The following is a 69,497-nucleotide window of genomic DNA, read 5'->3' on the forward strand; positions in this document are numbered from 1 at the left end:
GGATGAATTCTTGCATATTGAGAAAGGCAAAGGCATAAAAAATGTTGTTTCTTCAGAATTAGATGATTTCAATGAAATCCTCTATAGAAGTGACATCTTATCAGGAGTGGATGAGTTCAGTTGTAACGTGAAGGCAAAAGACTTGAGAAGTGATGCTTATCAGGAGTTGATGAATTCACGCACATCAAGAAAGATAAAGATATCATCAATGAGTTCAAGAGTGGATGAGTTCAGTGAGTTCAATGATGTCTTATCAGAAGTGGATGAGCTCAATGGTGCTGTGAAGGCAAAAGACTTCAGAAGCGTGTCTTATCAAGAGTTGATGAATTCATGCATGTCGAGAAAGATAAAGATATCATCAGTGAGTTCTATGGTACTGTGAAGGCAAAAGACTACAGAAGCGAATGATGTCTTATCTAGAGTCAATGAATTCACGCACGTCGAGAAAGATAAAGATATCATTTGTGTTGCCTCCTCAAACTTGGATGATTTCAATGCACTTAACCATAGAAGTGATACCTTGTTCGGAGTGGATGAGTTCATTAGTACCAATAAAGCAAAAGGTTTCACAAGTGATATCTCATCTATAGTGGATGAATTCATACACATTGTCAAGGAGCGCAAAGAGTTTGAAAGTGTTGGCTTATAAAACATGGACGACATGGATACTGACTCAAATGGTCTGAAGATTACTTCAAGGACAAGAATGAAATCAACAAAGGACTATTCGGTATTTGACTTTGATAGTGATAAGATAAACGATACAACATCCCATGAACAATTTTGTGACAAATAAATTCAATGAGGAGAAGTGTACAATTTCCAAAAACTTGGATGTACAAAAGAAACCAACAAAAGACTATTCAGTATTTGACTTTGATTGTGATAAGATGAAGGATGCAGCATCCCATGAAAATAAAGTGACAAATAAATTTGATAAGGAGAAGTGTACAAACATATAGAAGAAATGGACATACATATGCATGACAAGAAAGTGAGTCCAAGCAGATGTAGAAAAGCAACCAAAGAGAATAAGAGTATTGAGGAAGATGTAATGCTAAAAGCAATGTGATCTACATGTTACAAGAGAAGTTGTATGCATTCCATTAACTTACTTGACATCAAGGGATGTAGACAATAGGTGTGGCAAAGAAGAGGGAGAAAAAGAAATGAATACCTACTCACGAGGCTCTCTTGCTTTTTGGTAAATGATATGATAAAGCCAAATTTCGAACAACAAATAAAGCCTCATATAAATGGAAAAAGTATTTACAATAATGCATATCGCATTACTACAGGATTATCACATGGCACATATTGGGATTTGGCAAACAAAGCAAAGTATGGAGTAAAGTTTAACATTCATGGAAACATAGGAAGGCCCAAAACAAGAGCCTAGATTGAAGTTTGGGTTTTTGTTGGTTGGACACACACATGAGGATATCAATCAAGTTTTTAGCACACTCTCAAGAGAGCTAAAACACAAGGACATGGAGACAATGGATGATTTGATAAGAAAATGTGGGAGGCAAGTTGGTGGCCGCAAGGAGGGTAAAGTATGCTCCATGGTTGAAAGGATGTATGATTGGAAGAGCTTTATTCTACCTTTCATACAAAAAGGTGGTGATGCCCTGATTGGTCATAGCACTCCACACTACTTTCGCTTTTTTTTAAAGGATGAAAAACCGATGATGCAGTGGCAACACTATTCTCATGATACAACATGGGAGCTCGAAGAACCTTACTGTCTCTTTACATCAATCCCAAGCAAAGAAATGCATCTAGTATGGGCTCCTATAAAAGAATTCTGCGAGAAATCTAAAGGTGAAATAGAAGGCTTAAAATCTTTTACTACAAACAAAGAGGAAATGATTCATAGATTTCCTGATCGAGAAATCTAAAGGTGAAATAGAAGGCTTAAAATCTTTTACTATAGACAAAGAGGAAATGATTCATAGATTTCCTGATTGGAAGCCCTGCTAGAAGGAACACACTGCTTTTGTAATTAAGAAGACCTATCAATTGATAAAGGACCTTGAGAAAATGTGAGCAAATGATGCCAAGGCAAAACGGCCTTTATTTTGGCCAAATGTTGGTAATGACTTGTACCCATCATTTGATGTCTTTTGATTAGCTACTCCCACATCCACATTGTGGTCCAAGGAAGAGAGAGTTTATGCCATAAGTAGACATAGACATCCACTATTTTGTTGTTGCAGTTCGACCATGGGATGATGAGCATGAGAATGTTAAGTTTTGGGTTGCAAAAGTGGTGGACGTGAGCATGGATGACAAGGGAAAAGTTGCAACATTTACAGCAATACGGTATGAGCCAAGGGGTAGGAAGGAGAACCAGGATAACAATACACTATATATTGGCTCTTTGAAAAAGGAATGGGTTCCAAACCATGAAGCAGTTTCAGAGCTTTCCACGGACACAGTCATAGTATCTTGGAAATCAAGGACAAAGAAAACAAGGAAGAACATGGGATATCACGTAGAAGAAAAAATAAGAAAACCGTTATCCATTATTTTGCACATTATAGAGTTTTTGAAGATGCTCGCTAAGGAGGAAGTAGAAGGAGATAGCACAAATGAAGAATGCCCATGACAATACCATTCAAGCATCCAAGCAACAAGTGATGATGAATCAGACATTCAAACAAACTAATTACCTATTTGTACTTAACACATTTGTAAAGGTAGAATTGAGTTATTAAAAAGACTGTGTGTCAGATTCCTTTGTGCAAAGACTCATGGAGAGCAATATTTCTTGTAAACATATGACATTGTAAAATTGGAGCACATTTAAAGAGTCTTCCATGCCTCTTGTCTAGTTTAACCTTTAAATTTTTTGGGACTTCAAGAGTGTTATAGTTTACTACATCAAATTTTAAGTGCATACATTTGGATTAAATTATATTAATAATTCTTTATTTTGAAAGTGATTTTTCATGGATTTAAATTAGTAACTCATGATTTTTTTTAAACATGAAAAGGATTGTTAAAAACAAGAAGTACAAAAGTAGGAGTTAATCGAAGTTTTTGCATTAGTAGTGCACCATTATAGAGATAGATTGTGAAATTTATCATGTGGAAATGATAGTTTTAAAAAATGAACTTTTAATTCTCGAATGATATTTTCATAATGTTAACTTTTTAATTGGGAAGGATTTTTGGGATTATTTCAAGAATAGACATATGAGTCCAAAATTAATGAAATAAGTGTTAGTCCTAGAGCTATGTCATCTCACCTGGTCCACCTGCTCGTGCAAGAAGGATGTCGAAGGGTTTCGTTTACAACTCGCTCTAGCTCATGATCAGCAATAGAAGAAGCAGACTTCAGCAGTTGGAAGAAGAAGACCAAGAATGTTATAGAAATTATATTTATGATATATCTTGCTTTGGACATTATTATTTTTAGTCAAGTGTGACTATGGCAAAGTACTCCATAGGAGCGTACTGGACATGGTGGGGATCCTAGTGGATACTTTGTGTGGTTAGTTGGGGACGCCTGACTAGCTTGTGTTTTGCCATGCTAGATGATTGGTATTATGGGTGATTCCATGTTAATACTGATGTCACTAGTGTCATTGGTGTTGTGCTTGATTATTGTGCTTTGTGAGCGCGATTATGTTGGGATCGGTTGATTCGGTGATTCATTCAATCGATTGTTAGTAACTAATGTAATTGGTGGCTTGAGTACAGGTGATGGAACTCATAGCGAGGATTGGAGTTAGTGCGAGGGTACCGATCGAGGTGTCGCACAGCGCATTATATATGGCCATGGGCTGATTTTGTATTTGTTTTATTATTGCAAGTTTGAGCAATATATTTTGTTGTGGACATAAATCATTTTGGGCCCTAAGATGGCTATGTAAAGCAAATCCCTCATTTTTGGATGAGAGGGATAATTTTGGCTCCTTGGTGCTTTTATGAAATATCATAAATACTCTAGATGAGGAAGCGTGAGCCACTCATCTAGGGGGGGAGATTGTACCCATTCTATTGTCGTTTTCATGGTGTGATTGTGTTCTCTTTCTCCAATTGATTAAGTGGTGAATTTGTGTGAAAAGAATTACCTTTTGGTTTTAGTGGTATCAAAGCTTTGGTCATGCTCTTGTGAAGAAATTAAAGAGAAGTTTCCTAATGTGGAAAGTGAAAGGGAGAGAAGTCCTCTGGAAGATTCAAGAGTACTATGTGACACTTATGCATGAAATAAAGCTCGTGGTCATGGGGGAGAGAAATCTTGCATTGAGGGATGTGCGCATTGAGCCTTAGGCTTTGAACTTTGAAGCTTGCATCAGAGTCATCATTTTGGGAGCCTTGCAATAGCTCGTCGTTCACGAACTTCGAACCGTTGTCATGAGCGAAATGCCCTGTAGTAAATTTCCTCCTTCTGCATGGCCCATTTGCAGGACCTACAGTCTTCCACAATATTTGCCAGCCATCACGATTCGTGTGCCACCTCTCGTACAGACTTGCAAACAAGGGCACAGACCCACAGACCTTCGCCCACGTGCAAATCCAAGCAGTCCTCAAACATCAAGACAGTCTCTGGCCTTTATGGATAAGGACTCGTATTCTGCAAATTTACAGTGAGCAGTAGGTCTCGGTTCACTAAAGCAGCATCTGCCCACATGTGGTTCTACAGATCTCCAATATATATATATAAAGTCGCCGGTTTTGGGAGAAGGAGCCGAGCAGCACAGAATTCTATAGAGACCTTGTCTCTTTTCTGCTACGCAATCATGTCAATGGACCTGTAGTCCTACAGTCTCATCATTGCGGCCTCCTCATTTGTCTCTGCCATTGCACGATGCATAAGATCTAAAGGCTTTTAGAAGACAATGCATCAGGTCAAAGGATGCTTTGACTAAACATACCTCTTTTAAAAAATATATTTTTTTCATTTAAAAAAAAAAGAAAAGAAAAAGAAAGAAGAAGAGGAAAAATGCAACGAGCTATGAGGCTCAACAAGGTGATCAGAGCTCAACAAGACAAAGACCATTGCAAAATCTGAGAAGCTCGAATCAAGAAGGCGATTGAAACCACGAACCACCGAGCAATTAATTGGAGATCAGTCGAGTGCATAAACGACTATGACCGACATCATTGGTCACATATCTCCCACTCTAGTCCTTTCTACCTCGAATCAAAGAGCGAGATAAGTGATTTCTTTTGCTTTATATTGCATACACTTAGTATCTTTCGCCATCCATTTCTTACCATACACTCGAAATGCACTTTTTCATCCATTTAATTCTCATACACTTAGTATCTTTATTTTTCTCCGCTCCACTTTATTTTGTACTTATTGCATTATCATGGCACATCAACCACAACCACCCATGCTCCAAGAGCAATTAGATGCACTTCAGGCACAGTTGGCCGATGAGCATGAGCATAGGGAGAGATTGGAAAAGAAAATCAATGGTAAGAAAAGGAAGAGACATTCATCTGATGATGAGTCATCCGACGAGACATGAGCATAGGGAGAGATTGGAAAAGAAAATCAATGGTAAGAAAAGGAAGAGACATTCATCTGATTCTGACGATGATACTATTATCAAGACAGTCAAAGCGACACTGAGAGCACAAAATTTGAGGAAGAAAAGTAAGATAAGTAGAAAAGCTTTCTCATTTTAAAATTTTGATGGAAAGAAAGAAGCATGCACTGTCTTGTCTTGGATCAATCAGCTAGCTGATTATTTTTCGGGGGAGATTTTTTTTGAAAAAGATAAGATTAAATGTGCTGCAAATCATTTAGTAGAGAGTGCTGCACTTTGGTGGAACATACTAAGCACAGTAAAAGGTGACCAAAATCTTGGAAGTCTTTTCAAAAGCTCATCAAGCGAGATTTCCTTCCCTCACATTTCAAAGCAAGAGCTAGACAACAATGGGACACTTTCAAGCAGTTCGATAAGGAAACGATCTCCACATATACTGATAGATTTTGGCAAACGTTGATCCAATTATAGTCTTTAGAGAAAATTAATGAGCGCGATCAATGAAGGAAGTATGTGGCACATCTAAAGTCTAAGTTGAGAGCCGAGATTAACATGTTTCATCCTCGCTCACTGAGCTCAGCATTCTCTTGCAATGAATTGTGAAAGGAAGAATGGGATCCCAAAAGAAGGAAAAGATTCAGAACGGCATGTACCCTTCCATAAGAAAAAGAGATTTGATAAAAAGCCCTTCTTTAAATCTAAAAATGGTTTTGTACCACAGAAAACAGATTCTTCCTTGAAGCCGAATGGTGGGACTTTTCCAAAGAAAGAAATAAGGTGTTTCAAGTGTAACAAGCTGGGACACATAGCCACTGAGTGTCCTGACAAAAAGAAGGCCCCAACAGCGAAAGTGCACATGATTGACGATGAAGCAGCCAAGAAAGAGGGAGGTAAGTATAATTGTCATGCTCTTCTAAAGATGAAAAGTTTCATTAATGGCAAAGAGGTTGTTATTTTCGTAGAGATGGTCGATGGTTGGAGCTACATTGTTGTGATGCTTTGGACTACTTCCTAACCTTTAGGTCTGTTGAAGAGGTCATCGCTATCACCTACGCTCTCCCCACTAGATGCCTCATATCGCAACCCAATACCTGGGATGGGGGCATCCTTCAATAGATGCTATGGATCTTCTTTCAACATGGAGCTGATCTACGGGGAGGATTTCTCATCGATGCTACTATTGCAAGAGGGGCTTTACCACTTGAGGTTTACAGTATTGCATAAGGTCATTTTGTTGTTGCTACTGGGCTTGTAGGAGCATTGCTAGAGAAGGCCACCTTCAAGTTTGGCAAGCTGCTATTGTAGATGATCGTCTGGCAAGCCACTCTCTTGGGGTCAGGGGTGATTTTTTCATGCTAGTTTCATTAAGAAGCGAAACTTTTATATTGGTGTTAAAAGTTTGTATGCCCTAATAAAAATAAATGTTTGAAACATTCGCCAAGATTTGAAACTTTTATGTGAAAGCTTTTGAAGTTTCACCAAGATTCACATATTTTATGTGAAAATTCAAAAGAAAATATACAAAAGTGTACTATATTCTATCAATATTGTGAAACTTAAAGAACTAGCTCAATAAACTTTTGCCAAGATTTTATATTAATATATAAATATACCTTCGATAAAAACATCTATGGTTGGGGTCGCCTTGGAGCTACATGCAACCAAGGTTGTCGATGGCCTCGCCTGTAATCTATGAGCCGCTTGTGAGCCATTTGGAGCTCACCTAAGGCAGAAGGAGTTTATGGAGCGGAAGATTGCAACTTTGAGCACTTGGTTGTGAAGAGCGCTCGGAGGCGTAGAAGAGTTTGTAAGTTAGACGGAAAGGAAGTTCAGCAGATGGAAGAAGGAAATATGGAGAAGGCATGCAAAGAATGTAAAAGATGGGAACAAGGAAACTTGGGAGCAAGGAGATTTGGAAGCTTGAGTATATTGCAAAAAAGGCTTGAAGATACAAGAGCACTCGAAGGCAGACTCTACCTTACAAATGAGCCTTTCTACGAAGAAATTATGTAGCTTTGCCACAATTTTACTTAGTAGGCCGTGAGAATTGAGCAGACTCGGTCCTAGATGCAGTAATTTTGGCTTCACAGGAAGAGAGGCCTCAATGACTGTCGAAGCCTCGGCCCATGAAATGCCTCCAAGTGATGGAGTTTCCAAATGGCAGAAGAACTCTCACAATATATCTCTTAAATAAAATACTCAAGCGACTCTCTCTCACACACACAATAAGGAACACTCAAGCTCACAATGAATCTCTCATGAAATGGATGGACGGAAAATTTCTCTCTCAAGGGATAAAAATTTATTCTCAATCTAAAGCTAAAACTAACCTAGGAGAAAAATATGAGCTCCTAAGACATGCCTACAGCTAATCTAGGAGACTAGACCTAGGCTCTGATACCATGAGAAATCGGGGGATCGAGCTCTCCTAGTCATGAGACAACATCCTAATACAACACTAATCTAAGGAGGATGCAACCTAAGTGCAAACATGATGAAGAGAATGCTCATGACATGTACATCAAGTCAATTAGGTTTCAAGATAGATTAGCTTGGACTCATAAAGAGAATCTTGAGATAGTGCAAAGTGCTTGATTGATATTACTTCAAAAGAGCCTCCCTTTTATAGATGAGCATACTTACATCCATATGCTTGCTCACATGTGGGATATCTCCTCCATACCATGTGGCAGCTTGCCCTTTACTCATACCTTTGCTCTACATGTGCTCATGGCACCACAACTCTCAACACAAAGGTGGGCTATGCCATGGGATACTTATGTAGGCCTTATGGATGTTGATTGGTGGGCATTGATGTGGATTGACATATGATTATGCCTATGCCTATGGATGTCTCTGGGTGTTTTGCCATGCTGATAGTTAGCTCTAATGCATATGATGTGATCCATGGATAGATTTAGCATTCGCCTAACAATCACGTGGATCTTCGTGCATTCTACAGGGCTTTGACAAAATATGAAGAGGGGAGAGGAGAAGAGTGGAGATGAGGAGAGAGGGCACAGCTAGAGAGCACACCACAAATGACTAACTATACACTAGATTTAGTTAAAAAAATAGAATATATACAAACCCTTTTAGGGTTAGGGATAGGGGATCTAACCCTTTCCTTTATAGCACTCTATAAGGTTAGTGCTATGCACATATGATCACGTGATGGTGCTATGCACACATGATCACATGATGTTGAGCGTGAACTCTCAACACCTTCCCTCAAGATCAACATCATGAAGTAGGCCTTCCCTCAAGATGATGATTTTGGGGAAGCGAAGAAGGACTGAGCATTACATTCCATCACATCCCTTTAATGGGAATGTCCTTCCTTTGCATCAAACCAAGAGCTAGTCGGCGTTTTTTGAATAGCTCTTTACCGAGTGGTTTGGTAAAGATGTATGCAACATTCTCTTTGCTATCACAATGATGCAGTGTGATGTCACCAAGTAACACTCTTTCTCTGATGAAGTGCTCTCTGACATCAATGTGCTTTGTCCTAGAGTGATATACTGGATTTTTGGCCAATGCTTGAGCCGATTGATTATCACAGTATATTGTTGTGGGCTTAGACTCATCAAAGTAATCTGTTTCCAGCAATAGTCTTTTGAGCCATATAGCCTCACATGCACCTGTAGTGAGTGCTCTATATTTTGCTTCAGTTGAAGATAAAGAAATAGTTGGTTGTTTGTTTGACAACCATGATATAGCACCTTGATCAAGGAAAAATGCATATCCCTGTGTCGATCTCCTAGTCTCATGATCTCCGACATAGTCACTGTCACAGTATCCATGCAACCGTGGATGACTTCCTCTATATTCTATCCCAAATTGTCTTGTACGTCTAGTGTATCTCAAGACTCTTTTGGCTGCATTCTAATGAGACTATTTTGGATTTGCCATAAACTGTGCTAGTGAGCTTACTGCATAACAAATATCTGGCCATGTGATTGTCAGATATATCTGTCATTGACAATAGGCTTTTCTAAATCTTTAGTTTCAAACTCTGTTCCATGGGAGTGGTTGCAATCTTGCAATCTGCCATATGAAACTTCTTTAGGAGACTGTCAACATACTTGAGCTAACTCATGAATGTGCTATCTGAATTTCTCCAAAACTCAATTCCAAGACAATAGTGCATAAGTACAAGATATTTCATGTCAAACTCTGTAGATAAGTCTTGTTTTAGTTTTCTGATGAAGCTATCCTTGCTTCTTGTCACAATCAGATCATCTACATACAAAAGTGCAATAGTAATGTCTTCCCCTTGAACTTTGTAGTAGAGAGTATGATCTGCATTGGACTTCATGTATCCCAAATCAGAAAAATACTTGTCGATTCTACTGTACCAACTTCTGGGTGCTTGTTTTAAGCCGTAGAGACTTTTCTTGAGATGGTAAACCTTATTCTCCTTTCTTGGTTCAACATAACCTGCTGGTTGTTGCATGTAGACTTCCTCGTCTATGTAACCATTGAGAAATGCATTCTTGACATCGAGTTGATATACATTCCATTTACTGAGTGTTGCTAGTGATATCAAGAACCGTTAGAATCCATCTTTGCTACTGGAGCATAAGTCTCATCATAGTCTTGACCATATTGTTGTGCAAATCCTTTTGCAACTCGTCTGGCTTTGTATCTTTGAATACTTCCATCTGGATTGTACTTCACTTTGTATACCCATTTGTTTGCTATGGCCTTCTTTCTTGGTGGAAGGTCGCATAATTCCCGAGTATTATTCTTATACAAAGCATCTATTTCTTCATTCATAGCAGTTTGCCATTTTGGCTTGTCTACTGCGTCTTCGAAGTACACTGGCTCTTCTGTAGCCATGATGGTAGTCATAAGAGAATAGTTGGTGGTTTCCACCTGAATTGCTTTGCCTTTCTGAGCATATGTCAATCTTGCTAGTGGTCTGCTTTCCCTAGTAGACTGTCTGAGCTATTGTGGCTCTGCTTGGGGTGTTGCTGGCAATTCTTGCTCTTCTTCATCAACCTATTCTATAGATGGCTGTGAAGTCGATGCTTCTATATCCTGTGTAGGTGAGGTTTTCCATTCTAATTCCTCATCAAAGATTACATCTCTGGAGATAATGACTTTGCGGTTGATGGGATCATACAATTTGTATGCTTTGCTTTCTTCACTGTAGCCAACCATGATGCATTTGCATGACTTCGCATCCAATTTCCTACAATGATCATCATGTATGTGGGCATATGCTATGCAACCAAATATGCGGAGATGCCCAATGTGTGGCTTGTGTCCAGTGAATGCTTCATAAGAAGTCATACCTTGTATCGTTTCGGTAGGAAGCCGATTAAGCAAGTAGTTTGCTATAGCTATTGCTTCTGCCCAATATTAATTTGGAAAATGCTTTTCACTAAGCATTGCTCTAGCACTGTCTGCTAAAGTCCCATTCTTCCTTTTAGCTCTTGCATTCTGCTGAGGAGTATCTGCACATGTGAATTGTCTTCAAATGCCGTGATTTTTGCAAAAGTTCATGAATGCTGAAGACATGTATTCACCTCCTCTATCTGATCTCATGACCTTGATCTTTCTGCCTATTTGGTTTTCTACCATGGCTTTGAATTCTTGAAATCTGGAAAACACTTTAAATTTCTCTTTCAAAAAGTAGACCCAACAATATCTGCTGTAGTCATCAATGAAAGTCAAGTAGTAAAGTGAACCATTGATGCTGCGAGTCTAGGCATAACCCCATACATCTGTATGTATCAAATCAAGAATACCTTGTGCACGAGAGGTACTTCTGACAAAGTTGGTTCGATTTTGTTTGCTGAAGTAGCATGCTTCGCAAACTTTTCCAAGAAACTATAGCTTTGGAATCCCAATGCCATATTCTGATTCCTGAGATCTAACAAGTACTTGAAGTTGACATGACCATATCTCTTGTGCCATTTTGGAGATAGTGGCATCTGTTGTGGTTGAGCTGACATGGCATGCTTATCTGGTACTATAGCTAGCATTCTGTATAAGCGTCCTTCCTTGACACCTTTTGCTACTAGCTGACTGTTAAATATCAATGCTCCACTCTCGTGTAACTACGCAGGAACCAGCTAACTCTACTTGTAAGCCCCCCATATGAGGAGAAGGTATTTGAGTAGCTCGGTTATCCGGTAGGTCCTAGTTTGGACACCAGATGGGAGCCATGTGTGATCTGATGGCTGGATGGCTTCAGATAGAGTTGGCACACCGCCAACTAGGCTACATGCAAGTGCGGGAAGGCATCCCATGATTGACCGCACTGAGGGTAGATGGAGCATTTCTCGGGGCAGCCCCTCTTAGGTTGTGGGGCCTGTTTGGAGCCTTAGATGATCCCGGATGGCTCTGGGCCGAACGGCAACCGTAGGTGTCTTGCTCTTTTTTGTGCACCGGTTCTATCGTGTGGTCGGTGGCCTATTTTAGGACCGACACCCAGTCGGCCATTTTGGGCGGACTGAGTCGGTCACCCAATTGGCTCTAACCAACTACTTGTGGTGGCTATATAAGAGCAAGCCCGTGAAGCCCATTTCATCACTGGCTACAACAACCCTGATTCCTTAGCATCTAGCCTCTGTCTTCTACTATTTCTAGCAAGCATACATCACAGCAAAATGGAGTAGCAGAAGCAAGATGCGTGTCATCTACGAAATGGACAGGAGTATGATGAAAGGGAAAGATTTGCCAAAGACTTTCTAGGTTGAAGCATGTAACACAGTAGTTTACATTCTGAATCGTAGCTACATGAAGGCTGTGAATGGGATGACTCCACTGTAGGCCTTTTCTGGTAAGAAACCTTTAGCTGCACATTTCAGAGTTTTTGGATGTGACTGTTTTGTGCATGTCCCTAATGCTAATAGGACCAAATGGGAACCGAAGAGCCGAAAGTGTATTTTCTTGAGCTACAGTGAAGAGGCGAAGGGTTACCATCTCTATAACCCTGTTACTAAGAAGGTAATTGTAAGTCACGATGTGGTCTTCTCAAAACAACCGCATCAATTGGAGGAGGATGCTTCCTTCCTAGACAACTAGGACCAAGATATCCATCCAGTACAACCACCAACAGCAAACCGAACTCCCCTAACGGTGCTTGGGAGGATTCAAGATAAAGAAGAGGAAGAAGAGCCTACAGAACCACAACGGCAACGGCCATTCCCGAAGTGGGTAGAGCAGCTTTTGGATGGTAGAGAAACTCCATCCATTGAGGACGAACCATCCGAACACCGCCGGTCCAAGAGATTAGAGGAGCAAAGAAGGGCGCAGGAACACTTGGTCAACTACGCTTTGATGATAGAGGTGATTCGTGCTGATGAACCCAAGTGTCTTGAAGAGGCACATGGTGATGATAGGTGGATGGAGGCTATGCAGTCAGAGTATGGCTCCATAATGAAGAACAACACTTGGGACCTTGTGGATCGACCACCAAAACATAAGGTAATCGGCACCAAGTGGGTGTACAAGACCTATCAGGATACTTTTGCTCCCACAACTCGACTAACCACAATTCGCAGTGTTTTGGCTTTAGTTGCCCAGGGAAGTTGGCCCGTGTTTTAGATGGATGTAAAATCTGCCTTTCTGAATGGAGATCTCAAGGAGGAGGTATACGTGGAACAACCACTAGGTTTTGAGATCCCCGGTTCAAAAGGTAAAGTCTGTAAACTGAAGAAGGCACTTTACGGGCTAAAACAGGCCCCATGAGCATGGTACCAACGAATTGATGCCTACTTTCTGCAAAATGGGTTCAAAGGAGCCCATCTGATGCAAATTTGTATATCTTCAGAGAAGGAGGCAAGTGTATGGTCGTGGTCCTTTATGTGGATGACCTTGTCATAACAGGGACATTTGCTAGGAAGAGAGTTTGAAATGACAGACCTCGGACTGATGCATTTATGTTTGGGGGTTGAAGTTTGGCAAAAGCCAAAACAAATCTTCATTTCACAACTGAAGTATGCTAGAGAGATACTGAAGGCATTTGGCATGACTGAGTGCAAGATAGTTGGTATCCCTATGGAGGTAGACTTGAAGCTCTCAAATGAGGATTCATCACCATTGGTGGACGAAGCGAAGTACATAAGGCTTGTGGACAGCTTGATTTACTTGGAATATAATAAAATGATTGACTTTAATGCTTGCATGAGAGGGGGTGAGAGAGAGAGAGAGATTTTGGCCTCTACATTTGGGGGATTACCAACACCCATAAAAATGGTATTTTTTCTTCTTAAAGTGAACCTTAGTCATGCCCTTTGTTGATTTTCATGTTGTGGTTCATTAATCATCCCTACATATTCCCTAGCATGACCAATGTGCTTCTTTTTTATGTGACCAACGATAGCTACCATCAAGATCCAACTTGAAAATTTCATAAGATATTTTTTGAAATCAAGAGATCCCAACCTTGAGACCCAGTGGATCGGGTGTCTAACCGGTCGTAGATGGTCATGCTACTTGTTAATTATTCTCTAGCATGACCAATGTGCTTCTTTTTTATGTGACCAACGATAGCTACCATCAAGATCCAACTTGAAAATTTTAATAATCATCCCTAGATATTCCCTAGCATGACCAATGTGCTTCCTTTTTATGTGCCGAACGAAAGCTACCATCAAGATCCAACTTGAAAATTTCAATAAGATATTTCTTGAAATCAGAGAGCCCAACCTTGAGACCTAGTGGATCAGGTGTCTAGCAAGTTGTAGACGGTCATACTACTCGTTTCTATTGAGTATGTGTGACTTCCAAGTGCATCCTTGACACTTGAACTCAACCTTGCATGAAAAGCACAATGTTGAATATTTGATTTTAGGTTAATGGTCCTCCACTCCTTGTGAAAATTAATGATGTCATTCTCTTTGCATATAAGCCAATAGGACCTCCAAAATCTTTTTGCAAGAGTAGTGCGTTGACCACTAATGTGGGGAACCTGAGACAATGATTGCCAACGTTAAACAAAAGGGTTGCCATCGATTACAATAGACATAAAATTGAGATAGGCAAGAACTTTACATGCCTAGGCATTCATGTGATTCTAAAAAATCACCACTAGCACAAATGTGCTTAAGCTAGGGAGGATCCATACATGCTAGACCAATTAAAATGAATTTGAAAACAAATGCGGCATACCTTGAGTCCTACATGTTCAGCTTTGTCACACAAGTGTTGCTTGAACAACAAGTAGGCGGCAAGTTAGATGGTCAACCATGCATTAGGTTTGCCTGGGTGGGCCACTAAGTAGCCAATTGGTAAGCAAAATAGCCAGTGGGCAGCAGTAGGTAGGGGTGTACATTCAGCCTATAAATAGGGGCTTTGAGGACTATTATAATCATCTCTTGCCTTGGAGTCTAGGGCCTTGCCTCCGTAGCAACCGGCTTTGGGTGATAACCAACAACATTCAACCTAAGTATGCAGCCCTACTAAGCCAACACAGCACAATCAATAGTACACAGCCATTTGTAGTACAACGGACCCTCAATTAGCCCTCTCCTCTTCAACCACTTCATATCTTGAACCTATAGACCTTGGCTCCCTATGATGCATCTTGGCTCAAATTCAGCACCATAGGGAGAGTCAGAACTACCCCATCTTCTCCCTAGATGATCAAATAACCCCCTTGTAGCACATGAGGTCCTCTGCTCTTCTAATCGGGGGCACCTACTTGAGTGTGGCATCCTCTATAGTTAGTATTCCAACAAAATTCATGCTATCTAAATCTAAGGAACAAATTCTTATGTATGCCATTAGCAACAACAGATCTAGAGATGGAGAATGAATTCATGCTTTTGAGCAGAATGAAAGCCATCACTCGGATTGCATTATAACTTCTGCTAATAGGGCTGAGACTTATTACAAGAAATCACTTGAAAACGGAGACACCAATGCTCTTCTACTAAGGAACTTCACCTAGTTCTTCATGAGGTCTCCTACTACTTACAAATAAAAGCTTCTTGTTGTCTGAATGAAATCTTGGAGCTTATTTTCAGCATATCTATGAAGTTGAGCTATATTTTGACACTAATTTGTTTGCAAGATGGTTCCAACATTCTCTTATGCCGTGATCCTAACCCCACATCTGTTGATGGACAATACCCGATGACATGCTATGTCAACTTGGCTAATGCTATGTCCTTCGATGTTCTCTTCTAGAATGGATCAATGTTTCCATTTGGTTCTTTGTTGCAAAGGAACCCTTTGGTCTTTTTGTTGTGTAAGGAGTTCCAATCTGACCTGCAACAACATACTTGCTCTCATCTAAACAACTACTTGAATCCCAAACAAAGGCTGGCTTACTCTAATAGTTTCTCCTTAGGCTCGTCCCGCTGTCGATGTGGTCATGAATTGTAGATTGAATTTGGTGGGGCACCTTTATAGAATGCTAATAATAAGAACTCGTTTGATTAAGAACCATAGAAGCAATGCTTTATCCATTAAAAGCATGCTTTTAAAAATTTTCTTGACTGAGCGTTGCCATGTTAAAAACAAGGCAAGAGGGAGGTACCTAGAAGCACGCCAGAAGAATCAATCAATTGTAGAGTGAAAGAGAAGAGAAGGAGGAGAAAGGAACAGAAAGAAAGAAAGTTTATTAAAGTCTTCAAAAGACTGATGGTTCTATGAGACTAACAGAAAACTAATATAACAATCATCAAAGGTGGAGTTACTAAATGAGCATTATCACCCATGCTAAATGCTAAGTTTTAAGTACTGCATAGTAATATCATTAGTAATGGCATCATCATCATTATCTAGTCAATCACCATCAATCGCTTGGTTAGCTCTGGTCAATGCAATGCGCCCCCACAAGTGTATACGTGTGTTACAGAGGTATTGATGTGTAGTCGGTCATGGAGCATTGGCGACTATTTGTAGGTGCTGCCCTAAAAGAAGAAGAAGAAGAAGAAGAACCAAACCTAAAACAAGAAAGTAATCATGATGGTCAAAGCACTCGAGAAACCTCTAGCCGCCACGAGCTTGTTCGAAAGGAAGAATGACATGGTTCCACGAGATGCCAGAATTTGCTTTTCTCCCCCTATGCTACTTGCCTAAAAAGTCAAGATGTGTTATAAATGCAGGGTTGTAAAAAGCAGCTTATTTTATCAATGACATATGGCTGATTTTTATTGGTGACATGTGGTTCAACAAGGGAGCAACTTTTCATTTCATCCCACTATGTTGCCTACCTAATTAGATCTGGGCAGGCAACAATGTTGAGAAAGAAGAGAGCATTGTGTAAGGAAATGAGATTTAGTAGACCTATAGCACACTGCAATAAGGACATAAGAGTTTCCATTTCATACATAGCACATTGCATTTCAGCACTTAGGACTTTGCAATTGGCACATTACTTATTTTAGAGCCACACATTAAATTATTGAAGAACTCAACACATAACCACATGTTCATATGGGGGGAGAGTTGGAACTCTTCCTCTCCAAAAATTGTAATACCAAACCTTGGGTGGTTTGCTCGTAGATTACACGTGTTTAACACATTGCAAAATGCATTCAACATTGCTATCTCATCGCTTGCTGTAGGACAACAATTATTGTAGACTTGCCTTTATGCACAAAAAGTGTGGGAGTCAAGGCTCATGATATGTTGCTACAGAAATGTCCTAGGAAGATTATGCACTTACTCAGGAGGTAGGGAGACAAAAATCATTAAGGATCTACTAATGCACCTTACATGTTGACACAATAGGAGGTTTGTAGGAGCACTAGGTCAACTTGGTCAATTGTAAAAAAAAATAATTGGGTTGCGAAGAACCATGGCAACCTGACTAGCTACACACCAGCTACCTTTGTTGATGTCTAGGGATCTCTACAAGGCATGTCCCCTGAAGGCTTTAATTCCCTTTGGTTACACCAACTGTCTCTGGCTTCAACAGATCCAAGTAGTATGTGCTTTGGATTTTGCCAGCCATGTTTGTTAGGAGTGTGATAGAGGCTACCATCGTGAGCTAACTCTTGCTTACCTAGAATCTCAAACCCCTTTTCCATTGATTATTATATGTACATATATCATGTTTTTCAATTATTTTCAATGCGCGCCCTTGCTAAGATAGACTGTCACCAACTCTATAGTAGTTGTGATGTAGTTCTTTATGATGTGTTTCCAAAAGATACGCTTATACAAACTTTTTATGGAATGCAAATGCCTTCCAACCAAAAACTCTACTCCTACCAGGCACAACTCCAAAAATTACTTGGAAACTAGATTAACTAGTCTGCTTAGCTTAAGAAAATTTTCTCGCCTCACTCGTTATTGCTATTTTGCTGGCATATTTCTTTAGCATAGCATCCCCCAATATTTCCTTCACACTTGCTCCTTGCAAAGACACCAATGCAATGTTTCAAAACTTATGAAACCAATCTCCTCTTCTTTTAGAAAAATTTGTGCACTAAACTTGTGTTTGATGATCTACAATCTTATGCTTTTCTAAGGTCTGCATGATGCAATGTATATGCATATCAAAGGCTATTTCATTTGCAACCATTCAATGTTACACATTGACAGTATATTTTTAAAAGTGCATCTGATTGAACTACCACTTTTAAAGAAATAAATTTCTACACAGAACACTTACTGTTGCATGACCACAAAAGAAAGCCTTAATTAAATGTAGCCAATGAACATATTAAAGAGACGATAAAGATCAAGGCGATGTGATGGTATAGATTTCTCTGGAATAGCTCCTCAGAGATGCATGAATGCTATTGCATGTCCTACATAAGAAGCACTCTCAAATGTTGATTCATAATACTTGTCAGACTCAATTATATAGATCGTCATGATTCAATTATATAGATCATCATGATTGTCCCGTCAGATCACAACTGCAAGAACACATGCTTATCTACTAATCCCTCGCTAATTCAGGTGGCCACAAGGCCCAAGGAATGGGAGCCAAGAGGATATTGATACTTCATTGTTTCACCACAAAGGGACTTCTCATAGAAAACATTCCTAGAACTTGCTATATGGTGTACAACAACTATGTCAAATATTTGCTGCTTTGATCTCACAGGCAAGTTCTGTAATTTGGTGTACTCGTTTATAACAGGCATAGCTCTTTAGTGGTATTCATGTTCAGCCCAACAGATTGTGTTGTACCTGGTCGACAGCTCTCAATGTCATGCAAGCACACAAGTAACCAAAAAGCTTTACGCTGGTAGCTCTATTTTTCTAATTCAAGGCGCTAATGAAAGCAATTGATTGCTAGCTAGCATGCCTAGGATGGAGCCAAGGGTCAAGGGATTGAAGTAATATCTTGGAGCACATATAAAGGCAAGACATTTTTGTAGTCAAGAAATATCCAAGAGATGGACACTCACATGCAGTTAGAAGGTGATCATGTGTAAACAGTGATGGAGCTCAGGTCGCCAAACTTTACAATGACTCTAATTCCCTAGAGAAGTAAGCCATTGCAACCCACATGCAATGAATCTTACATATATGGATAGTGAAGAAGAATTATTATTCTATAGATAGGGCATGTTATCAATGAGGATTCATATCATAATTGTACTGTTCTTGCTACTCTATTGCAATAGAAGGAAATAGCCACTGCTAGAATGATACACAATAGGACATCGCCACTTTCAACAAGATCTACTATAGTTACACACATTCAGGACATGGTTGGAGCTGAGGAAGCTTCCAGTGAATCAGTCATCTATGATGAAGGTATGGCAGACCATGCATTTTGGACCCTGCTACATAGCAAGATAGGCATCCAATTTAACTATTGATGCTGTCAATACCATAGTCTTGCTCTGTACATGACGAAGTTGCTTCTTGATTCCTTCCTCCCTCATCCTAAGGCTACGATGGATGTTCTCCTTCATCTCTTCCACTCTTTGCTCACTCTGTGCAACAGCTTCATCTGAATCCCTCAGCATCTTTTGAAGCTACTTAAATTGCTCGAAAACATCTTCATGGGCCATTTCCAAGACTTCCACTCTAGTTTGAAAATTTCTCAAGGCGACAGACTACTTTTCATAAAGGTCAAAAGCCATGGCAAGCTCGTGCAAAGTGCTATCGTAATCTTGTTGTTGCAGGGTCTTGTAGCTTACTCTTTGGACTTCCAAATGGCTACTGCAAATTACTCCACCATGGATGGCTATTGCAACTTGCTCCACCGTGGCTGCTCTTTGCATCCATCCTAGCCTGGAGAGCTGCCTCATTGTTTTCTCCACATCGACTGCTCTGTGCCCCATCCTTCCTTGCCTTGAAGCTCTCTTACAGTTCCTGCAACACCTTTCTAGTTTCTGCATTCTCCCTTTTCAGCTCCTCTATCATCTGGTATTTTTCAATGTTCAATGCGTTCTGCATGTTGCAGAGCCATTTGTAAAGACCCTCCTTTTCGGCTCTCTTATCTTCAAGCTCCTTTTGCATATTTTCTAGATCCTTGTCCGGCATGTCCCCATCACTTCTCACTTCTTTGAGCCTATCTCAGAGCTCCTTCATGCGCTTCTCTACTTCTTCTCTTCTATGCCTTTCCATGTCGATTGTTTTTGTAGCGGCCTCAGCTTGTGCTCTTATGCCTACAAGGCCCTCACCTCTGCCTCCTCTACCTTGGCTTATGCATCTTCCCTGAGAATTTCTCAAGTTGCACTGCCTTTACTACATCGGTGGCTTTCTCTTGTAGAAAAGTCACCTTCTGAGACATCTGCTTATCGTATTGCTAAAAAATCCCTTTGAGGGTAGATGCCATCAGGTGCATTGCGACTCCAGTGGACTGAGATGAGAATTGGGATTTTCCATCCATGCAATTCTTCAGGTTGGTTAACACACTCTTGGAGATCACCCTTGAGAAAGATACATCATGTCCTTTCAATTGCTCTACTGTTGCTTGAACCTGCCAGAACTTCACGGTGCCTCTTGTATCAGGAAAGAAGTTAATGGTCTTCTTCGACACATCTTGGAGGTCTGTTGGCAAGCTAGAAAGCTTGACTCCACTATCTTTACTAATCTAAGCATTGGGGTATACATCTAGAATATCTTGTCTCTTCCATTGCTTCTCGAAAAAGTGTGCTTGCAAACTGCCTCTAGAAATTCCTAGAGCATTTTCAATCACACTTTCATTGATGGTAATCTTCTGACCTTGACAGACTAGTTGCCCCTTCTTCAAGTTCAGCTCCTGTACCAACTTGGTAAAGTTTTGGAGAGCATTCAAATTCGGCTTTTAAAGAGTGAGAGAGGAGCTCCCATATGTCACGATTTCAAGATCAGGGGAGGAGGGGCTCTCACACTGTGCTGCAGAGGGGGAGGAAAGATTGAGTGAGGAGCTCTCGGACTGTGCAGGGTCCATTACGAGAGGGGATAGAAGTTGCAGGAAGAGTGCAAGGGAGATAGAAATGGTTGAGAATGATAGAAGATGAAACAATGAAGGAAATGAAATTATAGTGGAGGCTTGAGTTTGCAGTCCGATTGCAGCAGCGGAGAAAGATATGGTCGAGAGGGATAGAAGATGAAACAATGAAGGAAATGGAATAGTGAAGGCTTGAGTTTGCAAAGCAAGAACAAAACGGTCAAGAGGGATAGAAGATGAAATGGTTAAGGGAATGGAATAGTGGTTTTTAGCCCGACTACACTATCAGGGTGAGAGCCACCACGGTGGTTGTAGCCTAACTACACTACCAAGGTGAGAGCCACCACAGTGATTGGCTCAAATTTTGATTAATTCAAGGCGGTAGTATTGACTTGCATGGTAATGAGTGATTAGAGGTGGTGTCATCTAAGATTCCTAGCCACGTCTATGGTGGCGGCTAAGACCCACCAGGCTAGTAGTTAATTACCAACCACCGTAGTGGCCCGCAATTACTCACCTTCTAGTTACCACCACCAGGCTTGCATGCATGATTACTACGAGTGCAATAAATTACCAGTCACCGGGCTTGCATGCTCAGGAGAGTACTAGAGTGCATGGTAATGAGGGATTAGAGGTGATTAGGGTTCATGATTTACTTTTGTGGGAATTACTGCCTGTTGGTGGTGGCTCTCATTAGCCACATCTGTCATGGCTATGATTCCATTGGGATGGCAGTTAAAACTACCAGCCATCACTCACCCACTACTCCGCTTAAGCATGCATGATCAATACAAGTGTAGTAAAAATTACCAGTCACCAGGATCGCATGCTTAGTAGAGTACTAGAGTGCATGGTAATGGGATGGTAATGAGTGATTATAGACACATCTGTCATGGCTACGATTCCACCAGGCTGGCAGTTAAAATACCAGCCACTGCTCACCAACCACTGGGCTTAAGCATGCATGATCACTATGAGTGCAATAAAAATTACCAGTCATCGGGCTCACATGCTCAACAGAGAACTAGAGTGCATGGTAATGAGTGATTAAAGCTTCACGATTTACCATTGTGGGGATTACTAGATCCACGTCTATTGTGGCTAAGATTCCATCGGGTTGGCAATTAATTACCAGCCACTAGAGTGGCCTACTCACCCACCACATGGCATCTTCTTCATGATTACCAGCCCATCTGGGGTGGCACCTAAGATTCCACTGCGGTGCCCTGCAACAATTAATATGGATGGAACCCCGGGCTTCAGCCACCATGGTGGCTCAAACTATATAAATATTATAACCACACATAGTGTAGGCAGGGAGGGGGCACGCGTCCTATCCCAAAGAGTTATAATCCGAGGGAACGGGCCTCTTCCTTGGGTGCCGAGATAACGTCAAGAATATAAACATCGAGAATATTAGCACCGAGGGGAAGTTTCGCGAATGGAAAAGAAACTGGCATATTACCTCAATGTCAATAGTCATAATCATAGTCGAACACCGAGAGACAATATCTAAAAAACTTGCCAATGTGACCTTGAGAGGGCATGTGTCCTTGAGCAGGATGATTCCAACATTCTCAAATCATTCAGTAGACTCTAGACAACACAAAAAGACAACTATCATTAGAGGAAGTCCGGAGTAGAGCATGTAACATTCTCACTCTCCACTTAGCTAGCATTACGTGCCCCTCCAACCTTGAGAAAATGGGAGTTTGATCACTGTAGTAAGTCGAGCTTTTAGGCTTGTGAGAGTAGAGCATAAGGTCATCACGAGGCTCTCCAAAGCTTCACATGCCAATAAGCCCAAACTTGCAAATCAAGTAGACCATCTCTTCAAATCGAATAGGTTTGAAACATTTATATAGTCTTGTTATTGTAAAAAGCACCTTTATGCTTTTAGTGCTTTAGTCAAAAGCTTAGCTTAGATCAAACGAAATCAAGGGCACAAGATGAAACGAGATCAAGGGCATAAGATGAAACTAGGTCAAGGGCTTAGATTCGTGACACGTGGCTCAAGGGGGTGTCAGAAAACCCAAACATCTCTCTAGGCAGCCGCATGCTGTAAAAATACCTCGAAAGTTTTATTAGCACTGGCTCTCCTACAAACAGTGCTTTAGGATTGTGTTGAGTGGGAGTGTTGTGATTATTCTTAGTTTTTAAGGAAATTTTATTAGGAATTTTTAAAATTCTTAACCTGTACTTTTAGATGGCTGTTGGCTTTTCAATTTTTAGCTTGTGTGCACTTTTTACCCCCCTCCAAAATGGCTATAAATCAATTCAGTGGCTCCACTCTCCCTCCATGCTTGAGCTCTCCCTAGAATGATTCCCTTGGCTTTCTCCAGCTATAAGTCTTCAAGTCACTTTAAGCTTTCTAGTCGCTCATCCAGGTCTCGCGTGTTTGTTTGTGAGCAAGGCGCTAAAGTCGATTTGCCTGTTAACTGCTAAAGCTGTTGCATGAAAAAAAATTACTTTCTAGAAAGCTGTTTTCCAGAAAAGCAAGTTCGCCTATTAACAAGAATTTGTTTTCTTATTGAAATGGCTTTATGCCAGCCAAATGTGCTTTATGCCTTCCTATCGGGCTTATGCCTGTCGGTGAAGAGATTGTCGTCTATTGGATCTGTATATATAAAAATAAAGCCAAAAAAACCCCAGAAAGTTGACATCAAAACTTTGTGGGTATGATTCGTAAAACCTTCAAGGAAAAATAACGTTGGCAACTAACTATAAAACCTTGGCAAAGCCTAATGGATCTTGCGAGTCCTCAAAGTGTTTCTTTTTTATTATTTCTTACTAAACAATTGACAGTGTCTAAAGACCCGTAAAACCCACAAGTTGGAGCCAAGTGCTTTCGTCCATAGATGCACCCTTGTTTAAAACCACTTAGTACATAACATAATGGGTTGCCAATGGGAATGTAATTTCCATTTTAAGGTTGACTTTAATTTGACAGAAGTAGTTATGTTAAGCTCATTAACATAACCTAATTGCTAGTGGGAAAAGGCCCTTACCAACGTACCTACTGGAAAATGCCCATTCACCCTATGACGTGAGCATGCCCGTCTAGTTGCTGGCCTTGGGTCATATCGTGTGTTTGTGGGAAGTGGATAGTGTAGTGTGGGTTGCTATCCTCAGGTCAGCCGAGCTTCCTGGCTATGGCGTCCGCCCTCTCCGCCACCACCTTTGCTCTTTCCTCCCTAAGTCTATCCTCATCATCCTCTGCCTCCCCCCTTACCTCTACCACTTCGCCCACTTTGCCCAAGTCCTCTATCTTCGGCTCCCTCCCCAAATGCTTCTTTGGCCCTTCTCCTATCAAGACGCCCAAGCCCCTCTCGTCCACTACATCTGCATCCATCGTGTTCCTTAACGACGAGGAAGAGCCTCCAGAAGATGCCCGAAGGGCATACGAGGCTCTCTATGGGCCTGCATTCTCCAAATTATCGACCAAGAAGTCGAGTTCTGGGATGGGCAAAGACGACGACGGCCCTGGCCAGAGAGGCAGGAGAGGAAAAAGGGGGGACGGTGAGGGATTCTCTAGGGGAGGTGGAGGTAGGGGGGTGAAGGATGGTATGGAGGAGAAGGTGGTGCAGATAAGAAGAGTCACAAAGGTTGTGAAGGGAGGAAAGCAACTTTCATTCAGAGCAATTGTCATTGTCGGAGACAAGATGGGAAGGGTTGGTGTGGGTGTCGGGAAAGCCAAGGAGGTCATCATTGCCGTGCAAAAATCGGCAGCCGACGCCAGAAGGCACCTTGTTACGGTACCCATGACAAAGGGTCGAACTTTTCCTCATAGGTATGCTTAAGTCCGTATCCACAATGTCTTCACGAAGGGAAACGACAATGAAGGAATACTTAGTATTATCTTGTGTGTTGATTAATCAGAGCTCTCTCTCCTCTCTCTCTCTCCGCAAATCCCTATAGAATTACGGTTCTTGTACTACAGATATCCACCGAACTGAAGGCTGAGTAGAAACGGAACCTGCTTTCTGATAAGACCATTGTGTAGCTCATTTGCAACCAAGTCACGGGAGCTAGAGAAAAAAAGAGAGGAAGGTTGTTTTATTAACCCTTCAGAAGACCAGAATCACCTATGAGATAGAGTACAGTACAACGCACGAATTGCCAGAGGGAGAGCCTATATGTAGGGTGGTTTGTTCCCTCGGCCCTACCATGGATTCTTATTTTTTTTTTGTGTGATATGGGGTTGCCCAATCAATTCTTAGCTAGCCCTGTGGTGTGTATCTCAATGTCTTTGCTGTCGAAAAGGGCACTTTTGTCATAGATAATGGTGCAGCCTACATCTCTCTACCTCTGCAATGGAAAAGAGTCAAGTATTTCATTCTCACTTGGTGATTTCCAGACTTATGATCTAGCTGGCTGAACAGTGTAAATTCTTCTTTCAGCACATCATGTGGATCATCCAGTTTCGGAATCAGAATTTTGGCGTTGTTAGTCAAGCCAGGTAGACCAACTTCAGAGTTATAACAGAGGGCATCTTCCTATTCTACTGAGCACTCATAGCCAGTTGGCTCATTCTCAATGCAATTCATTTGCTATGAAGCTCTGCATAGTGAGGTTCCAGTTCTATTGAATGATCCTCTGGTTGAGAAACGGGCATAACAAAGGTAACCTTTAGCTCTCGGAGAGAAGGAAAAACATAAATTTATTTAGGTATTGGATGATTGTCTTGCTAATGATCAGGCTGCTCCCATCCTTAACGTAGAATAATGGCAATTCACACCCCTTTTAGAAGTACTGAAAAGGGGGGAGTGTTAGAAAATAGGAGGGAATGAATCACTCAATTCTCCACCCAAGATCTCTCCAACTCTCACACACTCAACTCAGATAGATGATCACAGATGCAACAAACACACACTCAGAAATATAGATGGAGAGAGAGAGAGAGCATATTCATTCACCGGATGGTGGGCAGAAAATGGCTCCAAGGGAGCAATACAAAACTCAGCAGGGTGCTGGAAAACAATGATGAACTCTCTCTCAGAAACTGCTCCAGATCTGAGTGCAGAACACAGCCTTGGAGAGGGGCTTTCAGTTTTGCACTGGATGCTGGGCTGAATGGAGAAGTGGGCCTTTTATAGGCACTGCCCAGGCACCTTCAGATGACCGACCAGCAGGGTCGGTACCCTGTCTGGTGGCCGACCACATGGGCCCCATTAAACCGCCCAGGGTTGGCCCTGCTCGGTGGCCCTGGTTGGGCCGACTTGGCCTGCCACAGGCCCCTATATAAGGGTGCCCTGTGCAGCCAGTCTGCAGCAGGAGCCTCCACGTGAGGCCTAAAGCCCCTATATACCTGCTGTTGCAGGCAGTGACCAGCCCGTGTGCTGGTTGCCTATTTCTGCCATGCTGTCCTCCCTCTGTTTCTGGCCTGAGTCTCTCTCCCAGCCCTCCTACCTCTCATTGCCCCTTGTCCCCTCAAATCGGGGGCTCACAGGTGGGCACAGTGAGAATCTGACACCCCCCCTCAATGTCACAACTGTGGGCTAATCCCCATACGTCTGATGAGGTGCTCCATCTGTTTTCGAGGGAGTGCCTTCGTGAAGAGGTCGGACAAGTTGTCGGCAGTCGGGCAGTACATGAGCTCGATTACGTCGTCGATGATGAGTTCTCGAACAAAGTGGTAATGAACTTCAATGTGCTTGGTCCACGCATGGTACACTGGATTCTTGGCAATGGCTATGCAACTTTGATTGTCGCACATCAGTACTGTTGCGCTCTCCTAACACACGTCCATGTTCTCCAAAATCCACCTTAACCACAGTGTCTCACAAGCTGCTGTACACGCGGCTCTGTACTCTGCCTCAGTAGATGAAAGGGCCACTGTGGGTTGCTTCTTACTCAGCCAAGAGATGGCTCAGATGCAAGTAAAAAGCAATACCCTGTTGTTGATCTTCTGGTGTCAGCATCACCCGCCCAATCACTATCACAGAACCTGCCTAGTTCGATCGATGCCTTTGGTATAGGTGATCCCATAGGTACAAGTACCCTTTAGATACCTCAGCACCCGTAAACCTGCATCTCAATGACTCTTTCTGGGAGAAGCAGAGAACTGGCATAATAGCCCAACTGCATAACAAATATCAGGTCGAGTATTGGTAAGGTAAAGCAAACTTCCTACCAATCATCGGTACAAAGGAGTATCGACTGGCTGGGATGTGTCGTGAACAGTTATGAGTTTATGGTTTTCAATCTTATGAGTGACTCTCGTGAGATTGAAACTGCACTATGTTGTGTTTTTAGAGGATGAGTTTGGGAAGGTTCCTGGATTCATCTAAGTATATGTGTCGTGAACACTTAGCTTGAGCCTGACCTCCATGGGAGTTACTGCTGTCCTGCAATCCTCCATCTGGAATCTCTTTAGAAGCTCTTTGCAATATTTCTCCTGTGAAATGAAGATCCTGTCTTTCTTGTGCACATGTACCCATGCGTTAGAACCAAAAATGCGAAGATGAGTGATATGATAGAGGGCTTCTTACCATAAAATGCCTCATATGGAGTCTTATCCTTGACGGCTTTCGTCTTGGTCCTGTTGAGAATGTGTACGGCTGTTTTGATAGCTTCACTCCAATAGGCTTTAGAAAGGTTCCTCCCTCGGAGCATAGCAAGCCCTGTCTCTGTGGTGGTTCTATGCTTCCTCTCGGCTACCCCGTTTTGTTGAGAAGTATGTGCTGTGGTGAGTTGTCTCTGATCCCATGCTTGCGACAAAATGTGTTGAACTCATTTGAGGTGAATTATCCCCCCCTGTCTGTACGGAACGTCTTGACATCCTCCCTTGTCTCCTTTTCAACTCTGGCCTTCCAGTCCTTGAACTTCTCGAAAGCCCGTGACTTTTTAGCCAAACAATACACCTAGGTCATTCTACTGAAATCATCCACAAAGAGAAGTGAGTACCTGAATCCTGCCCACGATGCTGTAGACATTGGGCCACAAATGTTGGCATGAACCAACTCAAGTGGTTTGCTGGGCCGAAACGAGGCCTTTTGTGGGAACTTGTCCGTGTGCTGCTTACCTTCTAGACAAGCCCTACAGACACCATCATTGCCTGTAATAGGTGGAAGTCCATCCACCATCTTCGATTTTGACATTTCAGCCAAGGTTCCATAGCTGACGTGATCGAAGCGCTCATGCCAAAGTTTGGACTTTCCATTGTCTTCATGAACCAACATTGCACTGAGGCGGTACAGTCCGTTTTCTTCAACTCCTTGGGCCACCATGTGTCCATTTGCTTTGGATGTCAGGGTGACCTTGCCGTCTTCAAAGAGAACGGACATGTTGTTCTTGTCCATCTGACTTACAGATAGTAAGTTCTTGCAAAGGTTGGATACATAAAGTACTCTAGAGATATCCTTCTCCTCACCCGCGGTTGTAATGAAAGGAACGCTACCAATGCCCTTCACAGGACATGTTCGGCTATCCCCGACAAAAACTTTGGAATCCGGGTGTGTACTTTCCATGGTTTTGAACCAAGTCTTTCTGTTAGACATGTGCTTTGAAGCACCGCTGTCAACATACCAACCCTCTTTTCCTTCACTAACTACATACGCTGAACAATGTTCACTGATAAAAAACAGCTGTCCAGTCATCACATTGGCAGAATCATTCTTAGGCTCTTCTTTGTTCCTAGCTTCTCTCTTCCGCTTTTGATCCACCTTCTTCTTTTGGCATTCTTTGGCGGAGTGGCCAAGCTTTTCCCAGTAAAAGCACTTCATTTTCTTCTTTCGGTCAGTGTCCTCTGACTTCTTGAGTTTCTCTCAAGCCTCCTCTTGAAGCAGGAGTGGGCCAAGCTCCTCAAAGGTGATTGGCTTAGTCCGTTGACCCGCAGTGACCGTAGTCACAAAACTTTTGAAACTCCATGGCAACTTGTGGAGTGTGAGCAACGCCAATTGACTCGAGTCCGCCTTCTGACCAACTGCTGCGAGTTGGTCCCGCACGACTTTCACCTTTGTCAGATGGTCATGCATACTATCACCCTCATTCATATCAAGATTATAAAGTTGATGCTGAAGAGTAATGATATGGGCTGTATTATCAGTTTCATACAACTCCTTCAGTATGGCCCACGCCTCTGAAGACATCTCTGCCAACTGGATATGAGGAATCAGAGCATCTGCTGTTGTGCCAATTAGCATTGCTAAGGCTTGAGCATCCCTCTCCTCCCATGCACTGAGTTCATCCGCATCTGCTTCAAATAGAACATCATCTCTTTTGTCCACAATGTCCTCCGGCTTCATCTCGGTCCCAATCACTATCTTCCATAGCTTCCGTGCCACCAGATGGCTTCGGATCTTGACTTTCCAAATTGGATAGTTCGTCCCATCGAGCTTTCCAGCTTCACCAAAATTGGGAATGAATGATGATTGGAGGAGGAGGAAGGACGAGCAGTGGGTGTAGAGGCTTCGGAACGCTGATCCATCTCGGTGAATAGCAAACTGAAAAAAATTGAAGCAAAAAAGATGTACTGACCTCCTGTGCTGTCATGTGCACGGATTGGTATCCGACGTGTACTGTGTTGGAATGGTCACCTCCCCATCTGTAAGCCCCCAAATGAGGAGAGCGTGGGGGAGGGAGACCTAGGGCAGGATGTGCCCAAAGACAGATTACCTGGATGTGTGGATCTGGGACAGATCTGGAGCATTCATGGTTGGTGGGGTATCCCAAGGATGAAGGTTGCATCAGGAGCAGCTCATGTGCAGGAAGATGGCGGGGACACAGTGTCTTGGATCAGGCCTGGCATGAGGCACTCAGTGGACTGCAGCAGGACCCTATGAAAGGCGCGCTGACATCAGCATGTGTATGGAGCAGGGTACAAACCTGTACGGATCTGTACGGGGCTGCTGCAGGGCAGTGTACGGAAGAGGTACGGCCAGGACAAGGCGCCGGCAAAGGGCTGCAGCAAGGCGCAGTATAGTGGGGGTCTATGGGCAGGTCTATGGCTTGCAAGCAGGGCTGACAGGTGGCAGGACAGCAGCAAAGGAGCTGGACCCTGCATGGAACAAAGGGCCAGCAAAGGGCCCTTATATAGGGCCAGTTGGGCTGAGCCAACCAGGTCAGTTGGGCCAGCCAACCTGGTCTGTCCAGTCGGCCCAGTCAGGGCAGACTGGTCGGTATTTTTGCCAGGCCTTAGGGCCTATAAAAGGAGAGGCTCTTGCCTCATTTCAGTATCCAGCAGTGCAGCTTCCAGCAGAGCAGAAAGGAGCAGCAGAGCACAACCCTTGGGGCCTACATCCAGAAGCTGAAGGAGTACCAGTGTTGCTGCAGACTTAGCTCAAGTGTGAGGCTGAGACCTTGGCTGTCTTCTAGGGCAGCAAGGAGCTGAGGTCAAAGGACGGAAAGTCTACAGAAGCTCCAGGTGGAGCACGCGGGCTCGAGTCTAGAGATAGCCAGCTGATAGGAGAAGGACCTTGTGGTAAGATCAGAGGACCACACCATTGGTGGGGCTTTGGATCTGTCTCTCTTGTATTGTGTCCATAGTTTTAGACGGAAATATATATATTTTGGTGGTTTCTCTATCTGGCCGGTTCATTGTCTATTGATGAGTCTGCACATCTATTGAATGCACATAAGTAAAGAAGTTTGTGATTCCACACCCACACCGCACATTTTGTGAGCTCCTGGGCATTACTATAAGTCTTTCATTGCGTGTATTCTCTGTTGGGTTCTTTTCTAACATGGTATCAGAGCCCAAGTAGGAGGCTCACAGGTGTGGGAGCCTGAAGGCAGGGATCTTGCTGAAGGACGACCCTGATTCAGAAACTCTAGGGAATCGACTTCCACGACTGGAGGATTGTGCCCTTGCGAGGAGGGTGACTCAGGTTCAGTTAGGTGCGTTTAAAGTTCGCAGTCCAGGTGATCTGGAGATGTGCTTTTGTTGTAGACCTTGCCAGAGGAAGGACGGGTTGAAACAGACCCTCAAAGCATGGTGCCTGGAACACTCCAGGTTGTTCACTCATTATGAGGGGGACAATTGGAAGATCGTGATGGCTAGATTGCTCGAGTTCGAAGGCGGGAACGTGAATGAAGGAGGTGGTGCCAGGAGGTGCTACCAAAGATGGACCTGTGTACCAGGATGGTGTGCGGAAGCGGAACCAAAGCTGGTGGAGCAGGAGCCACTAGATGAAAAGCCAGGAAAAGATTTCGACATCGAAAAGTTCCAGAGGACTACGACCAGGGAGTTACTGGAGCATCTTCATCGACGTGTTGGCATTGGGCCGAGATGTGTCGGTGAGAGGGAGTGTTGGAATGGTCACCTCCCCATTTGTAAGCCCCCAAATGAGGAGAGCGTGGGGGCGGGAGACCTAGGGCAGGATGTGCCCAAAGAGAGATTACCTGGATGTGTGGATCTGGGACAGATCTGGAGCATTCATGGTTGGTGGGGTATCCCAAGGATGAAAGGTTGCATCAGGAGCAGCTCATGTGCAGGAAGATGGTGGGGACATAGTGTCTTGGATCAGGCCTGGCATGAGGCACTCAGTGGACTGCAGCAGGACCCTATGAAAGGCGTGCTGACATCAGCATGTGTACGGAGCAGGGTACAAAGCTGTACGGATCTGTACAGGCTGCTGCAGGGCAGTGTACGGAAGAGGTACGGCCAGGACAAGGCGCCGGCAAAGGGCTGCAGAAAGGCGCAATATAGTGGGGGTCTATGGGCAGGTCTATGGCTTGCAAGCAGGGCTGACAGGTGGCAGGACAGCAGCAAAGGAGCTGGACCCTGCATGGAACAAAGGGCCAGCAAAGGGCCCTTATATAGGGCTGGTTGGGCTGAGCCAACCAGGTCGGTTGGGTCAGCCAACCTGGTCTGTCCAGTCGGCCCAGTCAGGGCAGACTGGTCGGTATTTTTGCCAGGCCTTAGGGCCTATAAAAGGAGAGGCTCTTGCCTCATTTCAGTATCCAGCAGTGCAGCTTCCAGCAGAGCAGAAAGGAGCAGCAGAGCACAACCCTTGGGGCCTACGTCCAGAGGCTGAAGGAGTACCAGTGTTGCTGCAGACTTAGCTCAAGTGTGAGGCTGAGACCTTGGCTGTCTTCTAGGGCAGCAAGGAGCTGAGGTCAAAGGACGGAAAGTCTACAGAAGCTCCAGGTGGAGCACGCGGGCTCGAGTCTAGAGATAGCCAGCTGATAGGAGAAGGACCTTGTGGTAAGATCAGAGGACCACACCATTGGCGGGACTCTGGATCTGTCTCTCTTGTATTGTATCCATAGTTTTGGACGGAAATATATATATTTTGGTGGTTTCTCTATTTGGCCGGTTCATTGTCTATTGATGAGTCTGCATATCTATTGAATGCACATAAGTAAGAAGTTTGTGATTCCACACCCACACCGCACACTGTGTGAGCTCCTGGGCATTACTATAAGTCTTCCGCTACGTGTACCCTCTGTTGGGTTCTTTTCTAACATATTGGGTGCACAAGACTAGCTTAGGTAGCATGGGGAGGCTTAGAGCTAGGCAGGCTTGATTCTCGTTTTGAGTGGCAAGGGTTCGAACCAGTTAGAGGTCTTCGCTATTTTTGGCGCTTGGGGCCTGAGTCTATATAAGGGGCCCAGAGGTTTAGTTCTCAGAGAACCGATGGGAGCAAGTTTCGTTCCTAGGTGCTAGCTTTGATCCTAGATTGAGTCGCGGATGCACGCCTGCATCATAGCGAAGCCCAAGGCCCAACAGCAGATCCCAGGCTTCACAGCGCCACCTGGTGGTATGGGACACCGGGCTGGTTAGGATCTGGTTGGGAGTTCGTGCCAGTAGCTGAGCTCGTGGCTCGGAGGGGACATCTCTTGATTCGGGATCACATCTTGTAGATGTCATGGTTGGGTGGTGAGCAGCCTGCTCAGTTTCCTCACGTTGGTGTGTTCTTGTGTTTGCTTGCAGATCAGAGGTTTCAGGAGTGCTGGGGACGTGTCAGTTGGTATCAGAGCCAACTCCTAAGGTAGGAACTTCTGTTGCGAGAATTTTGGACGATTTTTTCTCCAGGTATGCCCTAATTTCGAAATTCATGTTCATTACCTTGCAAGTGCTTGTTTGGTTCATCGGTTTTGGAAGTGGTTAAGATTAGGGGAAGAAGGCAGAAGAAAGCAGAGGGTGAGTGAATTCGAAGTTGAACTGAGGTGTTAGGTAAGAGAGAGAACGAGGTGTAGTTTGGAGGGCCAGAGAACGATTGCAGGGGAGAGCGATTGTAGGTTAGAAGCGCTCATAGGAGTGAAGATATGGGCTGATCGTTGGTAAGCGATGGGCTGAGGCAGAGCTTCAGTTGCACCTAGGTATGGTCGGTCTGAGCAGAGTCCCGGAGTGCGCCATAGGCTGGAGCAGTTCGTTAGAGCAGTTCGCAGCCAAGGGGTGAGTTGTGGGGTGCGCCATGGGTGGGAGCAGGTCGCAGGCAAGGCTGTGCTAATTCGGGGGGGGCTGGATGCTAAAAAAGGCACCACCCCTCCAACATAGGAGGGTGGGCTTTTTTTTGACAGCTGAACTCCTTTTCTAGAGCATAGCGCAGCAGCAGCTCCTCCCCTTATGATGACCTGTGTGCAAGTCTCTACCCCTCTACGCCCCTCTTGACCATCCCACTCTCAGGTACCACCCGCTGCAGATTTCCGTGCAGGCCAGCAAGGAGCTCGGCTCCTGGATTGCCAGCCTCCGCCAGCTCCTTCTTCTTTCAACCAGCCAGCCTCTTTCTCTCATCCCCCTCTGTTTCGTCAGATTTTCTCTCTGTTCCAGTCTCCTAGTTTCGAGCCCACCTGTCCCTTCTCTTCTCTCAGCCTATTTTCTTCATCAGATTCGATTCAGTTATGGCTGATTCTGTAGACCTTGAGCTTGCGATGGGAGACCAGGATATGAACTACCATGCGGAGGATGACAGGGTCTCTACGATGATCTGATTACGAAAAAAGCCTTCAGTGAATTCACCACTGCTCTTGATGGAAAGTTTGAGCAAGTTAACACAAATCAAACGGGGTTGACACAACAACTCTAAGGGATTCATACTACACTCACACTTTTGACTAGCATTGTTCAGGCGCTCACGCATGTGGATGCCATGGCTTCAGTGTTAGGTCCGAACATCACTCCAGATCCTTTTCCCGGAGACCAGAAGTCTCGTACCAAGGAGGTTGTTGACACTTGGTTGCGCAAGTGGCAAGTACACTTCCAGTTTCACCCTTACCCAGATGACAAGAAAATACAGCTTGCAGCCAGGTTTATGTCAGGAAAGGCTTTATTGTGGTGGAAGGAACTTCAACCCAAGCCTGCAACATGGATAGAATTCGAAGGGGTCTTCAGGAAAGAGTTTATGAAGGAGGAAGATTGCGATATTGTAGGCAAGCTCAAGGCCCTCGATATGTTCAAGCTGAAATTGACTTTTGAGGTTTATCTTCAGAGGTTTCGGGATTTGCAGACCAGAGCTACAAAGATGGATCTAGTGACCTTGTTAGGTTTCTTTGTGGATGGTCTGCATGACTCCTACAAGTTACAGATCAAGAACAACAAGTTTACCACTTTGCAAGAGGCCATGAATTACGCGCGCATTTATGATGATACCATGGCCAACACAAAGGGAACCATAGTTGCCGACACGGGTGGGAAGAACAAGATAAAGTTCTTCCAGTCTACCATTCGTACCGGGGAGTCGAAGTCTATAGACAACACCTCCAAGAAACATGCTTCATCTGCGAGGAGCGGGGCCACACTAAGAATGATTGTCCTAAGCGCAAGAACCAGAAGCAAGCGTCGGGATCGAAGCTCCAGGCGGGTTTGGGTACCAAAGCTAAGGCAGCTAATGAAGTTTCGATGACAGGTATTTCTGTAAATGTCATTACCTGTCCACTTTCTTGTAATTGCACTTTTATTACTTCGTTATTTGGTTCCCATGATCTTTTTCGAGTTTATGGAGAAGTTAGGGACCAAAGAGTTCACATTCTCTTTGACCCGGGCAACTCTCACAACTTTGTTAATTACAAACTTGTGCAGAAGATGGGGCTGTCCACGATACCTAGCGATCACACCTATGAGGTGCAGCTTCCAGTTGGGAAGCAGTTTTGGGATCGCAAGATTGAAGCGCTTTCTAGCCGGATTCAAGAAGACACAGTGGCTCTTACGTGCTATGTCATGCACTTGGAGCACGTGGACTTGTTAATCAGAATTGAGTGGTTTAAAACCCACGATATTCGGATTGGATGGAAGGAACATACTCTTTCTTTCTTCATTTGTTGTCTCTGTTAATAACAAGAATGATTTAAGTGTGTTTGAACACTGTGAATTGAGAACGTTGTTAGATGATTTCATGGATGTATTCCCTGCTCAACTGTTGGAAGATTTACCTCTAGAACGGGCAGTAGATCATCGCATAGACTTAGTACTTGGGGCTCAACCTATTAGTGTTCCACCTTATTGTATGAGCCAGCTTGAGGAGGATGAGTTAGCTTCACAGCTACATGATTATTTGAATATGGGCTATATTCGCCCAAGTAAATCACCTTGGGGAGCACCTGTCCTCTTAAGAAAGAAGAAAGATACTTCATGGAGAATGTGTATAGATTATAAACGATTGAATAAAGTGACAATTAAGAATCGATACCCTCTACCTCAATCCGATGATCTAATAGACCATTTGGCTGGAGCGAAGTATTTCACTAAGATTGATTTGCGTACGGGTTATCACCAAATCCGTATCTATGCTAAACACATAGATAGAACCGCATTCCGAACTAGGTATGGCCACTACGAGTTTCTTGTATTACCCTTTGGTTTGACCAATGCTCTTGCCACCTTCCAGCAAATGATAAACGATTTGTTTTGAGATTTTTTGGGCAAATTCGTTGTAGTGTTCTTAGATGACATCTTGGTATATAGCCGAACGCTAGAGGATTACATAGGATACCTCCGGATTGTCTTAGTTATTCTAAGACAGCATAAGCTCTATGCCAAGATGAGTAAATGTGACTCCTTTATGAAGGAGATCATTTACTTAGGACACAAGATTTCTTCTGAAGGTATTAGGATTGATCTGGATCGTATCCAGAAGGTTTTAGAATGGCCTATCCTTCAGACTGTGAAACAACTTCGTTCTTTCCTAGGATTTACGGTATTTTTACGAAAGTCTGTGCGTGATTATTCACACATCACGGCACCCCTGACAAACATATTGAAAGGTCGTGGACGCAAGTCTACCCAGCCGATCTCTTGGAATGATGCATTGAACAAGGCTTTTGAAACCTTGAAGTTTGTTATCAAGGAAGCACCCGTTCTTGCATTACCCGATCCTACCTGGCCTTATGTTTTAGAGGCCGATGTGAGTGATTTTGCGATCGGGGCAGCTTTATTCCAAGAGGGCAGACTTGTAGCTTTTGAGAGTAAGAAGCTAGACGACACCCAATATCGTTGGCCCACACTAGAAAAAGAACTCTATGCAATCGTGTATGCACTGAAGGTTTGGAGACACTACTTGTATGGTTCGAAGTTTCTTGTATTGACCAATCATCAGTCAATCAAGTCTGTGTGTGATGGCTCTGAATTGAGGGGACAAAAGGCAAGATGGGCAGAATTAATGCAAGATTTTGATTTTGAAATACGTTATCGCAAGGGTTCGTTGAATAGTGTGGCGGATGCCTTAAGTCGAGTCAAGTTTGTAAATGCTATGTCATTTACGAAAATATCCTCAGACCTATTTCAATCCTTGAGAGGGCTTTGCGCAACTGATAGTCATTTCAGTTTTTATTGGCAGAAAGTCCAGGATGGGAGCTCCATGGTTGACCAAGACTCAGGGATTGTGCCCCCTACGGTACAGGCGCCGGGAGGTCAGTGGATGATTAGGAACGGCTTGCTGTTCCGGAATGGAAAGATTTGTGTGCCAGATGCTCTAGAACTTCGATCCAAGATTCTCTAGAAGTGTCATGATGCTCCTAGTGCTGGACATCCTGGTATACATCGGACTCTATCTCTTGTGAAGCATACCTTTTATTGGCCTAAAATGCGTGCATTTATTGAAAACTATGTGGTAGGTTGCCGGGTTTGTCAGGTTACTAAGGCAAAACGCCTTAGAAGCGCGGGTTTATTACAGCTATTGTAAATTCCAGGTAATAAATGGGAAAGTATTTCCATGGATTTTATTACTGGTTTGCCTCGAACGTGCAAGTCTTCGTCCAAGTTGCGGCGTGCTGGTATTGTGATAATTCTTTCTATCTTAAATGGTGCGTTGCCCTATCAGCTAGACTTAGATTTAGATGCTCGTTGGGGAGAGACTAAAATGAAAATGTTTAGACTTCACAGGCAGTTGTAGCTTGAATGAAGAGATTTTGGACTACCTTTTGATTAGCCTTCTCCTTTAGTGCTAGCCTTCATCATGGCTGAGTCTGCCCTTCACCTTCGGAGTGCCGACAGAAACTCAATACGAAGACTTTGTATAAATGGATGCTCAAGTATGTGTGGGTGTGTGGATTTGTATGTGTGAGAGCATATTTTTATACTATAGTCTACACCCACTGTTGGGCGTTGATGACGTCAGTGGGGATGTCATAGTAGCTAGTCCCTGCTATGCATGATGGAGTTTATGGTTTTCAACCTTGTGAGTGACTATCATGAGATTGAAACTGCACTATGTTGTGTTTTTAGAGGATGAGTTTGGAAATGTTCCTGGATTCATCTAGGTATATGCCTCGAACGTGCAAGGGTCACGACTCCATTTGGGTCATAGTCGACCGCCTGATCAAAATGGCTCGCTTCTTACCTACTAGAATAACTATTTCAGCTGAACAGTTGGCTCACGAGTTTGTGGACCACTTGTTTAAGCTGTATGGCTTGCCCTCTGACATAGTCAGTGACAGGGACTCGAAGTTTACAAGTAACTTTTGGGCACTTGTTTTTTAGAAGTTAGAAACTACTCTAAGTATGAGTTTCTCAGATCATGCACAATCCGATGGCAGTACAGAGAAGGTCAACCAATTGGTTGAAGATATGCTTCGGGCATATGTTTCTAAGAGATAGTCTTCATGGAAAGATTATCTACCTATGATAGAATTTGCTTATAACATTGCAAAGCATTTGAGTACTGGTTACATTCCTTTTATGCTTATGTACGGGTTTCAACCTAAGTCACTAGTTATGGTTGGGTTAAAGGGAATCCAAAATGATGCGGCAAAGACCTTCTTGCAAGACATGCAGGAAATGTTGCAGTTTGCCAAGGAGTCTATTAGAAGTGCCCAAGATCGGGATAGATTTTATGCTAATAGACATCGTTCACCTAGAGAGTTCTCTGAAGGAATGACGGTATATTTGCGAATTCCCAAGGAATCCAAGAGCCTAAGTACTAGTTTGGTTCCGAAGTTATCCCCCAGATACTATGGTCCGTTCAAGGTTATTAAAAGAATTGGAGTAGTTGCATATAGACTAGAATTGCCTCCTGATGTAAAAGTACATCCAGTATTTCGTGTCAGTAGACTAAAAGAAGTATTGGGTGCGGATGATCAACTTGTTTCTCCTCGAGAAATAATAGAAGTTACAGATTTGACTTTTATTCCACACGAACCTGAGTGTATTCTTGAATTTCGTGAACGACAGATTCGTAATAGAACTATCACGGAATACAAGATCAAGTGGAAGGATCGTGTTGAGGAGGATGCAACATGGGAGACATTATAGAACCTCCAAAGGACGTTCCCGGGTTTTTTAGCGAACTCAAGAGTGAGTTCTTAGAGGAGGGGAAGTATGTCATGTGAACGGATTGGTATCCGACGTGTACTGGGTATACAAGACTAGCTCAGGTAGCCTGGAGAGGCTTAGAGCTAGGCAGGCTTGATTCTCAGGTTGAGTGGCAAGGGTACAAACCAGCTAGAGGTCTTCGCTATTTTTGGCGCTTGGGGCCTGAGTCTATATAAGGGGCCCAGAGGTTCAGTTCTCAGAGAGCCGATGGGAGCAAGTTTCGTTCCCAGGTGCTAGGTCTGATCCTGGATTGAGTCGCGGACGCGTGCCTGCATCATAGCGAAACCCAAGGCCCAGCCGCAGATCCCAGGCTTCATAGCGCCACCTGGTGGTATGCCAGGCTGGTTAGGATCTGGTTGGGAGTTCGTGCTAGTAGCTCAGCTCGTGGCTCGGAGGGGACATCTCCTGATTCAGGATCACATCTCGTAGATGTCATGGTTGGGTGGTGAGCAGCTTGCTCAGTTTCCTCACGTTGGTGTGTTCTTGTGTTTGCTTGCAGATCAGAGGTTTCAGGAGCGCTGGGGATGTGTCACGTGCTAGCCTGAGCTGAAAACAGAATCGCCTTTCTGCCAAGGGACTCCTTCCTTCAGAGAGTGCTTTGATGAAGAAGAGTTGAGAGCGTATAGCTCTGTTACCATGTTAGAAAACCATGTTAGAAAATAGGAGGGAATGAATCACTCAATTCTCCACCCAAGATCTCTCCAACTTTCACACACTCAACTCAGATAGATGATCACAGATGCAACAAACACACACTGAGAAATATAGACGGAGAGAGAGAGAGAGTATATTCATCCACCGGATGGTGGGCAGAAAATGGCTCCAAGGGAGCAATACAAAACTCAGCAGGGTGCTGGAAAACAATGATGAATTCTCTCTCAGAAACTGCTCTAGATCTGAGTGCAAAACACAGCCTTGGAGAGGGGCTTTCAGTTTTGCACTGGATGCTGGGCTGAATGGAGAAGTGGGCCTTTTATAGGCACTGCCCAGGCCCCTTCAGATGACCGACCAGCAGGGTTGGTGGGTGGCCGACCACATGGGCCCCATTAAACCGCCTAGGGTTGGCCCTGGTTGGGCCGACTTGGCCTGCCACAGGCCCCTATATAAGGGTGCCCTGTGCAGCCAGTCTGCGCTGCTGCAGGAGCCTCCATGTGAGGCCTAAAGCCCCTATATACCTGCTGTTGCAGGCAGTGACCAGCCCGTGTGCTGGTCGCCTATTTCTGCCATGCTGTCCTCCCTCTGTTTCTGGCCTGAGTCTCTCTCCCAGCCCTCCTACCTCTCACTGCCCCTTGTCCCCTCAGATCGGGGGCTCACAAGTGGGCACAGTGAGAATCTAACAGGGTGCCTATCCATTTGAATTCCCCGGCTGGCAAACCGTACGGAGACATGTGCATACCATGCTGTATCAAATCCACTCTCTGCAAGTCGAATAGAGGACTCCAATGCCAGTCTCGGTAGTCTCAGGTTTTGTATTGTTTCAGGTCCCATAGGCCGATTTTTGGTCTTCAGAGAACAATAATATATTCTTCTTCTTCTTCTTCTTCTTCTTTCACGAGGTAGGTCCCATACTCTATGGAGGAATGTCACTGTCTGAAAGGTGGCATCGACCTGGAGAGGGGTCATAGCAAACTCTGTGTGCACTGTTTGATGAGGGACTGAGGGCTTACTGCGAATCATCCTAGATCCCATCATTACCTGTAGCTGCTCAAATCTCCTCCACTCTGATGTTGAAAGGTCACACCCCTAGAAAGGTGCTGCATACATGGCGGTTGGCCTCTCTAGAGTGTCGAAAAGCCAGCACTTCATCGGTGGGTCCTGGAAGTGCGTCTGAAAACACTGTTGCTCTAGTTGGGCCAAAGCACTGTGTCCTCGTGTGAGTTGTGCTCGAGCTGCATGGATCATCGTGAAAACTGGCCCTGTGAAAACTGCACCCAAGTATGTGTAGGAGTGCACAATGTCTACTAGATGACCACGGTATGCAAAGCTATGATGGAGCACTGGGTATGAGGTGTTGAAGATCATGACCTTGGTCTTCCCAAGGTTAACTGTTAGGTCTCTCTTTGTGCAGAACACCTTGAGAGCCTCCAGATGTCTCTGTAACCCCTCTACCGAAGACGACAAAAGGACTATGTCATCCGCATATAATAGTATCGATACCAACAAATCCACTAGTGGTGATCCCTCGCCTCCCAGGTGGTCTATGAAGGATGTGATGTCATCAATGTAGAGCCCGAAGAGAGTCGGTGAGAGGGGGCACCCCTGCTTCACCGCAATCGTGCTCTCCACCCAGTCTGACAGGCCTCCTAGGGCATGAACTCGTCCCCTAACGGACTCATATAGGCTCATCACTCCCCAAATAAGAACCTCTAGAATCCGCATCTCTCAGAGTCTCGTGATCATGCGGGATTGTGGGATAGTATCGAAAGTCTTCCAAATGTCTACAAAGCAAGCATAGACTTTCTTACGCCTTGACCTCGCCTCCTCAATGATAGTCCTCAGTGTGAAGATGTGGTCTATGGTGGAATGCTGTATAGAGAAACGATAGTGTTTGCAGTGGAGCGATCAAAAAGTAGACAATACTCAGACACAACCGAAGAACGAAACTCAGAAAACATAGTGCCTGTCGGCAATATGAAAAACTGAATACAAGAACCTCAAGCCGTCGTGTCTTAAGGACCGTGGCTGAGGTGAATCAGAAAGATGATTCCATGTAGAAAAACTGTAGAAAAGATAGCAGCAGAGGGAGCGTAACGCAGTCCTTCGTGTAGCTCAATGATGACGAGAATGATGAAGGGCTGGAGCTGCCCTAGGAAATGGCTGAAAACCAGCATGCTCTGAGGAAGGAACGTTCAGGCTATCTGGAATAGCAACATGATGAAGAAAAGGAGCAGATCTGTAGCAGGGGTGGCAGATCTGGAGCAGAAGGAGCAGAGGAGCAGATCTGGAGAAGGATGGGGCAGATCTGGAGCAGAAGGAGCAGATCTGGAGCAAGATGGGGCAGATCTGGAGAAGAAGATGGAGCAGTCAGGAGGCAGGAAGGAGAGGCAGAGAGAAGGCAGCAGAGAAGGCAGATCTGAAGAGAAGAGGTAGATGGAGCAGGCGGGCCTGCAGCAAAAGATGGCGGAGATGAAGAGTAGCTGCAGGTCGTGTCCTGTCCAAAAGAGTGTGGGGGCAGATGCCTTTTATAGGCCAGACCTAGCTGGTCGGTGGACCTGCCAGCTGGTCGGCTGGCCTGTGAGCTGTTAGATTGCCCCATAAATTGGGAATTGTTTAGTTGCTGAATACCCCCTCTCAATTGCCAATTTGGAGGGCAAACATTGTGTGCTTGGAGCTTCGTGTAGGGATGTCGATGGTGGTGCTGGCTATCCCTGTGAAATGCCTAAGAGAAGATCACAAGAGGAGTGCCCTTGCAAGGGAATTGTTCACTTCCTCAAGTGTCGGAGTTATAAGTAGGATACCATATAGAAATAAGAACACTGTGAAGCTTGAGAGAATAAGCCACCCCCTCTCACAGCCGAAAGGTGGAGGAAAGAGCAAAGGTAAAGAACAAATGTGTCGTAGCAGCACTGATAATCCAGAGAGGTCGGAGCTGAACAGTGAGCAAGTGTGTGTCCGATCTTGGACCTCGGGAGAGAGGAGTCTATCCCCACTTCCATGCAGGTAGAAGATTCGAAACAACAGTCATCTAGACACATCTGAACAGAAAGGGTCCCGCGTATGGAGAACTTGTAGATAGTGGAAGTTGATGCCGATGGTGGTAGAGGTGAAGGATCATGACCCCCTCTTTCGAAGGAATGGGGAGTGTCAAGCCGGAAACCGAAAAGGGAGGGAGGGATGGGTGTAGAAGATGGAGGTCTGAAAGGGAGGGAGGGATGGAAGTAGAAGATGGAGTTCTGAAAGGGAGGGAGGGATGGGAGTAGAAGATGGAGTTCTCTCCCTTAGTGCGCAGCAGAATGAAGAGGAAATTGATATGTTCATAGGAGTGATGCTCCCTGTACCTATGGCCTCCATGAAGAAGCAAGATCTTTAGATCACCAGAGATCTGGGGTCTTTAGATAACCTCGCTCTGATACCATATAGAGAAACGATAGGGTTTGTAGTGGAGCGATCAAAAAGTAGACAATACTCAGACACAACCGAAGAACGAAACTCAGAAAACATAGTGCCTGTCGGTAATATGAAAAACTGAATACAAGAACCTCAAGCCGTCGTGTCTTAAGGACCGTGGCTGAGGTGAATCAGAAAGATGATTCCATGTAGAAAAACTGTAGAAAAGATAGTAGCAGAGGGAGCGTAACGCAGTCCTCCGTGTAGCTCAATGATGACGAGAATGATGAAGGGCTGGAGCTGCCCTAGGAAATGGCTGAAAACCAGCATGCTCTGAGGAAGGAACCTTCAGGCTATCTGGGATAGCAACATGATGAAGAAAAGGAGCAGATCTGTAGCAGGGGTGGCAGATCTGGAGCAGAAGGAGCAGAGGAGCAGATCTGGAGAAGGATGGGGCAGATCTGGAGCAGAAGGAGCAGAGGAGCAGATCTGGAGCAAGATGGGGCAGATTTGGAGAAGAAGATGGAGCAGCCAGGAGGCAGGAAGGAGAGGCAGAGAGAAGGCAGCAGAGAAGGCAGATCTGAAGAGGAGAGGTAGATGGAGCAGGCGGGCCTGCAGCAAAAGATGGCGGAGATGAAGAGCAGCTGCAGGTCCTGTCCTGTCCAAACGAGTGTGGGGGCAGATGCCTTTTATAGGCCAGACCTAGCTGGTCGGCCAGCTGGTCGGTGGGCCTGCCAGCTGGTCGGCTGGCCTGTGAGCTGTTAGATTGCCCCATAAATTGGGAATTGTTTAGTTGCTGAATATGCTGTCTCCGAAATCTTGCCTGTCCTAGAGCGTGTTGCCCATGCGCCTCTGTGTGACTGCTGATCTCTCTCTCTAGTATCGATCCATAGATCTTGGCCAGAGTATGGCTAATCATGAGAGTGCGGTAGTTCCCAATTTCCATGGGGTCACCTGCCTTGTGTATTGGGACGATGGTGGTAGTGCTCCAAGAGGGTGGGAAGCCATGGCATATGGCATGGTGGAACATCTGCGCTAGGATCGGGGTCGGATCGGGGCCAAAACCTCATGCCTGTGGGCGAAATGCCCTGTCTATAGTCCCTCATGATCCTGTGCTCTCCGGTTATGGAGCTGACGGAGTGCAGCCCGTACATTGTGTGCAGTGAACAAGTGATAGTTGGCTGGTCTGGGCATAGTGGACATATTTGGTGGTGCTTGCATCGAGACATCATAGATAGAGCATGCATACGTGTGCCAAACACTTGGGTGTGTGATGGGAATGGGCGACTTTCCCTCTGATGGTAGGGTCCCCTCCTCTGAAAGAGCTAATCACCTCGTCCATCCTATGAGTGAGAAAAGCCTGCTGCTTGTGGCGTGTCAGCCGTTGTGAAATCCTTTGTGCCTCAGGTGGTGTCAAATGGCCCAGGGCTTGCTCGCGTGTGAGGTGAGATCTCATGTCTCTGCACTTGTCATCATACCAAGGGTTCCGAGGCATCTTTCCCATTGAAACACGTCCATATCTTTTCGAAGGAAAAGCTGATGGCTGCATCCATGACCACTGTGGCGAGTGTGTGATTCATGGGTGAGGTCTACCTGGTCACCAAGTAGTAAACCTAGGAGCTCTTGTGCCAAATGACTCACGTAGACGGGGTCAAGGGTTCGGTCAAAGTGGACCCGTACACAAGTGGGCATGGAGGGGGCTCTCCATGTGATTGGCGTAGTGATGGAGACACAGAAGGTTAGGTATGAGTGGTCGGCACCAAGGGGGGGACAGGCACCATGAAGTTGTGTACCTGTGAGGTGAAGGCTAAGGGACCAAGTAAGTAATCCACTGTACTTGTACCTTCGCCATGCGGGAAACAAGTGAGCCCACCAGATAATGGCCATCTCTGTAAGCCATTATAAATGATCAAGTCATGAACAGCCCCCAGTTCAAGTAGATGCCGGCCATATCCCTTCACATGCGGTGCATCCGCTGAGTGCCGCACTATCTCAAGCTGTGTAGCGTCTAGCTTTGGTGCTATGAGAGAATCTGATGTGATCTCTTGGTAGGATTGTCCTTGAGACTATTGGTTTCGAGAAATAGTGGGTTGTTTCTAGCGAGTTGACGACTTATGAGTTTTTATGAGCTCAGGATTGAGCTCTTTGAGGAAGGGTGTGCACGCTAGGGACAGGCAGGCAGGTGATGGGCTAGAGTGCTATCTGTAGGAACATGGGTCAGCAGGAATTCTTTTTCGCTTTTCTTGGTGCTTGTGTGACTGCTAGGGCCATAGTTGCACACACACTCCAAGAAGGAGCAGAGCAGGGAGCCACTGGCGCAGGTGTTCGAACGCCAGGCGGTATGGTATACCAACAGTGAGGCTTGGCTTGCAGGGCTGGCAGTTTTCAGGAGGCTCTCTAGCCAAGGCTCGGTGGGCTGATCAAGTCAGGATCAGCATGGTTGGGTGGCGAGTTGCCTGCACATTATTATGTTGTGGTTGGCCATGGTTCCGATAGCTTTAGATCTTGTGGGGCCGTGACATGGGGGGACAGCCACTCCTCACCTATAAATAAGGACCCAAAGCCCTTGTCTTGTATGCAAGCTTGAGAGTCCAGCATGTTGCTATAGCCGCTGAAGCCTGCAGCAAAGGCAGAAGGAGAGAGGCAGACAGGTTTGGGAGCAGGTCATGTACTGACCCTAGTAACTAATTACTGCAATTGCTGCAAAAGCTCACCTGATGGTGGTTCTTTTGTAAGGTTTTTACTAGATTGATCATTGATGTGCCACTGAAGTGTGGCCATTACAAGAGTGGGATCTAGTCATGGAGTGAATGAAATTTGTGATTTTGTTCCCAGATCTCAAAGCTCCCTTTTTACTATCTGAAACCGTCTACTCTATTCCTTCTTTCATCTGCATGTTCCCTGATACATGCAGTGCTTACAGCGAGCCATCATCTTTGCCTAGTCTACAATACAATATACAACTAGGTTGGTGGCATATCTACACTAGATGCAAGCATGTGCATGTGACAGCAAGGCAGCAAGCTAAGTGCAACTAGCAACAAAAAGCCCAGCTGCGGGTGCAGCCATGCAAGCAGTAGCAAGGGCAGCAGGTCTGGCACCAATGCTGCAGCAGTAAGGTGTCTGGAGCCTTCTAGCAGGTTAGGGTACTCCATGTGGGGCTAGCCCATGGAGATGAACAAGGCAGCCCATGTGCACCATCTGAGCAGGGTTTGATGGGGTGGGTTGGAGTCGTGCCCAAGCAAATTTTCAATACAAAAGCAATTGAGATAAATGTTCTGTTTGGAAAGGAGGGGAAACAGTTGCAATTCAACCATTTGGATTCCCATAAAGTGACGCTCTCTCTCTCTCAGTATGTCAGCAAGTCTTCCCCTGCAAGTAGATCAGTTACAGAGTTAGAACAATGCATGTTACATGCTACATGTATTGTAAATTGAGCACAAATTTCGAAAGGTCATTTTCATGTGTTGAGAGTTGGGAAGGCTATGTTTTTAAATTTCCGTCGTCGTCCTTGTGCCAACTAGGTGGGTTGCTTCCTATTTTTTCATCTAGCTTGTTTTAAAGGTTTGTTCTCTAAGTTTGCAGTACGTTGATCTTGCATGTTTTGCAAAAATTTGCAGAGCTGATGGTAAATATGGGGCTGCAAAAGTCATGCTGCGGCCTGCTGCACCTGGAACTGGTGTGATTGCTGGTGGGTCAGTCAGGGTGGTTTTGGAGTTAGCTGGAGTGGTCAGTGCTTTAGGGAAAGAGCTGGGAAGCAAGAACCCATTGAACAATGCACGTGCAGTCATAGAGGCGGTTTCTTCTATGAAGCAATTCCGTGATGTTGCAAACGATAGGGGCATACCTATGGAAGAACTGTGGAAATGAAGAGTAAGTGTTACGTGATTGAAATGTCTTCCTATTTCTATGCATTTATTGTTGATTTTTGTGCTTGAGAAAAGGATCTATAATCCTCTAAGATTCATATGGACAGGCTGCTTTCTTTTTAAAATTTTCCAAAACTAGAAGGGGAAGTTTTCTGACAATTTGGTGAAATATTTTTTCCTTCTCCCCTTCGCACTAGAGCCTCTTGACACAGGTTTAAAGAATGAACAATGAGCATTCCCGTGGATATGTACACACTGTGTCCCCATATTCCATTCCATATATGTGTTTCAGCAATTATCTCTCTAGATAAAATGAGCCAAGTATCAACTTTGAACTTACTGAAAGCTTTGTGTGGGACAAGGTCCCACCAAGCAGTCGAAATCTAATGCCTACAGTTGTGAGCTTACTAAAATATTTTCATACTAGACATTCTGGACACAAAATTGGACCTTTGAATTGACCAGGGTGGCCCCTATATTGAGCTTGTTAGGATTTGTTTGTGAGTGGAGCTAATACAGGTGTGCTATAGCTCTAGTTTCTTTCATTTGAATTATTGACAGGACTACACAGACGTTACATGTCTACATTCCCAACCTTAAAGATACTGATTTCATTTGATAGTTTCATAAAAACCAAGTAGAAATACTATAGCAAGTGGACATGAATCATGCAAAACATCTTTCATCAAATATTAGATTTTTAAACTCGTCGAGTACACTAGTACCCAGAACGAAACAACATATCGCTTTTTGTGCTTCCTATTGATGGAGTCCTAGACTTTGCTTCACTGAATGGCTCCTTTTTTTAAAATTGTGAGCATCCAAGTTAGTTGTTTCTTTTTTGGTGGTTTTACATATAGCTTGTGAATGACATCATTTTTGCTTTGGAAAGTTATAAACAAGTCATAGTAGTACTGATGTATGTAGGCCGGTTTTTTGATGTACAGATGGATGGATCCTACAGCCAAATGGTCATATTTTTTCAAAAGTTTATTTTTTCGGGGTTCAGTCAGTCCACAAAAGGCATTTCACAGTCTTTATGTTTCAATGTCAAACAAAAAGTCAAATAAAGAGGGTGTGAGTTCTTTTATTCAAGTTCATATATGACAAGAAGCTCTGCAGGGCATTTATTTTGAGTGTTTGCATTGGCTAACTTGTGATTACAAACATAGTAGACCTTTTTGTGCTATGATGTGTTAGTGAGAGAGAGAGAGAGCCCTTTCGACCCAGGGCCTTTGCACACAAAAAATGCAATTAAAAGCCATATCTGATGTAATCAGGGATGCCTCTGGATGCATGTGTTTGGTGTAATCCATTAAAGAATACCACATGATCTGCTATTAGAAGCTGTGTTTGGTGTAATCCATTAAAGAATACCACATGATCTGCTATTAGAAGCTGTCTTATAGTAGATGGGTGTGTCTTTCTGTTTCTGCTTTTAAAAGGAGGCTAGATACTTGCATCTTGCATTATTTCTTGACAATCAAATGAGCTGTTCTTAATTCTTCGAATGTGTTCATGAAGTGGATGTGGTACTTCAAAGGCTGTTTGCTTTACCTAACTATCAGCTACTGCACTCATTTTAGAAAAGTTACGAGCTGCAAATGAGCAAGTTAACCAAGCTTGAGGGGCATCCATAGATTGTGAAAACTCCTGAATACTATATTTAGTGGTCAATTCATGTTTTGTAAGATGTCTTTTGGGAAACCATAATTCACGTAACCAATCGCTCAAAAACATTTTTATATGTGCTAAATCATACAAATAGTTTATTCTTTTGGTTGTACTATCCAGACAGTGATCACTTGACTAGCCATTACCTGCACCCCTAAAATATGGGCAAGTTAGGATGAGAGCTACATAACTAGGATGAATCTAGTGGCAATTCTACCAAATTTGTGTTCGTTGTTTGCAAAGTGCATGCGCGAGCAAGCTCAATATAGTGATTTCCAAAGGCTTTCAATTGCACAACCAGAAAGTCAGGAACAAGAAAAAAACTACTACAAGATTAGTAGGAGGAGGCTGTAAGAACTTGGCAAGATAAGTGGGTTCTTTTCCTTTTCCTTGTCCTTCAATCTTGAACTTTGCTTATTAAAATTTTTTGGGGAGAGATTGAAAAGAGTCGCCTATGGAAATAACACTTTGAAGCATAGAATTTGCAAGTAAAGTACATGGGCCTTCAGGAATTGGTGGGTTGCCAACTCGGATGCTTTTTATTGTGTGGGCCCTCAAGATGTCTTTTGCCATGTCTCCCTCGAAGGGATTTCTTTTTGCTTTCTTTGCTCCTATGCTTAGCTAGGCCATTAGTTGTAGTTGCTTCTTGGTTTGTCCAAGTAGACTACCCCGTTGCCTCTTAATGTTTTGGCATAGTAAGGAACTTCGACATCGAGGCATAATGTTTTAAACATCTTGGGCTAACAAATGGAGAAGGTGATTTGCAATATCAAGAAAGTAAGTGTCTTGAGAAAGATGTTGCCCTTTTTCATTTTTGTTAGTAAAGGATACACAATTTACTCAATTGGAAAAGTGGTGACAAGTTGGTTGGAAAGGGAGGTGAGATGTTCTTCGGTAATTGATTTTGGAAAGGTAAGGTGAGTTCCTACTATAAGTCTTTTTTTCGAAAAAAGGGAAGAACTTATTGTTAAAAAAAGAAAGAAAAAAGAAAGATTATAGCATGATCGGCATTTTGTTACATTGCTTACATAGCAATCTTGAATTGTGGATACAAAAATTGAAATCCTCTATCAAGTTGAATGGTCTTCCATTAATTGATGGAAGCATGTGAACTCAAGTTGGCAGAGAAGTCATCTGGAGTTGGGGGCAACAAATGCATTTTTTTGGTGTAGGATATTATGATGTTTTCTAGTCAAGGGACCATCAATTACATGATCAAGAACGTATGTTGCCATCAGCTCAAAGAGGAGATTTAACGTGTTGAGCAATGAGAGTAGTAGGAATAGGAGATTCTTAGGATTAGCAACAAAACAAGTTGAATTTGGTATGCAATGGCTAAGAATTTTTTACTATTTAAAACTTAAGTTTGAAAGCACAAACTAATCTATTTGTGCTTTGAAATTAATCAGCATTTATTTATAGCCTTAGTATTTGAGAAGTTTACACATGCTAGTAGGTAACAAGAACTTTAAAGCCTTCGATCAATCTTGTAATGATGGCGCATGTCATATACATTATGAAGATATTCATAAATAGCTTGCTTGAACAATGTTATAGGTCATTAAAGATAGAATTGACATTTCACTTGTACTAACTTTAGACATACTATCTTCCAAAATCTCTCATGATAATGCAACCGAGGGAGATCTTGCATTCTTACATTAAATTAACACAATTGTAAGCATGACTTAGATTATACAATGATAGTAATAAGGTGTTGGGGCATGAGTGTTCAAGAGAATAGATAAGGCTATGTCCTTTTCTTTGGAAAATAAAGAAGCTTATGATAGCTAAATTGAAGATCAACTGTCTCTTAGTGGCATAAAGGATTGACAGAAACCTTAACCATACATGCTTGTGAAAACATAAGCCAATTCTTTGATGTTGGAACAATTGTTGTGTTGAGATAATCAATTGGCATTGGATCTTGCGAAAAATCTATCCTTTGTTCAAAGATTAGACATGTTGATAAGAGAATTTGTCTGCGATAAAAAATGTGACAAACTGAGAAATATATCGAGCATACGCACAAGCACGTGTCTCTTTCCTACCCACCCCACTTTTGGTGCAGTGAGTGTGTACGCATGCATGCACACACTGGCTCAATTGTGCACCTAATTTTGTGCACATGATCATGTATGTGCATGCACACATTGGCTCAATTGTGCACCCAATTTTGTGCACATGTACATGATCATGTATGTGCATGCATGCATGAGCACTTGTGACACACACATACACGCACACACACACATGCATACATATGTATACGTTCTTAGCTATGAATTATTCTTTTATGTACCTGTATGAAATCTTTCCTTTACGCTCTCTTTTTAACCACCCCATACACGAAGTCCACTAATCGTCTCATACCTCCTCTAATCGCTTCTCAACCCATGTACTCATCCGCTCCTTACTCCATTGGTGACTTAAAATTCACTTTATGTACCCCATGCAATTTTTCCTTTACACTCTCTTTTTAATCACCCCATACACAAAGCCCACTAATCGTCCCATGCCTCCTCTAATCCCTTCTCAACCCATGTACTCATTCGCTTCTTACTCCTTGTGACTTAAACTTTTTTTAATTATCTAAGAATCCATATGGTTGTCTATATTCTTAGGTGAAGTAATAACAAGCCGGGGAAAACAAGTATTACTTGTCTATTGGTTTACGCATTTACTATTGGCATCATTTTTATATCATGCAAATCCACTTTTATTCACTTATTATCAGTAGGTGGGGAGTATGTTCCACATGGTGGGCTTACTCCCCACCATGTGGTCTTACCCTTTGGGTTGGGGGTGGGCCACACACACACACACAAAAATAATAATTTTGAGTAGTAAATGTATCTCACACATAGAGACACTTATTTCTTTACACACACATACACACACACACACACACACAAAAAAACATGTATACTTCCCTATCTATGAATTATTCTTTTATGTACTCCCCGTGAAATCTTCCCTTTACACTTTCTTTTTAACCACCCCATACACCAAGCCCATTAATCATCCCATACCTCCTCTAATGCCTTCTCAACCTATGCACTCATTGGCTCCTTACTCCACTTGTGACTTAAAGTTCTTTTAACTATTTAAGAATCCATATGGTTGTCTATATTCATAGGTAAAGCGATAACAAGCCAGGGAAAATAGGCATTATGTGTCTATCCAAACGTAACTATGATTTTCTAACACCTAGTTTGTTTGGATGGTGGTAGATAAGTGGACCCCAACCTCAGAATCTGCACTGTGTGAGGATTCGACATCTTTTTTCAATAGTATGTTTGTCAAACTCAATATTATTAAAAATTCTTAATTTTGGTCAAATTTTTTGCAAGCTCTAGTTGTTGGATTGTTCAACTTAATTATTGATGGGACTTTTAATCTACACACACACACACACACACACACACACACACACACACACACACACACACATTCTAAAGGGCCTTGCTACCCTACACACACACCCCTCCCCCCTACAAATAATACTAAGTCCCCCCTATAGTTTGAATTGTAGTATCTATGTGTTATACATATTCCCCCCTATACCTTGAATTGTAGGACCTATATGTTATCTCCTCTACATTGGAAAATTTTAAACCCCCCTTCTTTCTATTTTTCATCCTCCTTTTATATAATTTTTTATTTGTTTAAATATCTTACTATTATGAATTATTTCTTTTTTTTTGTCCTTGATTTATGTTTTTCAATAAATAGTAGACCCCCTTCTATTTAATTAAACCCACTTTTATTTAAAAAAAGAAGCAATTTTTATTTTGTTTTTTAACCCACCCACCCCCTTCTATTCATTTTTTATTCAAGATTTATGACATTAAAATTAAATAGTAAAAAGACCCCCCCAATCTTACACACAACTATCCCCCCCGCCCCCCTCTCACTTAGAGGTATCTTTTTATTAAACCTATATCTTTCCCAACTTCCCTTATTAATCTCTCTCTCTCTCTCTCTCTCTCTCACACACACACACACACACACACACACATAAAATAACCCCTTTTATCTTACTTATACTCACAACACACACGCATGCACACACTTCTAGGCTTTTAACCTTCACTTTTAGTCATTTTTTATCGACACTCCATGATAACGTTATAGTCGTTAGTTTCCTTTGCTTATATGATACATGATCATATTGCGGTAATTAACAAGTATCCCTTATGTTTATATCAATTATGTTCATTAATAAATCCTTTAAGTGTTATGTTATGATGGCCTTTTTATACAAAGGCTTCATTTGATTGCTTTTAACCCCAAAAAACCCTAGTACACACACACACACACACACACACACACTTGTTGATAACATGTTACAAAATGTAGTCTTTCTCTCACCTTTATTTACACACACACACACACACACACACACACACACAACTTGACCTATCCGTCTTTTCTTCCCTTCACAACGTACCCTTCCTCTCCATCCTAACCCAACCTTGTGCCAACCCTACTATTCTCGACCCGCTATCTCATGTACTGTTTCTCCTCTTATATCTCTCTTAGAGATACCAAGGTACCCTTTTATCTAATTGGAAAAAGAACCCCCTATGCCTAAACTATACTACTAAACCCCCTTAACTACATCAGCTTGAAACCCCTAACCTTAACGGCTTCACCGCCCATGACCATGCAAGATGACCTTGTAATGCTTGCATCACCGTGCTATAACACATGCAGATGACCCTCTATCTTGCTTCTGACTCATCATCATGCTGGAGCGCTCAATCTTCTCAACCTTAGTTGTTGGCAAGAACCCTCGCGCACACTGGTTTTTCTCCCTACTACGACTACCTCTCATAGTCATTATGTTGTATTTTGGACGACCATGGCTCTCGTACACTTGCACCTTGCTCTTTGCCTCCTTACGACTGTGGTGGTGGTTACTGTCGCTCACATTTGTGATTGATGAGACGGTCCTTTTTGGTTTACTTCCTTTGTATTTTCATGTAGCTTTGTTGGCTCTCGCAAGGCTCTGGGATTTGTGCCTTTCCCTTCTCTTTGCAAGTATGAGTTGTAGCTCCTTCAAGCTACTCTTGTATGCTGCTCTTATGCTGCTCGCCTTATGTGAGGTAAGTGGACCTCTTCTTTTTCACAGGTAATAACCCATATGGCCTCTCTTCTCCCACATGTAATAGCAGAGGCATCTCGTTTTGTAATAGCCGGTATTGCTTAGAAACTTGCCTCCTAGCCCTCACATTTGGTGTTGCCACCTTTTTCAATTCGGTCATTCTGATATTGGTGGGCTGTTTTTTTTGCTCCTATCGCCAAACTATGTGTTCATTGTCTTTTGTCTTTGCCTCACAGTCGTAAGTCATGGCCTCCTATTTCTTTGCCTTTTGACTACTTCCTCACTGCCTTTATCTCCATTCTTGCAACCACATTGCCTTGATACTCATTAAGCTCCTGCAAATTTTTGTTGTGCCTTCCTTGCTCGATCTTGCATGGTCTATTAGGGGTCTATTCTTCACACCTTTTCTGCCCAATACCTTCATGGACGTGCTAGATATCTCTTTGAACTTATGTGCTTATTGTCTCACAAAACCTACCTCGGAGCCTTAAAAAGCCTATACCCACCTCGGTCTTTGTATTTGCTTACAACACTTTGTCTCCATTCTCTTTTCATGCTCGCCGTCCTCTACTCAAGTGTTGCACAGTGATACACGCCATGCTTGCATGAGCGCTGCTCCTGTCGGCCTATTCCCGACTCTTGCTCTTATACATCTCCGACCACTAACATTTTCAAGTTACATGTGGGTAGACGCCCGGATCGGTTGAGTCCACACGGCTCTGTTGAGTCTTTCTGAATCATGTATATAGTGGCTTGCATGGTTGCAACGTGTGCTTTGTGCCTTATAATGTTGCTTATGGTTCGACTTTTGTTATGGTTTAATAAATGGCTCTATGGCTACTGACCTTTTACACCCTTGCATCCTCTTTATTGATTGAACATCTGATTTCGTTATATATATATATGTATGTATATAATATATATATATATATATGTATATATATATATATATATGAGTGTTACTTGGCTTGAGCACCTTTTTTGTATCTCATGGTACTCCATCCTAGCTTACATTCTGCCATCACGATCATGGTTTTTTACTTGTCTTTTGCCCTCTTAGCACGTCATGGTATTTACTCTCTGGCATCACACACCACCGTGGGTTCTTGCTCATTGTTTTTGTAGTCATGGTCACTGCCAACCCTTATGGGTATTGGAAACTCCCTGTCTTCCTCTTGGTCTACATTACATGCATTCTTTCCTCAAGGCCTTGATGCCTTTTTGTGCTTGACAAGCAGACCAGACAAAGTTCATTTTTCTCATTTTTAATCCCCTGCTTCGACTCTAGCCTTCAGTTTCTGGATCGGGTCTCAACTTCCTAGTTGTTGTGCATTGGTTATGCAGTTGCCTCTTGTCCTACCTTGAGTCCCTTCGATGGCCCATCGGTACCACATTGTATGTAGCAACTCCTTTTTGCAAACATTACACACACACACACACACACACACAAAATCGTGTCTCTAGTAACCCTATATATGTTTATATATAGAGATCCTGATTTAATTAAACCCAAAATTTACTTTTTAATTTCTTAGCCCTTAAATTTTTAGCGTTTTGATTTCTACCCTTGCTATAATTAAATTATGCCCTTCCCTTGTGTATAACCTCTTATTTTAGAAAAAATTATTGTTTCATTTCTTAATGTTTTCCATCCTAGCCTAGTCCATGTTAATAATTATTTTCTTACACCCCTCTTAAAGTTGCCTTTTTCACTCACTTTAAGTTTTCCTTCTCTTATGCGTTCCTTTTTATATTACTTATTTTGTTTTACTTATGTATAATTAGTTATATTTATTGATTTGCATTTTATTTTTACATACATTCTCACCTATTTATTGATTCACATTTTATTTCAACATACATTCTTTCCCCCCTTATTTTTATGGTCCTTGTATTTTAATCATGGCCTTTGAATGATTAAAGAAAGAGTTAGCCCTTTCTCCCCCTCTAATTTTAATCCCTTTTAATACCTACCTACCTACACACACACACACACACACACACACACACACACACACACACACACACACACACACACACACACACTGTTGAGGGGTATTTAGGCATGGAGGCTAAGTCATTGGCTAAGTATGGTCAAAGGTGGAGTGGGAAGGTCAAGAGTCATAAATGGGGGTAGTTACCAAGGATCGAGAAGTCAATTATAATTTCCCTTTTGCACCTTCTTAGAAATTGTATCTTGAATGATGGTCGTTAAATTGCTGTCCGACAGCATTCACCCTATGTATGCCTTCTTGCCAAGTTCTAGGCAGATCTTGGACACCATTCTCCATGCTCCTAAAGAGAAAGGAAGTACCTTTGCTGTAGTCCCAATGTTGAAGATTGTTCTTTGCTGAAAGTTGTATTTGGATTACTCTTCACCTTTCCGACTCTTATCCAACTCTGTATGCTTGTGCTTGCTTCATGTTAATGGTTGAAAAGGTGTAGTTCTAAAATGTTCAGAACTCGGGACACATCTAGCGATCCTACAATGGTGCTTACCTTCACAAAGTTTTGGTATGAGGAGCATGTGTTCGTTATTTCTAGCAAGAAAAGGCACGATGCCTAAAGAAGCAACCAGAGGACTTGGAGAGTTTGCAAAGGACCTTCGAGTTGCTAAAGGACAAGATATGGGAGCCGGTGGATGATTATGAAGAGAGAAAGCTCATAGAGTGAGGTGTTATCTTGTAAAAGCCATCTCAATGACCTTGTGAGGGAGGCAAAGTTCGATAGAAGTACCAAACAACAGGCTGCAAGGCTGCGAATCCAAGAGCCAAAAAGATACAGCACCAATAGCCAACAGCGGCAAGATGAAGAATAGTCAGTCCTGTTCATCAAAGAAGGCCTTCACGAGAAGAGAGCAGCATCTCGAGTTAAGCAAAGAACAGTTTGTGGAGCTCATGAAGCAGTGGAGCTGCAAAGGAGCAGCGCACGAGGGAACTGTGAAGAGCCAAGAGAGCCCAAAGAGCTAGCTACTACAAAGCAAGGAAGCTAGTGGAGCTTGCAAAAATTGCCACACGCGGCGCCCAAGTAGGTGTCGCACAGATTTGCTATAGAAAAGATACAGGTTCATCTTTTTCAAACAAAATGCTGTAGCAGATAAGTCTTGTTCCAAAAAAAGGGAGCGTATATCTTTTGAAACATCTTCATCCTTGCTGATTTTGAAGCACGATAGGCCAGTCATACTCCAACTACAGAACCAGCAATTGTTGTGTTGAAGAGGAGTCCGCCGTCCTTGGTCTGCCATAGCCTACTTATTGTTGTAACGGAGGTTGATCGTCATGTTTGCAAGCTTGGCTGCCTGGCCCTTCACTCTTGTCCACCGGAAGGAAGATCTGCAAAGGAAATGTAGGAAATCAAAGCTCTGGAACAGAGGCGTAAGAATATGCAAACACACGTTAAAGAAAACGAATGGTTATGCTATTTTCATGTTTGTAGTTTCTCTTGTTGCAACACAATTTTGTCCGAGCCACAATGTGATTTAAGTATCTTTCATGACGTGCCTATGTACATTCCTGCGTCAATGCCTTAGCGTTATACAAGCATGCCAAGAAATCGAAAAGACCAGAGATCCAACACAAATCAAGAAATGGTCGAACGGAGAGCATAGGGAACTCAAAAAATGTAGCGCCAAGCGAGTGAAAAAAGTCAACCGATCGAATACAAGCGGATTCACTCGAATGTAGTAGCAGCAAAGAAAGGCTTATAGCTCCAGTATCCAAATTTCCTTCTCGATCTTTATTGTGTCCGTGTGCCCACAGAAGCAGAAAGACAACACTAACACCAGTGCAAGAGCTTTTGCTTATTTGAAGCGCCTATGTCCAAAACAAAAAAATTGGCAATCCGGATTCGTGAAGTGGAGGCATGATCAAACAAAAAGGAAACAAAGCATCTCCCTTATTTCCAACTTACCAAAACGGAGCTAGCATTCAGCCCGGTTCTGGGAGCGCAAGAGAAGGAGATTTGATGGACTTGGGGCTTGTTCTCTTGCACGATGCTGCTTCATAACCCACAGGTCCTGTTTTGACAGTCCCGACCTACTGCAGTCCCCCACAGAAGTCCGACCATTGTTCTCTAGTTCTAATGTGTTCTTTGAAATCCGACTTGATAGCATGTTTCTACATTGTATAAGCTTTTTGGATATGTTTTCGGATTCTGAAATGGAAAAGATTTGCTTCTCGGACTGAGGTCCGACTTGTATTCAGGTCCGATTTGGCCTGCAGTTGTCAGAGATAGTCAACACAGTTTTGAATGTCAAATTCTAAAGCCCAAGCATCTCTTTATTTTTTGATGTAGCTCAACTAAAAGTTTCACTATTTTATTATCATCATGGCAAAATCAAAGCAAAAGAAGTGTCGAAGGATGCATTGTTTATTGTCTGGAAATGCTGATCATATGGAAAAGGATTGCTATCTGCATTTGTGCAAGCTTTGCAAGCATTGCAAGCTACCTGGTCTCCGGAGGAAAGATTGTTCTCCACTTTTGGATGACAAGTTCTATGAAATCTTTCCGGCTTTATGTGAATCAAAGTGTGATCGGAAGGTTCGCAAGCTGTTGGATAAACTTTTGGATTATTCCACTTTGCTTGATAATGCAAAAGCTTGGCATACTAAATTCCATCGAGGTGATTGGAGGTCTAATCACTATCTTTCCGACATCCTAGAGCTCCAACAAAGAATTTGTTGTATTTTACAGTCTAAATATGGACATGAAGAGGACAATGATTCTGATTCCAACTACAATTTTGATGTAGATTCTAAAGATGGTAGTAAGATTTGCAATGATTATTCAGTTAATTTTTTCCATAATCAGCAAATAACAGATCCGATTGGACATCATCCAGTACAAACAATTGGACAATAGTCCAGTAACAGTTTGGACAGTAAGCTTCAACAGTCGGACAACAAACTAAAACAGTCGGATAGTGATTTCGAGCAGCCAAGTACCCATTTTAATTAGTTTAAAAGCAAGGAAGGTGTGTATGAGGACTATGCAATGCCAATCAGTTCTAGATTTTTCCATAGACAAATGGAGCAACAAGAAAATCAGTTCTCAGATGATGACAAAGATTCGAAAAATGATTATTGTCTAAAGGAAGATGATGAAGAGTCATATGATGAGTGTGCATGCTTTGTATTTACACCATCTTTTGCCATTGATGTCATGTGGAAGCAAGAGAAAATCCACCCAAATGCAATCTTTAATGAACCTGACTACAGGAATCCATACAACAAGCAAGGTTTGGGGTACATCTCTGATCTGATTCAAGTGAATGATTCTAAAGTATGTAAAAGTAATGGAGTGAATATTGTTTCTGATATGTATTCACCATATGATACTATAAAGTTTGCAAATTTCATCGAGATGCTGATGATGAAGATGTTGAGCAGTATGTAGAGAGCTCAAGTGTTTTTTCTCTTTTGTATGGACCAATGGATCCAAGTATATGTGTGAACAGAATGTTGTGATTCATCAATTTTTGTCATTCATTGATGACGAGGATGCCATTCCGGACAATCAATTTATCCCGATGATGAGTGCAGATTGTCTGACATCAGTTCTAGGCAGTCAAGGAGTTCGTCCACATGCAATGAAGCATCTATCTTCAATGTTGATGATACAAGCATTGATGAAAGCGCTAGAGAGATGGTCTAGATTCAGAATGATGAAGAAGAGGTGAGAAAAGAAAAGAAGTCAGATCCAAATAAGCATAAAGACTAATTGTTTGATCGTAAGGATAATGAGATTATGAAGTTTCTTCTTTCTTTTGAGCATAATCAGATTATTGATCAACTTCTAGAAAGTGTTGAGGGCTTAAAGGGTCCATTTGAGTCAAATGAAATGCAACCAATAGTGTTGATAGACTCAGATTTCAAATGGTAAAATGCAAATGAATACAACTCACTTATTGGGCAAAGAAAATGATGCGGACAATGTTCTAGAAGAATCACTCAAGGAGGTGGTTTCATAAATAGGAAACTCAGATTTGAAGGATGATATGTCCAAAATATTTTTGGATGCTTTTACTAATTTTGAATATGAATACTTTGATGAAAATGATTACATTATGCAATCAAATTTGGTTTATAGTCAGATCCCATTTTTGGCAAAGATCTAGTTGTTTGGGGGGACTTGAGTGGAAAAACACAAACTAAAAATTCAGAAACAAATACAAACAAAGATGATGATGATGTTTATGCTAGTGTTTAAGTTGACGAAGATAGCATGCAAAGGATAAAGATGAGAGTAAAAGGAGAAGCTTAACCCAGAGCCAAAAGAGCCCAAAATGGAGTCGAAACTGCTCGGAACAAAAAGCAAAAAATTAGCAAGAAATTAGGAAGCAGTCCAATAGTTCTAGGTAGTCTAATAGAAGTCGGATGCATTCTAAAGGTTGGAAACAGTCCGAAAGATGGATTTTCAATATGATATCACTAAAAGGAAGTTCTAAAAGTATTAAGAGATTTTTTGTGATATTTTATTAAGCAAATGATGATTATACTGTTGGCATAACATGGACAAGCAGTCTGATGACAATCCGACTAGTTTTGACAGCCTGACTATGGTAGATTCTAGACAGAAATCAAAACTTAGCCAAGGGACTAAGGCTGATTTAGAATTCAAAATTTGGGATGTTTAATCAATGCCAAATGTAGATTTTTCAAAGGAAAATGAAGGATGCCTTTGAGGACTTTACATCGACTTATGTTGCAGATGTTGGAGCTTCATCGACATATTGTTTTTTGCTTGATTAGAGCGATGTATCCATTCCATGCCAGTGGAATGTGAACATGCTGATTCATGCATGGTTCTATTTATTCATTTATATGAACCAGCATGGATGACATTATATTTCATGGGTTTTTAGCCCTAGCATGTATCCATGAAATGGTACAATTGTAATTAGTAGAACCTACACCATGGAGGTTAGAAAGAGTTCATGTTTTCGTCTTTTTGCTCCAAAAAGGACTATCCACAAGGAGTGCCAGGTGTTGAGGGGTATTTAGGCACCTAGGCTAAGTCATAGGCTAAGTATGGTCATAGGTGGAGTGGGAAGTGTAAAGAATAAGGGAGAGAGATAGGAGACTCAAAAGTTCAGCTTTCTTCACAACACACAAAAGAGAGAGGACACAAGGTTGGAGGGTGAAGCCTTTCTTCACTTTTGCACACAACAACAATACAATAGAAGAGGGAAATACCCTATATGTCAAAACCTAGAATACGTGGTCCATATGTGAACCCAAACCAAAAACATACGTGGTAGTCTAACTACACCACGAGTACAACTAACATAGGCGGTGACATAAATGATAGTCATCCAGGAGATATGTCGGGGATAGAGCTTGATATCTCAACACTCCCCCTCAAGCTCAAATCCATCTCACGTACACCAAGCAAGCTCCTAAATCTGCGAAGCTTCTCGGTACCCAATGCCTTCGTAAAGATATCAGCCACCTGCTCCTCAGTGCTGACATAGACAAGATCAATCTCACCAGCTAGAACCTTCTCTCTCACAAAGTGATAATGCACCTCAATGTGCTTCGTTCTAGCATGATAAACTGGGTTATTAGCAAGCATGATGCTGCTAATGTTGTCACAATGAATGACAACTGCTGCATGAACTGACTGTCCCATATCTGCAAGTAGCTTCCGTAACCAAGCTACCTCACATGCAGCCATTGCTGCACCCCTGTACTCAGCCTCTGTGCTCGACAAGGCAACTGTTGGCTGCTTCTTGCTGCTCCAACTGATGGCACCACTCCCAAGGGAAAACATAAAACCACTAGTAGATCTCCTGTCTGAGACACTACCAGCCCAGTCAGCATCTGTGTATCCATGTACCTGTAATGCACACCCAGCTTCATAAAACAGTCCATAATGCAATGTGGACTTCACATACCGCAGTATGCGCCTAGCCGCATCCAAATGTGGCTTCCTCGGTGCCTGCATAAACTGACTCACCAGCCCCACAGCATAGCTCAAGTCTGGTCGGGTTATAGTCATGTAAATCAAGCTACCTACTATGCGCCTGTACATAGTAATATCTTCAAGAAGCTCACCTGACTCTGCATTGAGCTTCACATTCTGCTCCAATGGAACAGAGATAGGCTTACAGCCTGTCATCCCATATTTGGACAGCATGTCCAAACCGTATTGCCTTTGCAACAGCCATATCCCACTCGGGGATCTAATAACCTCAATGCCCAAGAAGTAACGCAGCTCTCCCAAATCCTTCATCTCAAATTTCTGCTTCAACAGCAGCTTCACTTCATTAATGTCTGCATCACTATCACCTGTAATAATCAAGTCATCAACATAGATGACTATAAGCACAATCCCTCTGTTTGTCCTTTTCACATAAAGTGAAAAATCTGAATTGGAAATCTGAAATCCAATAGTGACAAGATATTGCCCTATCTTGTCTGACCATGCCCTCGGCGCCTGTTTTAAGCCATACAAGGCTTTGCGCAACCTGCATACAAAATCGGGGTGTGCTTTATCCTCATAACCTTCTGGCTGCATCATATAAACCTCTTCCTGCAAGTCACCATGCAAGAAGGCATTTTTCACATCCATCTGATGCAAAGACCATCCCTTTGCAGCAGCCATAGCAATTACTGCTCTCACGGTTGCCATCCTTGCAACTGGGCTGAAAGTTTCCTCATAGTCAATTCCATATGTCTGTGCAAAACCTTTGGCAACCAATCTTGCCTTGTACCTGCTAACAGACCCATCAGCATTGTGCTTTACTTTGTAAACCCACTTGCAGCCAATAGCCTTCTTATCATGAGGCAACGGCATCAAATCCCAAGTGTGGTTTGCATCCAAGGCAGCCATCTCTTCATCCATAGCTGCTTCCCAATTTTTATGCCCTGCTGCATCCTCAAAACATGTGGGCTCTGGCTCCTCTAGAACCTTGACCATATAAGCATAGTGATGTGCTGTATACCCATCATATCTCAGCCTGTCAACTGGATACTTAATACGAGTGGACCTCCGTACAACTGGATCAGTTGCAGGAGTCTTTAAATCATGCCTGCTTTTCCTTGCACCAGGTGTAACAACAGAAGGAATCCCAAGTTCCTCATCAAGGCTCATTTCAGAGCCACTTGACTCTCCATCAACATGAGAGCTACCAGCAGACACATCAAACACTGGAGCATGGTCCACTTTTTCTTTTCCCTTATGTGATACCTGCACAACACTATCAGGACTGCCATGTGACGATTCACTAGATCTCAATCTCCCTGTCCATGCATTAGATCCACTAGTAGAGGACTCTCTGGGTCCACTCAAGGCTTGAGATTGCTGCTCTGCATTTATTGCAGCATTCCCATTTCCTGCATCTGCATCTCCTACCATAACAGTTGGTGCATACCAGCTGCTCATTTCATCAAAAACAACATCTCTGCTCACTTGCATTTTGCGGGTGGAAGGGTTATAACAGCGATACCCTTTCTGGTGCTGAGCATATCCAATAAAGATGCATTTTTCTGCCTTTGGATCCAGCTTTGTTCTCTTCTCATCAGGAACATGAACATAAGCTATGCAACCAAATACCTTCAAGTGAGAAATATCTGGTTTTTGGCCTGTATACATTTCTTCAGGCGTCATGCCATGGACAGCTGCAGTGGGGGTTCTGTTCATAATATAAACAGCAGTTGCTACTGCTTCAGCCCAAAAATAATCAGGCATGTTTTTCTCATTTAGGATCGCCCGTCCTACTTCTGCAATATGCCTGTTCTTCCTTTCTGCAACCCCATTCTGCTGAGGGGTAGACCTGCATGAGTACTTCCTTTGAATTCCCTGTTCTTTCAGATATTCACAAAATTCTTCTGAAAAGTACTCTCCCCCTCCATCAGATCTTAGCACTTTAATATGCACACCTTTCTCTTTTTCAACCATGGCCTTAAAAGCCTTGAAATGGCTGAACACTTCACTTTTGTGCTTCATAAAATAAATCCACACCTTCCTAGTGTAGTCATCAATAAACGTCACATAATAATGGCATCCACCAATAGAAGCAGCTTTGGTTGTCCAAACATCTGAATGGATCACTTCCAAAGGTCTTCTGCTCACCTTAGCATTTTTGGGAAATGCATGTCTGGCCTGCTTACCCATTTGGCATGCTTCACATACCTTTTGCATTCCCTCAACTCTGAATTTAGGCAAACCTGCAACAATGTTTTTCGTTTGCATAGATTTCAGCCTTTGTATATTCACGTGCCCAATGCGCTTGTGCCATATCTCAATATCTGCAATGACACCTCTCCCATGCGCAAACATAGCAGCTTTCACCTCAGGCATATCAACATCCAAGGTGAACATTCTGCCATTTTTGTTGCCTTTCGCAACCAAGCGGCACTTATTTTTCAAGTCCTCAACGAAGCATCCATCAGGGTTAAATCTAACCTGCAGACCTTGCTCAACCATCTGGCCAACTGAAACCAGGTTCTTAGTGATTTTTGGAACATGAAGTACATCTGCCAAGTACTTTGTTTTGCCATCCTGCATAGCCAATGGCACTTTACCAACCTGCGTAATTGGGTGCGCAGTATCATCACCTGTTTCAACATAACCTGGCTTATCCAAATTTCTGACATCATGAAACCACTCACCATGACTGGTCATGTGGTTAGAGGCACCTGAATCAACATACCAAACATCATTGCAAGCTGCAGCATCTCCTGACATGGAGTTAACCATATGCTGCATCACAAAAAGGTGCTCATTTCTGTCGTCACCATGCCCACTTGATGATGCATAGTTGCTTTGCTGCAACTTTCCACTTTTGATGTCATTCTGTTTTTTATAGCATGTATTCTCCTTGTGTCCAGGCTTTCCACAATAATAGCATTCTGTGCTGCTATTTACTTGCTGGTTCCTTTGCCATGAACCACGGCCTCTTTGGCTCCCCCTGCCTCTAGAACTACCACGTCCTCCTCCATAGGACTGGTTTTCCTGTTGTTGCTGTTGGTTCTGATTTCCTGCACGGCCACCAGAACGGCCTCTTCCTCTACCCCTGCCTCTACCTGTATACGAGTAGAAAGCAGTCTCTTGAGAAGTTGAGGTGGCTGAACCACCATTCCTTTGCTCTTCACTCAGCAAGAGAGCAATAAGTTCGTGAAAATCAGGAAATGTTTCACGGACTCCAATGGATGTCCGAAATTGTGCATAATCTTTCCCAAGACCATTCAAGGTCACGGACACTAAGTCCTCATCATCAACAGGTGCTCCAATGGAGGCAAGAGAATCTGCAAGGCCTTTCACCTTCAAGGAATACTCATTTATATTCATATTTTTCCTTTGCACATTGTGCAACTCCTGCTTTAGCTGCATCTTTCGTGCTTTGGTATTTGTGCTATACAGCTTCACCAATGTATCCCATGCCTCCTTAGGCGTTTCTAGATCCTGTATATGCACAATCATAGAATCTGAAATGCTAACGGACAGCCAATACAGGCATTTTCTGGCTTTTTCATGCCATTCTTTAAAGGCCTTCAATTCAGCAGGAGTGGGAGCAGCACCCAAAACTGGTTCTGCAGTTTCACCACTGATGTAATCCCAAACTCCCTTTCCCATAAAGAAGTTTGTCATCCTGAACTTCCATGCTTGGAAGTTGTTCTTGTCAAGCTTCTCACTGACAATGGTAGACAGATTCTCAGACATTTTACAAATCACGAATTGCAACAGCAACCTGTAAACACAGCAAATGCCTCAGAAGGGCAAATAGCAAAACTTTTGCAAAGAGCCTCACAGGGGCAGATCTGCAACATTGACGAAAGTGGTATTTCACCACACAGTCACTTCCTCGTGACGATTTTGCATCAACAGGCAACAGGCATGAATCTGCAACTCCCAATATCTCTGCACATAGGCATACGATGCAATTTCTATGGCACCTTTCCACCGACTAGCCGCGCGGTGGTCGCACAGCAAAAACAGGGCCTTTTTCTGAGTGCCTGCGAAGAACTTCCGCCTTCAAAACGGGCCCCGAAACGGCCTCAAATCAAAAAAATAAAGTAACCAAGGGCTTCGCCCTTACCCGCAGCATATACTGCGCTCTCGCCGCACCGCGAAGGGCCTCTCAATCTGAAGCAGTGCACTCCTGCACTTCTGGCTGTGCTACCTGTAGAGATTTGCTCCCAAACTCGAAATAGGAAAGCTACACTGGTACTCTTACCAGGACACCACAAACTTGGCTAGCTTTCTTGAGCTCCTTACCACGAACAAGGCTCTGATACCATGTAAAGAATAAGGGAGAGAGATAGGAGACTCAAAAGTTCAGCTTTCTTCACAACACACAAAAGAGAGAGGACACAAGGTTGGAGGGTGAAGCCTTTCTTCACTTTTGCACACAACAACAATACAATAGAAGAGGGAAATACCCTATATGTCAAAACCTAGAATACGTGGTCCATATGTGAACCCAAACCAAAAACATACGTGGTAGTCTAACTACACCACGAGTACAACTAACATAGGCGGTGACATAAATGATAGTCATCCAGGAGATATGTCGGGGATAGAGCTTGATATCTCAACAGGAAGGTCAAGAGTCATAAATGAGTAGTGGTGGCATTTACCAAGGATTAGGAAGTCAGTTATAACTGCCCTTTTGCACCTTCTTGGAAGTTGTATCTTGAATGATGGCAGTTAGACTGCTGTCTGACAACATTCAACCTGCATATGCCTTCTTGCCAAGTTCTAAGCAGATCTTGGACACCATTCTCCACCATGATCCTGAAGGGAAAGGAAGTACTTTTGCTATTAGTTCCAATGTTGAAGATTGTTCTTTGTTGAATGTTGTATTTGGATTATTCTTCACCTTTTTGAATCTTATCCGATTCTGTATGCTTGTGCTTGCTTCATATTAATGGCTAGAAAGGTGTAGTTCTGAAATGTTTAGGGCTGAACAAACCGAGAACACACACACACACACCTACCTTCCCCTTGTATGAGACATTGATCTATAGGAAGGAGTGTATGACAAACCTATATGAGTGGTAACGAGAACCCTTAATTAGACATCATGGAAGAGACCCCTTGAAATAATTGTTTTAATAATGTGCAGACCATGAATTGGAGCACCCCCAAAATTTGGCAACCCAAGGGATAGCCCCTTGGCCCATGTGGTTAGGAAAAAGGATAAGAGAGATTATACCTAACCCTTACCTAGAAATAATTAGGCCCCACCGGGAGTTATAAACTTAGCATATGGCGTAGACTATTCCATGACCAGGGGCATGATAATGGAATTAGGGGAATGACTTTGACCTAATATGTACTAGAAATGAACGGGCTACAATGGTAGGATGCCATCGGGATTAAGCAAATCATTGGGATAGAATAATAATATTCGATCGAGACAAAGAAGTACCCCTACGAATTATTTTTAATGAAAGCTAATGCCTATTAAACTTGGTAGAATTTATACTTGAAAAGGAGAAACCCATAAAGGATATGATAACCAAAGGATAGGTTATGATAGGCATGGCCATTGAGGAGACACCCATTAACCAGGCCCAGTGCTTTGGTGGGCAGGAGAGAAGTGATACTTGACCGTTGTTGGGAAGATACATATTTTAGGACCTGGCAGTAATAGGGAATTATTATGATTTACCCCTTGGCCCCAAGAGAGACGAGATGTAACAAGTCGAGGGAGATCATGGTGAATTGGAATAGTGAAACAATCAAGCATGCAAGGGATCTCCAAAGAATTAGGTATGGGGTAACGGTTTGGAAAGAACATGGAACGAGTTTACAGCCCACGACCTTGATCCCCATGATGTGCACTTGACAGATATGTGCATTGAATGTGGAGCCTTCCCGCCTTGCATTAAGCAGCATTGGGAGGGATCACAGAGCATCCAAAGCCTTTGTCCACCAGCTCACAGAACCCACCCTAGTAGCTGAAGCAAATTACGAAGCAAGACGTGGGATAGATCCTTCTAACACCTCAAGAGGAGGATCCTTCACGTGCCTTGAGCAGGGTTTACTGCCTTGCTGTAGATGGACATAAACTAGGTCCTGTTATTTCACTTTGCGTTGTCCTCACCTCATCACTCCTTATGCATATGTGACCTCCCCCTCCCCCTCATTGCACCAAATGTCTGAGTGCTCACTTAGCATGGGGAAGACAAGGCAACATGAAGCTTAGCGTTGTGGATTGGTAGTGTTGTGCACCTCCAACCTCCCATTGGTAGCTTGTGGATCAGTTACAGAATGAACCCTTGGGGGTTGAGAGTAGTTACCTAGAAGCATGCTCCACAACCTACCGTCTGTATATTATCATTCTGATTTTATTAAACTCTTTTAGCTTCACACATTCGTTGGATTTCTTTGTTGATTATGTCTTACAGTATATGCATGTTGTTAATAAGTTGAAAGTTCACTACGCAAGCAGTTCTTCTATGGGGCTAACAGTTTTAGTAAAAGGCTGATCATGGTATATGCTATGGAAGGTTTGAGACTCATTGCAGTTTGACCCCATGATGTAGCAACCTCAGCTCTGCCTCTTGGATATGTATCTTGAGCGTTGTCCCCCCTCCGCTCACCCACTAGCTTGACTGACTTTGGATATGATGGCCACCACCTCAATTCTTCCTTTGCTAAGCACCATTCACTCAAACAACTCCTGATTTGGACCCACATTTGTTTCACTTGCATTGTCAACCCTTGCCACAATATACAAATTGTCCGTCTGTGCCAACAAGGCTTGCTATTTTGCCTGCATATCAGCCACATTTGGCTCATCATTTCCACCAATAGATGATATATCATTTGCCCTTGATTGTGTACTTGTGGAAGTACTGCTGGCACCATTTCTTGCACATTTGCTGCATGGAGAGCTTGCTGTCTATCAACATATGCAAGTGGATTCACATCCTGGAAAGTGATTTTGCTCATTTCCACATCCCTCATGGGTATCTTATGCATCTTCTTCTCATTGAACAGCACATCATGGCTTTGTATGATTTTCTTTGCTTCTGGATCCTAGAGACAATAGCCCATCTCTCCACTTTCACCACATGGAAAGATGCATTTCCTAGAGTTAGGTTCTAGCTTCTTCCAAAGCACTTTTGGCACAAGTGTGCATATGCCTCACACCCAAATATATGCAAATTAGAGTCTCAAACCTTCCATAGTGTATACCATGATCAGCCTTTTATTAAAACTGTTAGCCCCATAAAAGTACTGCTTGTGTAGTGAACTTTCAACTTATTAACAACATGCATATACTGTAAGACATAATCAACAGAGAAATTCGACGAAGTGCAATGTCTCTTGGTTTCTTACTGGTTGTAGGCATGGTGTATTTATTTGAAGGGTGTTATATCAATTGTGTGAAGCTAATAGAGTTTAATAAAATCAGAACAATAATATACAGACGGTAGGTTGTGGAGCATGCTTTTGGGTAACTACTCTCAACCCCAATTGTTGCTGAACTATGGCAAGGGTTCATTTTGTAAGTGATCCAGAAGCTACCAATGGGAGGTTGGAGGTCCACAACACTACCAATCGACAACGCTAAGCTTCATGTTGCCTTGTCTTCCCCGTGCTAAGTGAGCACTCAAACATTTGGTGATGAGGGGGAGGGGGAGGGGGAGGTCACATATGCATAAGGAGTGGTGAGGTGAGGACAACGCAAAGTCAAATAAAGCCCTTCTGAATTTTACAACTCTAAAAGCCAAAAGTGGTTTGAAAACCCACATCATCTAGCTAACCCACTAAAATGAGACTTTTGGTCAAGTTAGGCACATCTCACATTTTTCAAAACAAATGCAGACCCATTTACAAAAGAAAACTTTATGTCACCTGCTCCCACTATGTCACATGCATAGTTATTTCCAAGATGGACACAATCTGTCTTTCCATTGTCATAAGTGGAGAGCCATTCCCTATGGGGAGTAACATGGAATGAAGCACCAGAATCCAAAATCCAATCCTGGAAAGATGCATTATTTGAAGTGGTAATTAACCCTGCAGGTAGACTAAACATGAAGAGAATGTCATTGTCACTATTATCAGCGTGACTGCATTGATCTCCTCGATCTTCACTTTTTCTTTGCCCTCCTTGGACTCTCTTTGGTAATCATGGAATGAAGCACCCTTGGACAAAACCATAGAGCCCTTTTGAATTTTCCAACTCTGAAAGGCAAAAGTGGTTTGAAAACAAGCATCATCTAGCTGACCCACTGAAATGAGACTTTTGGTCAGGTTAGGCACATGTCTCACATTTTTCAAAAGAAATGCAGACCCATTTGCAAAAGAAAACTTTGTCACCTACTCC

General features: G+C 43.0%; 1 protein-coding gene across 1 annotated transcript; it reads left to right on the forward strand.

Annotated features, from left to right (window-relative positions):
• Nucleotides 1-23,887: 23,887 nt before the first annotated feature.
• EMB3113 (Ribosomal protein S5 family protein) lies at nucleotides 23,888-47,599 on the forward strand. Its single transcript, XM_087380449.1, has 3 exons — nucleotides 23,888-24,610; nucleotides 46,177-46,429; nucleotides 47,373-47,599. Exons 1-2 carry the CDS (start codon nucleotides 23,973-23,975, stop codon nucleotides 46,424-46,426), a joined length of 888 nt encoding a protein of 295 aa, XP_087236575.1. The 5' UTR covers nucleotides 23,888-23,972; the 3' UTR covers nucleotides 46,427-46,429; nucleotides 47,373-47,599.
• The last annotated feature ends 21,898 nt before the right edge of the window (nucleotides 47,600-69,497 follow it).

The sequence above is a fragment of the Dipteris shenzhenensis genome, chromosome 10 (genome assembly GCF_047967505.1).
Source record: "Dipteris shenzhenensis isolate YYH24624 ecotype China chromosome 10, Dip_SZ_1.0, whole genome shotgun sequence".
Taxonomy (NCBI): Eukaryota; Viridiplantae; Streptophyta; class Polypodiopsida; order Gleicheniales; family Dipteridaceae; genus Dipteris; species Dipteris shenzhenensis.

Bases quoted from the DNA above. Each gene is read 5' to 3' on its own strand.
- EMB3113 (XM_087380449.1), top strand. From the start codon at position 23,973: ATGGCGTCCGCCCTCTCCGCCACCACCTTTGCTCTTTCCTCCCTAAGT. The intron at 24,611-46,176 runs GTATGCTTAAGT...AAAAATTTGCAG, and splicing joins GGTCGAACTTTTCCTCATAG to AGCTGATGGTAAATATGGGG.